Consider the following 72,089-nt stretch of genomic DNA (forward strand, 5'->3'; position numbering starts at 1 on the left):
TGAGGAGAAAAACTATAAAAACATAGTGTTCAGCCTGCTTTTGATGTCTTCGTAGTATCTTTAAATAGTTATTGTATTTGGTCCAGAGTTTACAACTGGGACAGTTTGTACACTGCAAAACCAGAAGTCCTTCATTTAATAGTTCTTAAACATTGGGACTGCAAACTAATACAACCTTTTTAGAAGGAAGTATGGAGAACCCTCGAAGAAATCAAATTAGACCTCCCATTTGATCCTGCAATCCCATTATTGGGCATCTATCCAGAAGAAAAAAAATCCTTTTATCATAAAGACATTTACATTAGAATGTTTATTGCAGCTCAATTTCAATCACCAAGATGTGGAAACAGCCTAAATGCCCACCCACCCGGGAATGGATTAACAAACTGGTGTATGTATACCATGGAGTATCATTCAGCCATTAAAAAAGCTAGAGACTTTACATCTTTTGTATTAACTTGGACAGAGGTGGAACACATTCTTCTCAGTAAAGTGTAAGAATGGAGAAGCAAGAATCCAATGTACTCAATTTTAATATGAAGCCAGTAGACAATCTAATACATACCTACAGAAGAGAAAAATGCAAATCAATTCAAGGAAGGGGGTGGGAAAACAAGGGAACAGGGCAGGGGATGGGATGGGAGGTTAAGTATATGGCACACCTCTTGGGGGCAGGACACAATTGTAAGAGGGACTTTACCTAACAAATGCAAAACCATGTAACCTAATTCTTTGTACCCTCAATGAACTTGAAGCAATAAAAAAAATTAAAAAAATAAAAATAATAATAATTCTTAAATTGTTTAACACCTCAGAAGAAAATAATATAGAACCGGTTCTCCATCTCTCCCCTTTTCTGTCTAACAGATTGAAAATGCAATGTTTCACGTACATTATAAAATATATTTTATCCCAAATGAAAATCTGTCAAAATAATCTTAGCTAACTGATGATCCTAAGAAGCAGGAAAATCTTTGTTCAACTTTCAACAAGTGTACTAAGCAAAGAGCTCAAAAGAAATGATTAGGCCATGGAAATAATCAGAATTGGACCAAGTAAACTGTCACATAGCAAAGCTATTTTTATTCTGAACTGACAAAAGGTATAAAACTCTATGGCCATGAAATATAATAAATGGAGTGTTATTTAAAACCAGTATGATGAGTATGACTACTAGGATATATACATTAGAACCTCTGGAAGTTAACCACTCAAGGGACTGGAACAAACTAATCAACATAAGAAACTAGGCTGACTGTACTGATACGTACAGGTGGTGTGTCCAGTCCACGAAAATTACGTCAACTTGAAGTGGTCAATGAAGGGAGGTGGTCAGCTATGGAGGTTCTACTGTGTGTATGTGGGGGGGACATATTAAAGTGATAAGACAAATCTTGACTAATCCATTATTACCTTCAAACTTAAATTTAGAAAAATTTTATTTTGGAGTCAGCAAGTTTTCCATTTATCTGCTTGGATATGAAAGATACTATATAAAGATGCTATTTAAAAACAAATGGCAACTGTACATGGCTGGCTAAACATTTACAATTAAACAATTACATAACCTCCAATATATAGCAGATGATGAGCCATATAACAGGGATGTCAGCAAGACAGCCAATCCAGAAGGGGATCATTTTGTGGCGTGTCTCAGCCGAGCTTTAAGTAAGACTACTGGGTGGAAATTTATTCTTCCCGTATTTTTATATATACTAACACCAGCTGCTGTCAGGAAACACATCTTTGCAGTCAGGGCAGCTGACTTTTTAAGAAAGAAGAAAATTATAAAAATATTATGCGAACTGTTACCAATCTTTCGTTTGTTTTTCTTGCCATTCTTCACATCTTTTGCCCTTTAAAACTGGATTCCAGGGATTCACTTTGCAGTTAATCTGTGAGTTATACTCAGTAACAACCGTCTTGCATAAACTGATTTCATAAGTAAAAAACTGCTTTTCAATGATTTTGTCAATGCATGTCTATTCCCAAGTTTTCCAGCTTGGTCTCCTCCTTGGGTGTGCATCCTGAAGAACTGCCGAAATAGCAGCAACAATTAATGATCTCATAGGGAAAAACTCACTGCCACAGGAAGCCAAGCACTGTTGAGTGAACTTCTTTCTTTTTGGTCACTTGTTTTATACTTATCCGATAAACCAAAAGGCCTGTTCAATTTGTTATACAAATGTGCATATCCACCTAGGACTGAAATTAACATTATTGAAAATGTCTATATTCAGAGTCCTTCAATGCTTTGGGACTCTGAGCTACTTTCTGGTATGGAAAACAGACTGAGCATCTCCATCTCCAACGGATGCATGCTGCCTCCTGTGATAACCAAGGAATGCAACGGCTCTCCCAAGTCCACAGTACACATTTGCTGTAAAGTGCCTGCTACGATCTTCTGGTCTTCAGCTCCAATTCTGGCTAAGCCAACACAGAGCGTCTCCTCAGTAATTGCTATTCAAAAAAAAAAAAAAATATTGCCATTCAATTCAGCAAACAGATCATTCTGTCCAGCCTGTACTCAGATTTACATTAGTACCACACAAGTACCTTAAAAGAAGCCTCAAATACCTTAAATATCCTTAGCTACTCATGGACCAATTGTCCATTAATTCATCTGAGGTTTTTTATAGTCATATGTACTATCTGACATATAAGTATTTATTTTACCCTTTCAGAATTCCAAGGGCTTAAGAGAGTTTAACCTTTAGGACTTGGTAAGCTATCTCTATATCCATAGTCTTTACAACTGCATGGTGTTCATCTTTAGATGAGTAAAGAATGTCCATTACATCCTTATATTTGTAATAACTTGCTTGAGATACGTTCATATCTAAGATATATTGGGAAAACCATACAATTATGAGATAAATACACAGATTGGAGTTTTTTCTTGGCAACAGAATTAGACCAACTTAGGTCTTCTCATTTTTTAAAATGTATATCTCTCTTAGATGGTGGTTGTGAGGGCTAAGATGATGACTATGAGAGTATTTGGTCAACTATAGAGCCCTTAACAAATAATGCTCAGACGCATAACTTTTACTTTTAAGCTTAAAATAGCCACTCTTAGTCAACTTCAGTATTATTCAATCTGGTGCTACAGCTAAAGGACACATCCTTTTAATGGTTTTATTATCTAGTAAGAAAAGTCCTGATTGAACAACGATTAAAGTGGCCAAATGAGCCTTTCAAGAATAACCTTTGGAATGCAAGGAACTCTGCACAAAGTTATGGATATAGAATACCCTTGCACACTATTTGTCTCACGTTTATAATGAGGCCTACTAATGAGAATAAAATCAGCAATGACCACTCAAGAATCTCTTAACGTATCTTTTCTATCAGGGTACAGCTGCCTTTTCTGCAGGGTACAGCTGCATCTTCTGACAGAATACAAGAGGTTCATTTAAGAACTTTTTTCTTTTTCTCCCCTAGAATATGACATTTAAGAACTTCTTAATGAAGATTTACTAACATGGGTGGCACCTGTGACTCAGCAAGTAGGGCGCCAGCCCCATATATCGAGGGTGGTGGGTTCAAACCTGGCCCTGGCCAAACTGCAACAAAAAAATAGCTGGACATTGTGTTAGGGTTAGGGTCCCAGCTACTTGGGAGGCTGAGGCAAAAGAATCGCCGACAGCCCAAGAGCTGGAGGTTGCTGTGAGCTGTGACGTCACAGCACTCTACCGAGGGAGAAATAGTTAGACTGTCTCAAAAAGAAAAAAAGATTTACTACCAATAAACATTTTATTATAGTCCACACCAGGTGTCTAAAAATTAATAATATAAAAATAAATTCTCTTATGCTTAAGCTGAAGAAAGCTATTCCTGATCTCAGTGTTGAGAATGATAAAAGAATATATTTTGCAGGAGAGAACTGATGAGGCTAAAATGAGTATTACCAGATTTACATTAAATTTGATTGATATTTAATCTGTGAAAAAAATCCTCATTTTCTGGAATGGTGTTAATTTCACTATAAAGAACTCCATTATTTTTCTTTTAGTACAACTTGAAACCTGTGGAATTTAAAATTAAAAAAAAAAAAAGAAAGAAAAGAAATAGTGCAATGCAGAAGCACTGACTCATGCTTCGGTGGTGGCGTGTTAATTTGGGGTGTCATTCACTAAATCATGTACACATCCAAAGGCAGCAACACAGGAATAACACGAGAGCCCTCTAGGGTCCGGAGTACCTGGTTCTTCTCCTCGTGCTCTCTGATTTTGAACAATCTCCAGAAGCTGCTGGGCTGCTTGGTTTACACTCATGTACCGAGGCGGCTCGTAGATCTTCCTTCCTCTGTAAGTATAAAACTAGATGCCACTGTTCTTAGCCATGAAATTACATACACATTATTAGTGCAATTACTACCCTCTCCCCCAGATATACTCAAGTACCACAGCCTACATTCTGTTTGAAGATTTTACATGACAACCATTTTAAGTACACCCTGTAAAGCCTGGATACGGTGACTATTTAAGTTTCTTAAGTTTTTTCTTTGTTTTATTCCATCTGTACTCTAATTTCACTGAAAGGATGGCAAGAATAAAAATCCAACAATTTAAAGACATATCTAAATCAAAGTTATCTTTATTTGCAGTGATGCTTTGTGCAAAAATAATTCAAGTAAGTATCAACTTGGTCTATACTTTAACTCAATCAGGTTTTATAGTGTTCCTTTTATGACTATGTTTAAACCACATATTCCTTTTTTTACTTCTTCCTTTAAGAAAAGTAAACTAAAACATCCTAGATGGTGACATATGTTTACTTCCATATGCCTTAAAAGCCTACCGGGTTTTCCCAATGATCATCATAAGAAAAATATAACTTTAATAGCTTAAAAACACACATATAAATTATTTTAGTGGCTCTTAAAGCAACTCTCTAAATCAGGGGTACACAATAGAAATGTAATGCAAACTACAAGCATAATCTTAAGTTTATAGCAGTCACATTAGCCAAAAAGTTTAAGAAAGGCAAAATTAATGTTAATAATACATCTTATTTAATCTAATACAATTTTAGACACCTTGCAATTGAACTCTGGGAATAATTTAGCATTTATTCAAATAAAAATTATTAAAGAGATTGTTTTGCATGAAGTCTCTGATATCTGGTTTGTACTTAACAGTACATCTTAATTTGAGTATTAAATTTTCACTGGAAATATTTGATCTGTATTTAAATGTCATAAATACAGCTGTGAAAGTATTCTTATATATTGAGGTTGTTCCAAACATACTTAAAAGTTTTCTAATAATTAAATTGAGCATTAGTTTTAAAATAATTGAAATTAAATGAAAAAATCAGTTCCTCAGTCACATTAGTCCCGTTATGAGTGTTCATTGGTCCTATGTGGGTAGTGCTTACACTGGGCACTGCCTCTCTAAGCAAAAAAGGATTAGTACTGCGCGGCGCCTGTGGCTCAGTGAGTAGGGCACCGGCCCCATATGCCGAGGGTGGCGGGTTCGGACCCAGCCCCGGCCAAACTGCAACAGAAAAATAGCCGGGCATTGTGGCGGGCGCCTGTAGTCCCAGCTGCTCGGGAGGCTGAGGCAAGAGAATCGCTTAAGCCCAAGTTAGAGGTTGCTGTGAGCCGTGTGATGCCACGGCACTCTACCCAAGGGCAGTACAGTGAGACTCTGTCTCTACAAAAAAAAAAAAAAAAAAGGATTAGTACTATATTATACATATGAAAAAGAAGGCACAGAGATGGAAGTGACGTGCCCAAGAGCATGCAAGTGGAGGCCGACTTGGGACTCAAAGTCACGTCTTCTGAATCCCCCTGCATTACTTCACTCCACAAATACTGAGCATCTATTGGGTGCCAGCCACTGTTCTCAGCGTTCATATGAAGCCTACTTCCACTCTCTTATGCTGCTTATTATTTCATAAAAATAAAAGTGTTAAAGTTTAAATTATCAGTGAAACCTACTTTACAACAATCTGTTGAACTCCTGTAGAATGTATTGAATTATTCCAGGAACTGCAACAGATGTAAGCATTCTTAGAGTAAGACTTACTTCATCAGATTTTCCAGAGACTGCTCCTTTACTTTGATGTCTGTAAGAATAAAAACAGTTTTTTTCAGTACTTTATCCAAAATCCTATGTGTGAATGTCAGTTAAGTCACTTAAGTTTTGGGGAAACATTCTTCCCAAGTCTCCAAAATGCTCATCTCAGAGTTTGTTGACAGTCTTCCCTCATACTTACATCTAGCCACTTTCTTATAGAAATACAGAGAACAGAAACTTGTGCTTGTGCATAAAGGCCACTAGTTAAAAAACAAACATGAACTTGGCCCTGAGACCACCCTGCTGTGATCTAATTTCCTGCTGGAAAAGAAGACAAAGGGAAGAACTAGATAAATATTGGCATATACACCACCTAACAGCTAATCAAAATCCTTTTCATTTCTACTAGCTGGAATCTGCATAGACCTAACTGAAAAACCTTGTTATATTCCTATTATTACTTATTTTTCAGGCACTGGAATGTAAGTTTCAGTGGATATAACATAAATAGAAAAAAAGCTTCTCATCAATACATTTTGAAGAGTTTTTTTCCTATAATGAATAAATAATACCAAGTATTCCTACTCTTAACAGACACTGCACCAGGCACTGGAATCCGATGGGGACCGAAGCAGACTTGCCATCTGCTCATGAAGCTGGATGGTCCCAGCTTCACAAATACTGGATCCTTTACACTCTTTTTATCACAACTCTTCAGCTTAACTATTTGGTAAAAGGTAAAAAAGCAGAATCACTCTACATCCTCACAGGAACTCAGTACACAACAGCAAGACCAACAGCTGCTTCCTGTTTTACATGCTGGACACAAATGGTTCAGCCAAAGTTTGTTTTTGCAAAAATAAATACAGTGTACCTGATGAGTCTTTGGTAGACTTCTGCAGCTTTCCTCAGTGATTATAAAAGTTTTTTTTCTGATAAAAAGGATACTGAAGAGTTTACTTGGAAATTATAGCAGAGATTAATCTTATCCATGTATTTTTAAATGTTCTTGGAACCAGCACTGACAGTATTTTTCAGGTTAGAAATACCATTACCTATTTAATATTTCTACTTGTCTGGCACACACGGGTGAAAAAATGAACCTATGTTATTGAAAATGTGGCCTCTAATACAGCTAATGGTGTAACTTTTAGATTTTCTTTAAAAGGCATTTCCAATATTTTTAACAATTTATTTATTCACCTTAAGTTCCTGAAATATTACTTGTGATAGTAAGATTTTCTTCATATTGTCAGTTTCTTTTACTTTTTTGATGACATGCTTTTCAGAATTTGATTTAATTTAACAGTGTAGAAGGCTTAGAATTTTTTACAGGCAAATGCTTTTCATCAAGCATTAAGACTGCATTAGCAAATCAATCGCAAGCCAGACCAATATTACTGTAATACTACAATCCCTTATCTTCAGCCCAGAATTTTTTCTAGAATGTAAACTCCCCTGTGCATCTCAGTTCCAGGACCTACCACAATGTGAAGAACCCAGGAGACGCTCCACAAATGTCTACTGAACAAGTTTACTCACAGGGCTCTCCTACTGCCTATCTCGCAAGGCGTCTTAAACTACCCACCCTTTAAGCAACGTGGGTCCCTCTTCCTTCAGAAAGTCTTTGTTGACATCCCCTCAAATCCTTTTTGTTCCTCGAACAACTTATACAATTAATTGTATTAACCTCTAATTATTATCTAACCTCTGGACGTAAATTTTAAATTCTCTAGCATGATTTATTCTAATTCCTACAGCACGTGGCCCATAGCAGGCATTCAAAAAATACATACTAACTTAAATAATGAGAATGCCAGATGATTAAATGATGAGAACTATGGTTTGAGGATCTGGAAGCATGACATCCTATACTTCACACCCTGTTCCTGCTTTTGTTAACGGAGCGAGGAAGATATATTGTTTAACCTTGTTTGTGTTTTCCCAGGAAAGCCAAGAAAAGATGTGGCTCTTAGAGAACTCAAGAGCCAAAGTTCTGGTCTGTCCTTCCTGATTCTCCATACAATAGAACTTAATTGTTCTTTAAACTTTCATGCGCATAAAACATTATTTCCAAACTAGATTTCAAAACTCTGAGGGCAGGGGCGGTGCCTGTGGCTCAGTGGGTAGGGCGCCAGCCCCATATACTGAGGGTGGCTGGTTTGAACCAGGCCCTGGCCAAACTGCAACAAAAATAGCCAGGCGTTGTGGAGAGCGCCTGTAGTTCCAGCTACTCGGGAGGTTGAGGCAAGAGAATCACCTAAGCCCAAGAGCTGGAGGTTGCTGTGAGCTGTGATGCCGAAGGGGGACAAAGTGAGACTTTGTCTCTAAAAAAAAAGAAAAGACTTTGAGGGCAGAACCTGAGTCTAACACTCCTTAGTATTCCAAAACAGCCATATTGGGCAGAGAGTAATTCCTCAATAAATACCTGTAAACTGGTTTTCTACCTGCTTTTCTAACACTTTCCAGAGGACAAATGCTGCTTACTCTCCGTCTCCCCATTTTTAATGGATATACAGGGAGGTTATGAAGTAGCCTGCCTCTCAGACTCTTCACTCCCTGTTCTGTTTTTAAAAACTCTTGGTTTTGTTCTAAAACACACACATGCACTTTTTTTTTTTTTTTTTGGAGATAGTCTTACTAGCACCTTGACTGGAATGCAGTGGCATCCTCATAGCTCACTGCAACCTCAAACTCCTGGGCTCAAGTGATCCTCCTGCCTCAGCCTTCTGAATAGCTGGCACTATAGGCATGTGCCACCAAACCTGACTTATCTTTCCTATCTGTAGTTAGAAACAGGGTCTCACTCTTGCTTAGACTGGTCTCAAATTCCTGACCTCAAGTAATCCTCGAGCCTCAGCCTCCCTTCAACCCAGTGAACTGAGCCATTGCACCTGGCCTGAGCCACCACACCTGCACTCTTGTGTCCAAGCTCCAAGCTCCAATCTCCACCTTTCATCTGTCCCAGCAGAAGTGACATCTACTTCTACTACTTCCTCTAACAACTGTCCTTTCAGCAGCTGTCCTTCACTTATTCTGCTTTGACCTACTAGCTGCTGGCCTTAACTGGATTCAAGGTTGGGATAACAACACAAATATATCTGATGGCACAGCCCATACTGATTCACAAGTGCCTCATGATGGTCTTCTTGTTAGTAATGTGTACGAAAAAGTGAGATCAGCCTCTTTTCACGTGAAAAATCCAAGGGCAAAATTACAAAGCTAATTATAAAGCACTAAATCACACTGGCAATGTACTAAAATAAGAAAACCCATCATATCAGCTAATTGTGAAATTAGGCATAAACCAAAAATAAAAGTGTCTGAGAAGCATTTATGGCCTGATCTAGATCTAGAATTAATTAGGTGTCAATGTGAACAGAATAAAAGGAATGTATTCTGGCTGAAACTCAGTGAACTAGGAAGAGTTAAAAGTTTTCTGTGCCAGTGGGTAATCAGACCAAGTCTGAGAACATAAACTTCAACCAACTAACTTCCACAAATATTTACTGAATGGCTACACTGTGCCAGACTTCTGGACATAAGGAAAAAACCAGCGAGCAAGACAAAGGCCCTGCTCTTATGAAGCAGAGAAGAAGTCAACAAAGTTAATAAAATAATTCAGATGGGTGGTAAGACTATGAAAAAAATAACATATGGTAGGGCGGTGCCTGTGGCTCAAAGGAGTAGGGCACTGGCCCCATATGCCAGAGGTGGTGGGTTCAAACCCAGCCCCAGCCAAAAACTGGGGTGGAAAAAAAAAAATATGTACTGCAAGAGTCTCATTGAGGGGATTCCGCGTGTAGCACATTAGATAAAATTTCCTTCTAGACCAGGAGTCAGCAAACTCTGTTAAAGGCCAGACAGTAAATAGTTCAGGTTCTGAGGACCATAACGTTTCTGTTATAGCTCCTCATCACTGCTGTTACAGCACAAAGGTAGCCAGAGACGATACGCATAAATGAATGTGTGTTGCCATGTTCCAGTAAACCTGATTCACAAAACACGCAGCAAGGTAGATGTGACCCATGGACACTAGCTTGCTAGCTCCTGCTCTAGATACTAATCTCCAATGTCTACCCCGTAAGAAATGCAACCATTAGTAAAACTGAATGACCTTTTCAGTTAATACTGACTGGCTTCATATTTAATATTATACATTATAATGGAGAAAAGGTCATTATTTTGCAAATAATTTAAAAGTTTTTGGCAAACAGAAATCTTCCCTACTCTTTTGAGTATCAGACACACAAGGCTAAAATCCTGGGTTCTTTCTCTGCCCTCCTCCTGGGCTGTGTGTTGGATGTTTTGCTGGGTGATTTCACACACAGTCATCACTAAGACAACACAACTCAAAGTTGGATGCAAGGAATGATGCTAATACGTAAGCTTTTTGTTAACAGTAAATGATGAAGTAAGGACACGAATGAAAATTAACGTTTACAGTAATTTGATACTGACACAAAAGATTAAAGATTATAAAACAAACATTAAAAAAAAAAACAACACCCAACCCTAGTCTTTTACCACAAACAGATTGAGAAGTACTGCTCTAAACAACTCCACGAGGCAAGAAAGATTACTCCTATTTGAAAAATACCAAGGCCAAGGTTGAGGGATGTTCACAATATTCTCTAGCTAGTTAAGTATGGCACTGGGATTCTGTCTCCTGATTCCACCTGTGAGCACCACTTCAAAGTCATCAAACATGTCAGTAAGCTGTGTTCTGTTCAACAATCACAGATTGAAGTTTTGCTACCAGTATTTTGTTTTCCTACAATATATGCTATGAGAATATAGCTGATCAATCAATATAAATCAGTACAACTTCAGTGCCCCTACTGGAAAGCAAAGCCCAATCTCTTCTGAAGCTCAGTACCATTCTCAATGTTTGCAAAGCCAGTGCTCTCAGGTCTTTCCACACTACCTAGAAAACAGGATTTGGGCAGGATGGTACAGGGAAAGGAGGTGTGAACAACAGGCTATCTGATTCTACCAGTTCTGTCACCAATTAGCTGGATAACATTGGGAAAAATGATTCAATATGTTGGGCCTCAACTTTGTTGTAAAAGACTTCAATTAAGATGATCTCCAGAATCTCTTTCAGATCTACGATTCCATGTTCTTATAGCATAAATAACACAGTATTCAAAAAATGTCCCTAGGAAAAAGTGGGATGATGCTTGGTAAGAATAAATGTTCACTCTGAGTTGAATCGCCGTAGAGTGATAAGAAGAAGGTCTTGTTGGACAAATGGGTAAGATATGGATGCTGGAAAGGCTCTTCTTAGGGCACAGGAGGAAACACGTAAATTACGGCATGAACGCAGGACAGCCATGTTGTACCTGCCGTTTCTGCATTCATGCTGATATAGAATGCAAATCTGTGCAATAGAAGAGGTATGTCTTCCTGAGAACATGGCAAAGACTGTGGCAAGGACAGAGTGGCGAGTCACTGTTCTTTTTTCCTCTAGCTAATTACCATAGAACAGTTTTCACCTTAAAACAAAATCAAAATGAGAACAATATGATTATTCCACTCTGTAAGGAAACTCCAGGCCCTTACCGCGCGTAAGCACGACGTGTGCGTGCCACCGTGTCCGTTCCTTACCGCGCAAGCACGACGTGTGTCCATTCCTTACTGAGTAAGCACAATGTGTGCGTGCCACTGTGTCCGTTCCTTACCGTGTAAGCACAACGTGTGTCCGTTCCTTACCGAGTAAGCACAACGTGTGCGTGCCACTGTGTCTGTTTTTCTTCACTTTGTCCATGAAGCTTTCTGGTCTCCAAGTGTCTGTCCAAAAAACGATAGAAACCGTCTCTCCAAACCTATATAACTAGGAAAATAAAATTAATTAACAATGGAGCAATTCACTATTATCTCATAGACAAGCAGAGAATTTAATTCTTTGCAAATAAAATAAAAAGAACCAGACTTGAGATGAATATCACAGATAAAATATGTGATAAAATAAAAAGTAACAAAAGTACTCTTTGGTTTACAGAAGGTGGTATCTTCTGATGTCCCTTTTAGTAGTAAGCCTCTAGGATTTCTGCATTCTGCCTATGTAACAAATTCACAATTTATCTATGTCCTTGTTAAAAATACTGAAATACAAAGAACCCAGAAAGCACAGAAGCAAAAGGAAAAGAAGGGTGGCGCATGTGGCTCAGTGAGTAGGGCGCCAGCCCCATAAACTGAGGGTGGCAGGTTCGAACCCGGCCCAGGCCAAACTACAACAACAAAATAATAGCCGGGTGCTGTGGCGGGTGCCTGTAGTCCCAGCTACTTGGGAGGCTGAGGCAAGAGAATCGCCTAAGCCCAGGAGTTAGAGGTTGCTGTGAGCTGTGACACCACAGCACTCTACTGAGGGCGATAAAATGAGACTCTGTCTCTAAAAAAAGAAAAGAAAAGAACTAGGCTGCTGACCAGAGTAGGTTTTCATTTTACAGATGAGACCCCCAAGGCTTAAAAAGTGACTTAGCTAAAGTTACACAGCTAATTAACAAAAAAGAAATACTCAAACCCAGGTGTGAGAGAATGTTCCTTTCCATCATACCATCTCAATAAAACGCAACTAACTCCATGCATTGCTCCATACCTATCCTCTCTTATTTAGCAATATTCTACTTGTTCCCTCCTGTTCCCAAACCTTCTCCTTTTCCCTTGCCCACATCACTTCACCATCACTACAATCAGGAAGCTTGCTTCTTTGATTCAGGCTGGCTGAACCAGTTCACTTAAGTAATTCTAACACCAAATCTTATGCTGCGCAAGTCTGGTTTTTAATTCTGGTTTTCCAACTTGTCAGTTATCTGGCATTACTCTAACTCTTTATCTCTTTACTTTATGTTTTTATCTCTAAAATAGGAACAGTGAAAAAACGCTGTGCTTCCTATCCTTAAGGTTGTGAGGATCAAATCACATGTAAAAAGCTATCCTAATTGTTACATGATATGCTAATATTAGCTCTTATGTAGGCACTGTGCAAAGGACATTTATTTTCAAAGATTAAATATAAAACATTATAAAGTTGTTATGTAAAGGTTTAACTATTAATCAACTTAAACAGTGCTTGAAAACATTTATAATAGAGCTGGAAAGCACTAGTTTCTGAAAACCACATCTCGTCCTCTGCCACAAACTAACAGTGTGCCTTTTAAAATAGCTGTATGACTTCAGGAAGTCACCGAAGTTTTCTAAACCTTGAGTTCTTCATTTGAAAATGAAGAAACTGGTCAGGAGCCAGAACTGGTCATCCTCTGCTTCCAGTAGACTGTGGCTCCTCAAACCAGTTTCGGAGGCTGCTGCAAGAGGTACGGGGAAGGCAGGACAGGAAAGAAAGAGCAGATGGGGCATCTGGGGCCCTTCACGCCTACTTCCCCAGAGTAGCTCAATGTTTCTTAGTCGGTATGTACTAAAAGTCCTAAAAACTATAACCAATACTCACAACAGCGACTCTGAGTTCTGAAGGGAAGGCTCATTACGTTCTTCATAAGCCACAGCCTCTAACTTACCTCCCAACAGGCTTTATTCCCAGAGTTCATGTGTAAGCTATGTAAAAATGTATTCTCTCACAGAAGCTGTGCCATTTAGTAGCAACAAATTCACAAGTCAGCATACAAAGACCCATGTGATTCCAAGTATTCAGTATGACATTTAACAAGACCTCTCTGTGAAAATGTATTTCAAACTCCAATGTGGCATTCCTAGCATACATTCATCCTCTGCCAAGTTACTAGCAATAGCCGCAGCCCTACAGAAGGGCTCTGTTACTGTTCTCTGAGTGGCAAATTCCCAACAAATGTTGTAGGTCATCTACTATGGTAGGCACACGTTTAAAGTGACAAGCAAAACACAGCGCTGGTCCTCACAGATTGTACAGCCTCATCCATACTTCATACAGCAAGCTGAGTCTCTGAAGTCCTGGCACTGGTTCTTACTAGTTGGGTGACCACGAACAAGCCAAGTAACCTTCTTGACCCTGGGGAAGAACCCTCCTGCAAAATGGGCCTAATAACTAAAAACATAAAAATGTGGTTTTGAAGGATTAAATGCCATGGAGTTTGCAGAGTGCCTAGTGGTGCCTTACACATAGTGAAGACTCAGTAAATGTCAGGAACCTGATGATGTGATGATGATAATGTTTATAATAATAATAATAATATGGAAATGTTCTAAAATGCCATGTCTTGCTATAATTCAACTACTTTTCTTAATGGAATGAGCTCAAAAATATTACTGAATTTTTAAAACTACACTTCTTATTCAATTCTGTTAACTATTTACATTCGGAAAAGGATTACTCATATCTCTGATGAAACTCTGAAATATTAGTGTAATTCCATGAAAAAATTTCCAGGGAAAATAAAGTTAAAGAAAATTATATATGTAATCATATATAAATACTTTAAATAGGTCTTAAATATTTGTAAGAGTCATAGAAATAAATAAGTCATGGAAGTAAATAACTAAGTTCTTCATTAGAAAGGAAAGTGATAGACCATTTAAAAAAGAATTGAGATGCTCATCACAAATAAACACTAACTGCAGCAGTCAGTGTAAAAAGTGTCTTTGACTTGTCTGATTTGGGGAGTTACAGAAAACCTCCTGCATGAGCTAACTTTCTAGGACCTTGACTTAACCACTTCTGTGGTGTGGTACAAACTTCTTCGATGAATCCTGGAACATTATGCAAACAGTTTCGCCACTTAAATGTTAGTACCTCAAAGAACAGAAGAATCAGCTCTTTGTGTTTCTCAATCCAAGGACTTACCAGTAAACTATAAAAAGAAACTGGAGCAAAATCATACAGTGATGAGAACTGAGGTTGCATAAGCCTACATATTCAATTGTCTTATATTGTAGGCCTTTTTGTGCTGGTATCATTTTTTCCTAAAACATTACTTTTGCAAATCTAAATTTAAAGACTACAAAAATAGAAGTTTTCTAAGAAAGAAGGTAAATACAGGCCTTTTTAATTTTAACCTGGAGTAATACATAGAGCAAGCAGTTAACTTGATACCGGACTGTGTTTAATCTATTTAAGACAAATTAAAAAAAAGAAAACCACAAATCAAAATCATCCATTCATTAGCTATAAGGCACTATCTAGTTTGACTGAAAGATGAACAAGAAAGGCAAACAGTATTAGGTAGCAACAATCTCCTATTAAATTAGATACAGACTCTAGTATCTTGAGTTCTACGTGTCTCCCACTCAGCAAGCACCTAACAGCAACTTCTGAAGACGCAGGTGCCTAGTGCTGTCTTGCACAAAATAAAGACTCCAGTAAAATGTCAGGAACCTGATGATGTGATGATGATAATGTTTACGATCATAATGTGAAAATGTTCTAAAATGCTGTCTTGCTATAATTCAACTGCTTTTCTTATTAGAATGAGCTCAAAAATATTACAGAATTTTTTTTTTTTGGTAGCTTTTTGGCCAGGGCTGGGTTTGAACCCACCACCTCCGGCATATGAAACCAGCGCCAGCGCCCTACCCCTTTAAGCCACAGGCACCGCCCATATTACAGAATTTTTTAAGGATAGGTAAGATATAGACTGGAGAAGTTGAGCATGGTGGAAAATGAGATAGTATGAAGAAAGTAAGAGGTGGGAAATCTTGGGCAATGTTTAGAATGGTATTAAATGATTACCTAGAAACAGCTAAATAGATCTGATTTGCCTCTAAGATGTGTCTCTATTTCCTGACACCTTGCCAAATGCCAATGCCTGTCAATTCTAGCCATATAATTTCCGTAGAAGCTGACTACTCGTTTCTTTCCCTGCCACCTTGGTTGGAGGCTCACTATCCCCTGCCTGGATGACCCTAACAGCCTCCTAACTCATGGTACTGCCACCAATATTTCCTTCCTTTCAGAAACATACATGCTTTATAAAACTCCACTTTAGGCTTTAAAGTCTTTGTGATTTCATATTACAAATAATATTTTCTGTGGTTTTTAAGTTAAAATATATTAAGAAATGATATATATATGTAAAAATTGGAAAATTAAACTTAAGAACTCTATTAAGCCCTATAAATACCATATATACATATATTCTAAATCAAATCAGTTAAATTTGTGAGGTGAACAAATGCTGAGCTAGCAGAATTGTCCAAAAATGTACCACAAAACCACATAATCAAAAGTGACTAGTTGCCCCTCCTATATAGAATACTGGTCTTGAGGTTGGGATTTTGGGTTGTTGTTATTTTTATTCCCGTATGAGTTCTGCTTCACATCAATGTTAACACTGATTTTTGCTGACTCTAAGAAGATTATGCACGTAGCCACACACTAGGTATGCAGGTAAAGCTGAGAATCCATTTGTGAATCAACTTAAACAATTACAATTTAAAGCATACAATTCCAAAGACAAGGTACAACTCTGGAGTGAGAGTTGGGGGAGGAAATAAATAAATAAGAAATTCAACTCAGCAAATATTTGCTGCATATTGATTATCTGCACAGCACTGTATAATAGGGCAATGGAAGAGGTGAAAATGAATCAATCAGAGCTCACACATATAGTGAAAACATAAGCACGTACTAGTAACTGAACATTCTGTATAGGATGAGGATTTACCAGATGTTTGTATAGAAGAATGACACAATTATATCAAAAATTTAAACAGAAAATTATGATGTAGAAGGAAATGATGGTAAGGCAGCTATCAAAACAGTAAAAAGTGGAAATGGAAAGCAAACGAAAAAGTGTTTTAATATGTCCATGATTTATCAGGTGGTCGAAAGTAGCTCTTAAGTGACTAAAAGAACAAAAAGAGTTATATGAGTTTTTCTCAGCGTACAGAACGATGTAGAGCTCTGACAGCCTCACTACCTAGTTCAGTGGATGGTACTGGACTAGGTGTTATCATTTCTACATTAGTCCCTGGACAACAGTGAAACTAACCGATGCTTCTGAAAACTGACAGTAAGCTCTACTACAAGGTCAACAATACTGATTGTCATGATGAGTGTTGTGGTATGAAAAAAAGGAAGGAAATGAGTTGCTACTTTTTGAAAGTAATATTTTTCCAAAGTAGAAATGCATTATATAAACAGAAGAACATATTGTAAGACTCAAGGTCACTCATGCAATAGCCAGAGAAAGTGGAAGCATTTCATAATGATGAGAAAATTAAACAACCTTTTCCCTGAAGTCAGCCACAACTGATAACACAGCTTTTATTCAGAAATCATTGCTACCTAGTTTCATGGAACTGTCTCATTTATCTGTCCTTTATATGTCTCAAATCGGTGTTAACATTTCAGTCACAAAATTTTCACAGAAGAATATATCACACAAATAATTCATAAAACTGATAAATACTACCCAAAGATGCATTTCAGAATTTCTAATTTCTAGGTTTTATTTGGCCTGTAGAGTCAAGTAAGTGTACACATACTAAGTGTTGAATAAGACTGAAAGAAAATATATAAAAATCACAACTGTGGATATCCCGAGGAGGAAGAACTATGAATGCTTTAAATTTTTTTCCTTATCCTCATATTTTTCTAATTTTCTATGAATATAATAAGTCATTTATTATCAAAGAAAAATATGTTTTAAAACAGTTCTTCTAAAGAAGCAACAATGCAAAACAAATGCAATTCTGACCCTACATGACTAAGCTCCTAAGTGCATCTGCAGAGAAAGACTTCACTCTTCCTGTCTTCTGTGTATTAAGACGAATCCCTGATTTGTTAAAACTGATCAGCAATTTATTCAGCAAATTTTTTAAAATCAGGAAACATATATACAACCAACTTTCTTAGCTCTAGACAAATATTTTTCTTCATTAAAAACAGTTGTAAAATATAGAATACAAGTATTAAAAATATTTGCTACTCAAGAATTTAAAATGATAATAAAGTACAACACGTTTATAACAAATATTTTAATTGTGAAAAATCCTAAAATGTACTCAATAAAAATTTGAGTATCTAATGTTTCCTGGTCAAGGTAATCTTTGCCAAATAATGGAAAACAGGCCAGCTTTTTAGCTTCCTAATCTATAGGATATTAGAGCTTATCTAGTTGAGTAATTTTCATAAATTTTAGTGCCAAATCTTACTTCCAAATGAACTCTTAAGTAAAACATCAGTTGATCAGAGATAACACTTGGGCTCCTGTGTGATTTATATCTTCATTGTTTGGTGTTATGTCCTTATTTCACCATCTGCAGAAATCCTCAAGTATGTTCATAAATCATGGCAAAGTTTAAAAACCAATCATCTTGTTCAACTTCCCTCCCCATCTTTACCACATACACTTTTACAGTTGGGGAACTTAAGATTCAGAGAAGTTAGATGATTCCTTAGTTATTGCATGGGCAAAAAGTAAAACCAAGACCTTTTACTTTGTAATTAAATTCTAAATCTTTTCCATTACATTTTTCCTCTACCTGATAGTCAGTCCATTTTTATCCAACATGTATAGCACAAAGAGCTGGTAAAAGGATAGCTTAAAAGTCTGTGACCATTTCTAGATTAGGAATTTCATACTACTAAGGCAGAGATGTTAGGAAGCATGGACTGCTCAGGTTTGTCACAGTACCTAACGTAGTTCTTCTGTCAGTAATTCAAAGGCTATTTTTGAACTCATGGGAAAGCTCTTTCAGAGATGACAGAATGCCTTTCAAAAGTGGTGCCCACTTCCCTTTTCAAAAACTGTGCAAGAGGGCATGGCAAGGTAACCTGCTAACACTCTACACCAAGCTACATTTAGCAAGTGTATTTTGAAAATTTAAATCTAGTCTTCCAATCCTGCCATGTTAAAAGAAAGATCATACAGTTTTTTTCACTTTCTAAGTATTTTGTATCTAGGTTTGTGGTTCTCAAAGTGTGGTACCTGAACTAGCAATTTCAGCATCACCTGAGAATTGGTTAGAAATACACATCCTCAGGCTCATCCCAGCTCTGCTCTATCAGAAACTCAGAAGGTAAGGCCCAGCAATCTGCCTTCTAAGCCCTCCAGGTGATTTTGATGAATACTAAAATCTGAGAAGCTAGTGCTTCTTCCATAAATACTAAACCAAATAGTAAAGGGAGAAAAGCAAGCTATTATAAAGGGACTTAGCAAAAGTGTGTTTGCATTATGCAGGATATCTATACATTTATTTTAAAATTTAAGTGTGTTATGAATTTAACTATTTTAAAAGCTTTTTACATTAGAAAACTATACAAAATGAATCAATAGTTACCTATTTCTCTTGGTTTATGAATAAGGTGTGGTATAGAAATATACCTTCATAGGAATTTCATCAAGATGTAGGACAGAACCTAGAAAGGTACTTCCTGTTTTTCACACTAGTAAGTCAGTTCACATCCAGATTAGATAATAAAACTAAGATGGAGAAACTGTTGGTGGCTCCTTAGAGAAATCCCACATACAATGATGAGAAAGTTAAATCTTTTGAAAAATAATATATTAAATGTGGATATAACCTTAGGGGCTTATATGGAGACTGCTGATTGTCACGGTAGATTCTCTTTCAAATACCTACATACATTTTAGATATGAGAAAAATTACACTTTATCTACCAGGGTGAAGGATCAGAAGGATAGGGTCACCCAGGTTTAGTTCTTTCTAGCCAGTCTATCTAACAGATTTACATGGGATATGTTTTATTTTTATGCTTAAAAGAAAAGCAAAACAAATTCTAAATATAAACGACAATTTAAAGCAAAATAGGATGGAGATAGAGCTAATTTTCCTCACAAGACATAAAACTACATGAAATATGAAAAAGATGTGTGTTCCCTTAGCTTAAGGTTTATATATATTTATTTGTCACAAAGTAATTTGTTCCCCTCTTTTTTCCTTCTAGCAATAATCAATTCTTACAGGGTAACACTGTCTAATGGGAAAGAATACTGGCCGAGTTTTAACTCTATTTTTGATACTGCGTGTCCAGATGATCATGGGAACGATTTTTGGCATCATTTTCTCCATCCTTAGCATTCTTTTAACACTAACATCTTATAGTTCTATGAAGAGCACTCAACTTATTCCAACACAGAAGTGTTCAAGAGGGTTTTATGCTATATAAAAAAAAAGACTTGAATTGGCAACTTCTTTTGATTATGTATATTAGACCAAATTAAAAAAAAAAAAAAATCACAGGCAGGGCACAGTGCCTCACACCTATAATCCTGGCCCTCTAGCTGGCCAAGGTGGGAGGATCCCTTGAGCTCAGGAGCTCCAGACCAGGAGGATTGGTTGAACTCAGGAGTATGAGGTTGCTGTGAGGTAGGTTGACACCACAAAACTCTAGCCTGAGCAATCGAATGAGACTCCATCTCAAAAAAAGAAAAACATTGCAAAATTCTATACACATTAAACATAATAACTAAAAGCAAATGGTGAATACTGAAAGGTAAATCATTTATACTTTTTCTCTAATCTTCACAACCAGAGGCAATATTATGAGACAAATGGCCAGTAAGTCAATTAAACTGAGCTATTCCTCCCAGGTCGGGCAGAAAGTATAGACCCCTCTAAATCTACACAGATAAAACTGGTACCTGATGCTCATGTGTCTTCTAATAAATATCTACTTTGAAATTATGCATTTCAGGAAGACATACTGGGGAATACTTCATTTCACAGATTCTAAGATGCACATTATTTTCCTATTTTAATGTATCTGAAATAGAAATGAATCTTAACAATCACTGAAATCTTAAAACCATGGCTGGTGATGCAGCAGTCACAACTGTCACGGATTACGCACATGTGAACATCAGAAAACAAACAGCAAGCTTGGAATACAGAAGTAAGTGGGCTGGAAGAGAACCTGGACACAGACATGGAATGCTCTTTCAAAAACTCCTCAGAACCAAGACTGTTGGAGATAAAAATAACTAACTTTACACACTGATAACTGCAAAGCTGGCGTGAGGGTCTACTATCACTGGCTTTTCCTCACTGATTCTTTCAAGAAACGTAGCATCACAGTGCTCTTTATGGCACAGAAAACAATACTGTGTGGAAAAACATGACCTCAACAACGCTAAAGAATCATTTGGAAGAATGTAAAAAGATTTGGGGACAATTTAATTTAATTAGCTTACATTTTTCTTTTTATGTATGCAAGAGTTGGTATAAGATTAAGATCATTCTCTAGCTAAACTGAAGTGGCCTATTTCAATGAGGGGAGAAAAGCTGTAAGAAAATCTAATACAAAAAATTTAATTAGTACATGCTAAGTAGTCCAGTATCAAATACTAGTATATTTTCTAATTCATGAAATACAATAAAATCTACTGTCAATTTGTGAAAAAGAAAATATTTTTGCTTCATTCCATTAAAAAGTTTACCTGTAAACCACAGCAGCCTACGGCATTCATTATGGAGGCATTGTGAATGACACGGTAAGGGATTCCCAGCTTTGTTGCCCTCAGAACAAGATCACTGTGTGTTGTGGCCCTGTAACGAGAAAAGAACAGGCCGGATGAAAGGAAACAACACTGATGTTAAAACAGTAAAGCTGCAGTGTTTCCTGGGTTCAAATCAACAAATGAGTATAGTATTTCTCCAAATTCTTCTAGACACTTGCAAAAGGCTTTCATCTGAGCTTCTTACCAAAATACGTTAAAACTACACATGCCCTTCACAATGTCAAACTGCAACTACAACACTCATAATGCAGCCTTGGCAGGAATGAAAAAAGGACATTTCGCTTAAGCCCAGGAGTTGGAGGTTGCTGTGAGCTGTGTGACGCCACGGCACTCTACCGAGGGCCATAAAGTGAGACTCTGTCTCTACAAAAAAAAAAAAAAAGAAAGAAAAAAGGACATTTACATGCTCTTTGTTAACACCTATGAAATGTAAGCTCAGCAACATAACTCAAGCAACAATTCTTAAATTCCTGGGTCTTGGGGCCCTCTTAGTTCTTAAAATTACTGTTCCAGAGTTCTAAATTATGGAACTAAACCCACTTTTTTATTTCTGCTATATTCTGAAGCTTTGTTTTTGTATTTTGAAATATAAGGCAAAATACAGACACACCTCAGAGATCTTGCAGGTTCAGTTTCAGACCACTGCAATGAAGTGACTATCAAAATAAAATGAGCCACACTAATTGTTTGGCTTTCAGTTACATTTACACTATACTGTAGAGTTAAGAGGGTAATAGTATTAAGTCTAAAAAAGGTGATGTAAATTCCTTAATGCAAAAATACTTTATTGCTAAAAATGTTAACAATTACCTGAGTCCTGAGTTAGTCACAATCTTTCTGCTGCTAGAGAGCCTTGCCTCCATGGTTGCTAACAGGTCAGGCTGCTGCTGGCAATTTCTTTTTTTTTTTTTTCCTTTTTAGAAGAAGTATTGCTGCTATTTCAAACCAGGCTAGCTAGATTCAAACTCCTGGGGTCATGCCATCATCATACCTAAACCTCCCAAGTACGTTCCTTAAACTAAAATGATAATCAAGTTTGCAGCCATCAACTGACTCCTCCTTTGATGAAAGACATTTCTGCAGTATGCAATGGTATAAAATGATAGCATTTTACTCATACAACTTCCTTAAGATTGAAGTGAAGCCTCTCAACCCTGCCACTGTTTTATCAACCTGATTTATGGAACGTTCTCAATACTTTGTTATCATTTCAAAAACGTTCATGCCATCTTTCTCAGGAGTAGATTCCATCTCAAGAAACCACTTTCTTTGTTCATCCATAAGAAGCAACTCCTTGACCATCAAGTTTCATGAGATTGCAGCAATTCAGCCACATCTTCAGGTTCCATTTCTAATTCTAGTCTTCTTGCTATATCCACCACATCTGCAGTTACTACCTTCACTGAAGTCTTAAACCACTCAAAGTCATCCATGTTAGAATCAACATCTTCCAAACTTGTTACTGTTAATACTCTGACCTCCTCCCATGAATCAAAAATGTTCTTAATGGCATTTAGAAGGGTGAATCCTTTCCAGAATGTTTTCAACTTACTTTGTCCAGATCCACCAGAAGAATCACTATCTACAGCAGGCAGCTATAACCTCACAAAATGTACTTCTTAAATATAAATAATATGACTTAACAGTCAAAATTACTCCTTGATCCTCGGGCCACAAAATGGATGATATGTCAACATGCATAGAAACAAAAAATGTTCTTGCGCATCTCCATCAAAACTCTTGGGTCACTAGGTGTATTGTTAATGGGCAGTAATACTTTAAAAGGAATCTTTTTTCTTGAGCAATAGGTCTCAACAGTGGGCTTAAAATATTTAGTAAACTCTGCTACAAATAGTTGTCCTATTATCCAGGCTTTGTTGTTCTATTTATGAAATACAGGCAGAGAAGATTTAGCATAATTTGTAAGGGTCCTGGGATTTTTGGAATGCTAAATGAGCACCAGCTTCAACTTAAGTTACCAGGTGCATTAGCCTCTAGCAAGAGTCAGCCTGTCCTTTGAAGCTTTGAAGCCAGGCATTAACTTCTTTCTACAGAAGTCCTAGACTCCATTTTCTTCCAATATAAGGCTGTTTCACCTACGCTGAAAATCTGTTGTTGTATAGCCACCTTCATCAATGGTCTTAGCTAGAACTTCTGGACAACTTGCTACGACTTCTACGTGACTTGCTACAACTTCTACGTGAGGATTCGTGGTTACAGCCTGCACTTTCATGTTATGAATGAAGACATTCTTCCGTAAACCTCACAAACCAACCTGCTAGCTTCAAACTTTTCTTTTTTTTTTTCTTTTATTAAATCATAGCTGTGTACATTGATATGATCATGGGGCATCATTCACTAGCTTTACAGACCATTTACCAAGTTTCACATATACCCTTGTAAGATGCACCGCTGGTGTAATCCCACCAATCCCCTTCCCTCTTACCCACCTCCCCCCACCCTCCCCTCCCTTTCCCCCTTCCCCCTATTAGGTTGTAACTGGGTTATAGCTTTCATGTGAAAACCCTAAATTAGTTTCATAGTAGGGCTGAGTACATTGGGTACTTTTTCTTCCATTCTTGAGATACTTTACTAAGAAGAAGATGTTCCAGCTCCATCCATGTAAACATGAAAGAGGTAAAGTCTCCATCTTTCTTTAAGGCTGCATAATATTCCATGGTGTACATGTACCACAATTTATTAATCCATTCGTGGATCGATGGGCACTTGGGCTTCTTCCATGACTTAGCAATTATGAATTGAGCTGCAATAAACATTCTGGTACAAATATCTTTGTTATGATGTGCTTTTTGGTCTTCTGGGTATATGCCCAGTACAGGGATTACAGGATTGAATGGCAGATCTATTTTTAGGTGTTCTCCATATCTCTTTCCAAAAGGAATGTATTAATTTGCATTCCCACCAGCAGTGCAAAAGTGTTCCCTTTTCTCCACTTCCGCGCCAACATCTCTGGTTTTGGGATTTTGTGATATAGGCTAGTCTCACTGGAGTTAGATGGTATCTCAAAGTAGTTTTGATTTGCATTTCTCTGATGATTAAAGATGATGAGCATTTTTTCGTATGTCTGAAGGCCGCGCGCCTGTCTTCTTCAGAGAAGTTTCTCTTCAAATCCCTTGCCCAGCCTGCGATGGGATCCCTTGTTCTATTCTTGCTAATGCGTTTGAGTTCTCTGTGGATTCTGGTTATTAAACCTTTGTCAGAGACATAACCTGCAAATATCTTCTCCCATTCTGAGGGCAGCTTCAAACTTTTCTTTTGCAGGTTCCTTAACGTCCCTCACCCTTCACAGAATTAAAGAGAGTTAAGTCCTTGCTCTAGATTAGGCTTCAGCTTAAGGGAATGATGTAGCTGGTTTGATCTTCTACCCATACCCTAAAACTTTCTCTGTATTAGCTTAAGGCCATTCTGCTTTCTTATCATTTGTGTGTTCACTGGTGTAGCACTTTTAATTCTCTTCAAGAACTTCTCCTTTGCATTCACAACTTCACTAATCATTTGGCAAAAGAGGCTGAGCTTTTAGCCTATGTAGGCAAAAGCATTTGTTTCTCCTTATGCTTAATCATTTTTAGATTTTGATTTGAAGTGAGATGTGTAATTCTTCCATTACAATACCTCAAGATCACTGTAAGCTTATTAATTGGCCTAATTTCAATACAATGGCCAGTTGCAACAGTCAGAACACAAACATTTATCAATTAAGTTCACCATCTTACATCCCCTCAGTTCTTGGCACCCCAAAATAATTATTAATACAATAGTAACATCAAAGATTACTAATCACAGATCACTGGAGCAGATATGATAAGGAAAATGTCTAAAATGTTTGAAATGTTGCAAGAATTACCAAAACATGACAGAGACACAAAAGAAAACATGCTGCTGGAAAAATGGCCCGGACAGCTTGCTGTGTAACGTGTGCCAGTTGTGTAGTAACACAAGGTTGCCACAGACCTCTGATATAAAAAATGCAGAATCTGTGAGGCATAATAAAGTAGAGAGCAAGAAAACAAAGTATGACTGTACAGAACTTTTCACAGCCTATTGCTCTTTCAGCATATAATCCTACTTGGATTTTATATCTATTAAACAGACATTTTTCAGCTGGTTACTGTGTATGATTAGTATGTGTCTATTAATGTGTGTGTGTGTTTGTGTACATATGGCCTATTGCCTCTCCTGTTTTGAAATAAATCTTGTGACTGTAATTCTATGATTAGACTAGAGAGAAAATGTATATAAACATGGATACTAGGAAATGTAACTTCACAAGGCCTTTTTCTCTCTCTTGATAAAAATTTCAGGCCCTACTGGGTAAAACAACATTTGCATGTTTGAGAAACTACATACAAACAAGCAGAGCTTGTCAACGGCCAAGGCATACCAAGTAGGAAGATCAAGGGCTTTCACCCCATGAGGCAGTCAAGACTCAGATTAACAAGTACACACCAGGGAAGTCTGTTCCTAATCACACACATAAAATAAAAACTAGCATGAATAATCATTAATTCGATTTAGAGTAAGCTTTAAAAAAATAACATGAATGCCAATTATAAAGAATGTTTTTCGTATCACTTTCAACAGATTCTCACTGTTTTAAGAATAACGACAACTGAATTGGTTACTTGGTAAGGTATTTAAATAGTTAAGGAAAAAGAAAAACTGGTTTAAAATTACATCTCTATCACAAGTTCATTTAAAATGACCACATATGTACATGCCTATCCAGAAATTTACTGTTTCTAGGCATGTAGCCTAAACTAAAATCATATGTTTACATGTATACATACATATGTCCAGAAATAGTAGTAATTTGCCTTAATAATGTGTTTATTACTTAGAATTGTTCTAAAGGCAATTGCAAAAAAGGTGATCCAAAAATGTTTTGATTAATGGAACTAATAAAGTACATAAAGGTGTCCATTTAAATGTATAAGATTAGGTAGCTTTATTTTGAATTTTTTTATAATAACATTAGTTTGCAAATGTAATATCGCATTTGGCTTAGATATTAATGGTTCTGGAAATTCACTAATGATTGCAATGAAACAGTGAAAGTGATATTCTCATGAACTACTGGGAGTAGTATAAATTAGTACTATCCTTTCAAAGAATAATCTGACAAAATGCTTTATGCTAGAATATGTCCATGGATGTCCACACCTTTTGTTTTTTTGATCTCAAAAACCTATTTTGTAGGATCTCCCTAGAGGAAACAATCTACAATGTGGGAATGAAGAAGTGGAAAAGGGGAAAGAGATTACATACATTAATTTACACATAGTGGCTTTACTTATATTGGAGATAAAAGTGGACTAATGATAATAATGCTGACACTCACTGGACAATTTCTAGGTACCAAGCATTGTTTAAACACATTACATGATATAGAAGGAATCAAATGGCATACATCAGGGCATAGGTTTTTAAAAAAAGGCATTTTTTTGTATGTGTATGTTATTGAGGAAAAGGAACACAACATAGGAATAAAAATTATGTGTTCATTTCTAACAATATATATAGTTTAAAAAGCATATTAAAATACAGAATGGAATAACAAAGTGGAATTATCATCAGAAAGAATTTGATACACCTTGGGGGAAAGTTAGGGATAGAATGTTTGAGACTATCAACCCTCACAATGCTGAGTCAGATCTATTGATGTAGTATTTTTAAGAGTCATTCATGTTCTTTATGCAATTAATTTCCACATTCTTTTCTTTAACATGGATAAAATGGCAAAGATGGGAACTACATCAACTTACTGTACCATGACCTTTAATTATCTTCTTCATGAACTTCTGATTGTTGGAGATGGACAGTGGCAATGGCTGTACAACAACATGAATGTCCTTACTGCCATTCAGTTATCCATTGAAAATTGGTTAAAATGTAAAATTCTGTGTTATGTGAATTTTACCACTTTTTTAAAAATTAAAGAAAAAAAAAGAAATTTAAGCATCCTGAACAATCTTCCCTTTTATTTAATGTCTCATTTAAGTAAGTAGAAAGGGGCTTAAAATTAAACAAGGGACATTTTCGTCACATACGAAAGAACTTCAGTGCCTTGTTTCATTTGGTATTTCTTTCCTTGTTTCTCTATTTAATTCACTCAAATTCTCTAAATCTTCAAGGCCAAATTAAAATTACACATTATTCATCACCCCAATTCTAACTAATACATACCAATAGCAGTCCAGAGGTAAAGAAAAAATAACTAAAGTGCAGTAAATGTTACTTAAACCTGAATATAAATACAAGGTTATACATGAGTCACCAAGAGAGGGCAAATTAACTACCAAAGGAGTTTAAAAAGAAAAAAAAAAAGCACTTACTTCTGAATAAAGTTAACAGTAAAATCTAAGCTGGGTCCTAATTTTATAATTAGTAAAATTATATGCTACTAATTAGAAACCAGGAAAAACAGTCTGTTTTAAAGAAAAAGTATGAGTAAGGATATGGTGGAAGTATACCACAAAATACTTATGAAATGGAAAGTTATATAATTTGGTTCTAGCATAGCAGGCACAAAGAACAGCTGGAGGAAAAGGTAGAAAGACTCTAAGATTTAAGGCCATGAAAGGTCACTGAAGGTTTCTGAGCAGAGCAGTAACTGATCAAGACTCTCTGATCCTCAGTTTTTTTATTTACATGGAATTCTCTCTTCTATCTTCCCCCTGGCCCACCCCATAATACCCACCTGTTAAACCCTACCCAGACCCAGCTCACATACCAACTCCTCCATAAAGCCACCACCGAGGAACACCAAACATGGTGCCTTTAAATTCAAGTACACTTTCTATCCTCACCTTATCCTCACACTCACAGTACTTCACTTGGGCACTCTTTCCCTTTTGAAAAGGCCTCTTTGCTTGGCTTCTGGGACAACATACTCTTGGCTTTTCCTCCTCCTCTAGCTCTAGACAGACCGTGAGAGGTCAGAGCTTCGTAGGTCCTCTTCTCTTCCTGTTCTCCTCTCCTAAGGTGACTTTATCCATCTCTTGCTTTTAAATACCATCCCCATACTGATGACTTAGAAGCCACATCTTCAGGACACCCCTTCCTGAGCTCCAGGAGCAATCTAATCACGTTCCTGCCATCTCAAACTCAACACATTTCTAGAACCAATTCTGGTTTCCTCAAATTCTATTCTCTGCTGGTTTTCAAGTGGCACCAACTACTCAGTTATAAAACTAGAAACTGGCAAGTTAGATTTACTTCTTTACTTTTCCTCATCTCATCTACCACATCCATCCCAGCACTGTTCCTTCTAAATGTTCCAGACTCTCCTTTTCTCTCTTCCACTAGGGACACTCTTACCTCCATAAAATCCATTCACCCAAGCAGTGAGAGTGAGTTTTTAATAATGTTAATCTGACTGTGAGTTTTCCTAACTTCAACTCCTCCAAAGGTTTACCACTGTATTTCAAACAAAATGTCCAGTCCATCTAAGGCCTTACATGGTCTGGCTCCTCCCTACCTCTGTAATACCTTCTCTCCTTTTCTCTCTCACTTACTTAGCTCTGACCACTTGGCCTTTCAGTTCCTTGAACACACTCCTGATCTTCCTTCTGCTTAGAATGTTCTTCCCCTCTCCTATATCTCTTCATTGTCCAAATGCCTGCTTACACACCAGCCCCACAGAAAAGCTTTCCCATATGATGGTGCAAAAAGAAGTCTCTACCTGTTATTTCCTTTTTCTAATTCCTTTACAGCCTTATCAAAATAAAGATTTTTTTTATTACTGTTGGCCTTCCCACTAAAGTATAAAACCATGTCTTTTATCATCCAGCATATAGAAATTCCCACAAGACAGTGTTCAAAAGCTATTACCAAACAGATAAATGTCAGTTCAAGATACGCCTGGTCTGTCTGTCTTTGTTGACTTTAGACAAGAAATCCAGACACTCCTTCAATGAATATTAAACTAGTGTGTACAGTATATCAAGTATTATGAAGAAAGCTATGGAGAGAAAATGTGAAGAATAGCCTAAAAATCTAAAGGAAAAGTAAGATGTACGCAGTTATAAAAAATATGTTGTAAGGTACTATATGAAAACAGCACAGATGACACATTTCAGCGGTAAGTAGAGATGTAACTTCACATTGGGATAATTAGGGAACACATCATGGACAATGTGAAATCTGATCTTAGTTTCGAAAAGTTGGAAGGCTTCTGATAGAGATAGGTCAAAGGGCATCAGAGATGAAGGAAGCCGTTTGAACAAAGGAAGGTGAGAATCCTGAAGATTCGGGAAGGGAGGCTGGGTGCAGTGGCTCACACCTGTAATCCTGGTGCTCTGGGAGACTGAGGCTGATAGACTGCCTGAGCTTAGGAGTGTGAGACCAGCCTGAGCAAGAATGAGACCCCATCTCTAAAAAATAGCTGAGAGTTGTGGCAGGTACCTGTAGTCCCAGCTACTTGGGAGGCTGAGGCAAGAGGATTGCTTGAGCCCAAGAGTTTGAGGTTGCTGTGAGCTATGACACCACAGCACTCTACCCAGGGCAACAAAGTGAGACTCTGTCTCAAAAAACAAAAAAAAAATTTAGGGAAGGGCAAACTGATTGGCCTGATGTGGGCTTTAGTACAACAATGGCAGAACATTGTAGTAAAAAGGTAAGTTGAGTGGTATTTTTAATATCTGGCTAATCATGGAACTAATAAACTTCTCATGTATGAGACCAGGTGAAGCGTCCAAATTGTGGTCATATCGTGAGCTTGGATTAGGCAGAATGGTGGAAACCAGACTGAAAGGAATAAAAGGGCACGATAAAGTTGCTAAAACAAAAGTCAATGGCAGTACTTTGCAAACTAACTACAGTGAAAGAACATTATTTTTTTAGGGTGTAAAGTGTCACAGGATAATAGCTTTGTAAATGCAATAAAAATGAACTACAGTCATGTGCTATATAATGACATTTTGGTCAAGGAGAGACCATGCGTATAGGGCAGTTCTGTAAGCTTATAATATCATTATTATTACTGTTCCTTTTCTATGCTGAGATACACACCTTCCATTGTGTTACAGATGCCAAGTTTTTGGACTACGAGTTATAGGCTATACCACATACCCTAGGTGTGTTGTAGGCTGTAATACCATCTCAGTTTGTGTAAGTACATTTTGTAATGTTCACACAATGACAAGACTGCCCACCAATGCATTTCTCAGAGTATCCCCTTTGTTAAGTGATGTGTGACTATAGTAGAAAATAAAATATAAAATAATACAAAGTACAAGGCCCCGATTTTTATATTTAGATTCACTAGACATAAAATTTATTTTTGTAGAGACACAAAAGTTTTTAAATGCTAACTCAATCTACTCAATCTCTGTATTTACCTCACCCTGGTAACAGTTTGTGGGTTAGCACCAGTCCATAGACCTTACTTTGAACAGCACTTTCATGATTTATTAGACATAGTCTGTGGCTCTGAGATTGCTCATCTAACTGACTGTAAGAATAGCAGTATCATCAAGTTGAGAAATTTGATTAGGGGAAGTTTCACTGTAGAAATCGTGAGCTTTGTGCAGTAGGAGTCATAGTTTTCATGAGAAAATCCTACAAGACTTACAAGACATTTTCCATATAGGACTTCTCACTATCCTTATTTCATTTTACTATTCTATGGCTATTATAAAGAAGAAGATAGGTGCAGCTAATTTCAAGGAAGCCTTAAGTTTACAGGAAACAATGTCAAAGGCTAAAACAAACTATTAATATATTTTTAAATGTATAATTACTCTCTGTCATTTGCAATCCAATATAATAAAGATACACAATCTGTGGCACCTCATATTGATACAAATTGACATAAATTACTTTCTTTTTGACAGACACATGCACATGTAACTCCATTCTCTTTTGAAAAACATTCTTGGTGGTAGGCTCATAGTGATTTAATTGTCCTTATGTTCCTTAAATCTGTGACATAAATCTTGGGTCACCAGCTGTAGACAAAGAACTATTCTGTTTGGCCTGACATTAGAGATTGATGATGCTTGACTAGGCAAGGAGATGCCCATCTTCTTTGTAATGAGAAAGAACAGACCTCCTGATGGATATGAGAAATTGAAATCAAAGGCTTGGTAAACGATAAATCCAGGGCAAGTAAAGTGACAGCAGTACTGTCAAACATTAAATGATTAAAAAATAGGGAGGAAAAAGCCTAGGAGAAAGGAAGCCAAAGAAGCTTGTAATTATCTGCAGCAAATGGCAGGCATGACTTGTGATGACATGAGATATTTAATAATGATATACTAGTTCAGGCATTTGCAACCCTACATGACCTTCTCAGAAAACAGCAGAAGCAATGACGCAAATGTTATAGTTGACATTTCATGATGCTGTGATACCTATGATGATACATTTACCAAACAAATTTTCTTCATGAATCTCGAAAGTAATGAAAGTTTAAACTGTGAAATTTTAGACAGTCTCTCATCAGGACCTCGCAGGTAAAAGTTTTAAATGTAATAGAATAATTCTTACTTAAAAAAGTAAATGAATTAAAAACTCAAAATATCTGCTTTGACTTACCCAAATGGATCACCAACTACAAGGAAGGCAACATCACTGGTATCAGCATCCTTTAAAATATCGTCTGCTTCTTGTTCCACTTCTTCTCTATCAGCAAGGATCAACTTTCTTCCGTAAAACTCTTCCTACAGATTTAAACCCAGTATCAAAATGAGAGAAAGCAGGTGACCGTATCAACCCACATAGGTAACAAGCTTTGTCTGGAACAAATCCTGGCAACGATCCAAACACAGATCATTCAATACTAGCACTCCACATCATGTTGCAATTAAACTCTGGCTTTGGGGCTATTTTAATATCCCAAAGGAGGCCGACCTCTTATCATCTGAGGCTTTTTGCATTTTAAATATATATCTAAATTTGGTTCTAACGGACCAGACAGAACACAGGAGGATGAACAGAGAAAATGTCTGCATGAACCTCACTTCAGAAACATATGTGTAATATAAAATAAATATATTGAATAATAATTATTTTACAAAATGGTAGTTTAGGTTTTATTAAATTGTGGGAAAATGTATGGTATCTCAGCTAAAATAAAAGGTAACACCAAGGAGAAATAATAGAAAATTAAGATTTAGCTATTTACAGAAGTGAACGTTCCTACAAAAATGAGGAAAAGACTAATTAAAAACTGTATTCCCTAGTCACTGCTAAAAAGGCAGAGTTGCTAGGGAAAGAATTGACTCCTAAATCTATAGGAAGTTTCCATATAAACAGCTTTGTGAATCAATCCCCTGCAGTTCCACTTTACACAACAACTCCAGCACAGAGTGAGCCAGTGAGCTGGTGGTCACGTGGCAGTAGTTACAGGCCATTATGCAAGATCACGAATCTTCTAACTGATTTCCTGTGGGGTAAAATGTAATTCAAGTGGAGTAACAGTGGATGGATAGATAAACACTGTTTTTTACATACTGAGAAGTTTGTGGGAGGAATTAAGTTATAAGAACTGCTGTACAGGGTGGCGCCTGTGGCTCAAGGAGTAGGGCGCCGGTCCCATATGCCAGAGGTGGCGGGTTCAAATCCAGCCCTGGCCAAAAACCAAAAAAAAAAACAAAAACTGCTGTGCTGTAAGAGTATCTGGTACTCAATACCATTTGTCAAACAACTGAGTATGAACAAATGATTAAGCATCCAAAGATAAATGCTACAGTTCTAACTCCAATAAATATCTCCGAATACTTAACATGTTGACTGCCACGCTAGAGGAAAAAAAGTCCTTGTTGCCATGGTGCTTAGTATGAAAATAGAATAAAAACGTCAAAAACAATGATCCTTTCTAACTAAATGAAAAATTTGTTATTTTTTGTTTTCTGTGAGTTATATACAACTCATGCAGCACTAGAATCAGTTTTTACTCTGAACACCACATGAATTGTTATGTGACTCATAATATACTTACTGAGTTTGTTTCTAAGCAGAGAGATTTGTCATTCCATAAATACTTGTGTCTGGAGCGGACCTTGGGTGGTCTTAGATGATAACCTCTGAATCATTCTACCTAAGTCTGTGCAACAATATGACATCACCTGCATACTATCACATCGATTTCATTCAAACAGCCACCAGGCAAACATTCAGGGGGAAACGTACCATTGGGCACCATGGTAATTGCAAAACACAGTCCAGCACATGTCGTGCACTTGGGCAGGCTAGCTGGAACGCTGGTACCACTGGACAAACGGTATCGAGTAACAGATACTCGTACAGTACAGCAATTCTTATAACTTAATTCCTCACACAGGTGGTGGGGGAGATGCGCTGACTGGCAGTGGAAATAGTGAGCAGAGGTTTCCCAGTGCACAGGCAAGCTATGGACCTTCTCGTCTATCCACCAAGTCTACATGCTTCGTGGGCTCAAAACTAGTGTGAGTTAAGTACAACTCACATAGCAGCTAATGTGTTAAATAAAATCTGTTCCTAAAATGTGAAAAAAGATCCCTTCCTTTGGTCTGCATATCTTAAGAAAAATGTTCCAGCAGTCCCCAAGGACAATATTTTTATAGATGAAAAATGCTCTCTTAATTTTCACTTTTACCATGTACTTTTTTCTTAATCACTAATTTCTATGCTTTACTTTGATTTTATGAATCCAGGAAAACTTACTTGTGGCAGAACATTTATATTTACATATCTAAGAGAACACATAAATGATTACTGGAAACTGAAGGAAATGATGGCCTTTTCTGAACTTCTATCATTCCTTAAAAAAGACCAAGAAGTTACATGCTACTAGTTTAATGCTAGCAGTAATCCTAACCTATACTTTATTAACAATTTAACAACAACAAAAGAACCCATTCTCTCGTCAAGACTTTCATCATGCATCACTCTGTACTCACCACGTACCCTAAGATATCTTTCATTTTCTAGAAAACACAATGTTTACGCACACATCCCCCAACATATTCAAACAGTTGATCCTCTAGAAAATAACAGTATTGGGCGGTGCCTGTGGCCCCATATACCGAGGGTGGCGGTGGGTTCAAACTTGGCCCCGGCCAAACTGCAACCAAAAAAATAGCTGGGCGTTGTGGCGGGCGCCTGTAGTCCCAGCTACTCAGAAGGCTGAGCCAAGAGACTCGCTTAAGCCCAGGAGTTGGAGGTTGCTGTGAGCTGTGTGAGGCCACGGCACTCTACCGAGGGCCATAAAGTAAGACTCTTGTCTCTACAAAAAAAAAAAAAAAAAAAAGAAAGAAAGTAACAGTATTTTAAAAAGGAAAGAAACAGGAAAAGCAATACAAGACTGGTACAAGAGTCCCTGAGATACAAACATCCAACTTATATCCAACTTGCGCTGAGGAATGGCAGCTATTACAGTAAGTCCCCAAGCTACAGACATACGACCGCCATCCTACTTACACTTACCAATGGATGCTATTACACGTAACAGGTCAATGCACTTGTTCCAACTTACATACACACAACTGAAGAACCCACAGAACCTATCTCGTTCATAACCTGGGACTGCCTGTATTACATTCTTTTTAAGTTTACCCACTGATTTCTTCACTCACTCACCATAAAAATATTTCTTACACACATCCTCCCCCTCGATACTGGGAGACAAAGATGACTAAGACACCCACAGACCCTGCTTTTGTAGAGCCTAGTATGTAGTGGGAAATTAACTACCACATCATAAGCACTATAGGAACATCCAGCCTAGTCACAAATCAGGGAAAGAAAATAAAAAACAAGCAGCACCATTTAATACATGATTTTAAATTTACATTATATACATGTATATTCAATGACCGATTAGCTGGTTTTGTACAATCTCAGCCCTCATCATCTCCATTCATTAAAAACGAAGGCAAAATTCTTAGGTGGGCACAGTGGTTCACACCTGTAATCCCAGCACTTGGGAGGACAAGGTAGAAGGACTGCTTGCAGTCAGGAGTTCGAGACCAGCCTGAGCAACACAATGAGACCTCCATCTCTATAACAAATAAGAAAAATCGGCTGGATGTGGTGGCACACACCTGCAGTCCCAGTGACTAAGGAACTTGAAGCAAGAGGATGAGAGGCAGGAGGAACACTTGAGCCCAGGAGTTTGAGGAGGCAGTAAGCTGTGATACCACTATACTCCAGCAAGACCCTGTCTCAAAAAAAAAGAAAAATCATTCTTGCTTTAAGTTGGCAGTTTTTCTATATAGAAGACAAGGTAAAATTAAAATTATTTTCAGGTATTTCTGAAAAGATATACATGAAATTAGTTTGGCAGTTTTTGTCCGGGGCTGGGTTTGAACCCGCCACTTCCGGCATATGGGGCCGGTGCCCTACCCCCTTGAGCCACAGGCGCCGCCCTATATATACATGAAATTAGTAAGGACTGTGTCCAGGAAGAAAATTGGAATAGATATCTTTTGATGTGTATCTTTTAGTACCTTCTAAATTTCAAACTATTTAATGGATTACCTAGTCAAAAAGCAAAAGAGTGGAAGCTCAAAGAAGTATATGGAAACAAATGAGAGGACAAATCTTAGTAAAACAAAGGGAGTCATGGCTTGAAAGTCAGTTTCAAGGAATGATTAAAATCACATCAAAAGAGGCAAAACAGGTAAGAATTTGAAACTATTATCCAAAGTTCTGGGCTAGAAAAAAAATGTTCAAAAAATAGAGAAATATTCTCAAGGACTAGAAGTTAGTCTACAGGGGTCTGAGATCTGAGTGGAAGTGGAAAAACAATAAAGGCATCCATCCTCAAAAAGGTCCGGATAAAGAAAAATAATGGAAAGAAATTAGAAGATAATTTTCAGCATGGACAATGTTTAAATACGGCTCAGGACGAGAGGAGGACACTAATACAAGTTAAACACAAAGAAGAGAAAATAATTGATGGGAGTAAAGTTTCTAAGTAAGGTAGTAGGAAGGGTTTTACAAAACATGTCTAGGTGGAGATACCAAAATGTCTGGAGTGGGAAGAGAACCTCATTATTACAAGTCATTTTCTAAGACTGGAGGGAAGACACATTCAGATTTACGGTAAGGGCAGATGAGAAGTTAATAAAGGTCACAGCTGATGGCCTCATTTTTCTCCATGTGAAGTCTTTCCCTGTTCTCTCATCTGTTTCCTCATCTCAATCCACAGCAGATGAACAGAAGACAAGGTAATAGAGGGAGCTGGAATCCAGGTGACATAAGTTAGGAAGAAACGAGGGAACAGATACACCGGGAGAAATGAAAAAGTTATTTCAGTGAAGCCCAGTAACAAGTACAGCAAATGTCTGTGCTTTCCCCTCCAGGCTTTTGATGCAATTAGCTCTCCTTCAAGATGGCAGGGTCTTTCTCTTCCCCTTACCAAACTTAACCTGTAACAACATTTGTACTACCACACCTACACTGGGCTTACTCTGTGGTCAAGCTCTATTTTAAGATCTTTATGTATGTGAATTCATTTACTCTTCTCCTCAGTCTCCCGTGTTCTCCCATGTTACAGATGACAAACAGAGCACAGAAAAGTTAAACGACTGCTCGAGGTCACAGAACATTGGTAGGTTGGATGGTTTCACATGTGGTACAAATGGGCTGTAGATATGCAGTTTAATGATCTCCTCTGCTTTCTGCAGATAGCTGGAGCCCGGCAGTTAGTCTCCTCTGGCTATGAACAGTTTCTTCTACTTACCCTAAAGGACTACACAAATATTACCATTTTCCATTTGAATCATGAAAAAAAAGAAAATTAAACAAAAAAACCTGAGATTCACTCTTCCCCTACTTACCCTAAAGGACTACACAAATATCACCATTTTCTATTTGAATCATGAAATTTAAAAAAAAGAAAATTAAACAAAAAAAACTGGGATTCACTATTTTAAAACATAACTCAAATTCCATCAAGTCCACAGTGGTCACTGACCACCACCGCTGGAAATAACCTTCTCTCACATGTATTCTCATAATAACAATTAGTAATTATTTAATATTTGAGACAGCTTCTATGGCTTATTTAGCAAAAGCTAGGGTGTTGGTTTACATAAGATCCTCTAGGTTCTCTTTAGACGTATAATTTTATAGTTTTTGCCTTCCACTGCTGTTATGAATTCTTAACCTAAATCTTCCATTATTATTTAAGTTCTTCTGGATATAACGCAGATGAATCATGAATCACTTACAAAGTCTATTGCTTATGCTTCTCTGTACAATGAACACAGCTGCATTTTACCTAATAGGCATGAAAGGCCACAATGTGCCCACAGAAAGTGGCTTAAGAAATTCAAAGTACATACACCAAAACTAAAATGGCTTCTTAGATTCACTGTTTTCAAATTAACTTTTGAATAGAGAATATATAAATAATACTATCAACTTGGCAATTTGGAAACAACAGCTTTCAGTGTAACAGCAGATAAATTTCAGATTTAACAACACTCATGTGTGCCTTTTATGAAGTTTTTTTTTTTTTGAGACAGAGTCTCACTATGTCGCCCTTGGTAGAGGACCGTGGCGTCACAGCTCACAGCAACCTCAAATTCTTGGGCTTAAGCGATTCTCTTGCCTCAGCTCCCAAATAGCTGGGACTACAGGTGCCCGCCACAATGCCCAGCTATTTTTTTGTTGGAGTTGTCATTGTTCTTTGGCACCTTGGGCCGGGTTCAGACCTGCCAGCCTTGGTGTATGTAGCTGGCGCCCTAACTGCTGAGCTATGGGCGCCGAGCCATTATTTGTTTGATTATTGAAAAAGAACATGTTCAGAGTAGGCAAAAGAATTTTCTTATTTTTTTCACTGTATAATAGTTACCTGTAGTTACTGAGATCAGACTGTGTGTATCCTTAAGAACACAGACACAGTACAGTACAAAGGTGAAGAATGGCAAATCTCAATTCAGGGCTGCTTTGGTTCACCTCCTGGGGCTCTATCACTAGCTACCTGTATGACCATGAAAAAGTTTCTTAACTTTTCTGTGCCTGTAAAATGTAAACAGCAATTATTGATTAATAAGCTAATCAATGTATGGAGCATTTAAAACAATACATAATAAATGTTCTATAAAACTTATCACAGAGGAATAGGTATTCTAGCACCTTAAAAAAGTACACATAATTTACCTATAGGCGGATGTGGGCTCAGCCCCAAATATTTACTATATAAGTAATAACCCTGTAAGTATGTTTTGGGAAAAAATACTTTAAAAAAACATAGCAACCAAAATTAATATTCAGCTAGCACTTAAAATTTATAAAGCACTTTCACACACATCACCTTAACAAAATCCTACACACCCCTCCAATTGGTTATCTTCATTGACAAATGAAGAAACTGAAATTCAGAGTTTGAAAATGTGCTTGTTGACAACTATTGTTTCTGAACACTTTTGTGCCAAGTACTATGCTAAAACTCTACAAAATAGGTGCCCATTTTGCAGAGTAAGGAATCAAACCAAGGTGACATTAACAAGTAACAAGACCAGAATAAAAGTAGGTCTTAGTTTCCTCGGTGCCAGGCTCTGAGACTTTATTCTATAAAACTGCTGGTTTTTTAAGTGCCTCTATTCTCTTAGATAATTCAAAGTCCATTCCATTTTCCATAATCACTCAGTAGAGAGGCATATTTCCATCATTTTGAGGTTAGATATTATTGGTCCATCCTGAGAGCGACGAAAATGTAAGCCAAATCAAAGCATGTCATTAGACACAACTTTTATTTCAATGAATGGCCAATTCAAGTAGCACTCCTTAACTTCTTCCTCAAGATTCACTGAGAACTGCAGAATTTTCTGGACTATGAATCTTAAGAGAACAGAAGACCTAAAAATCTTAAAGTCACATTTTTGTTTTAAACACATGACAAAGATGATTCTAAAAATCTACTCCTTCCTCCCATAGTCCATCCATTAATCTTTCAAGCTTAATCTATATTCTACTTGGAGTTTGATGATGAACCTGAATTTAACCCTTCCAAAATTTACTGAACACTTATGAGGGCCAGCTAAATGTATAACATACTAACAACCCCCGTGGTTACTTAGTGCCAGGCTCATTCAATATATACAAGTGTGTGATTATAAGCCTGATTTTGGATGTCTATCTAAAGGCAAGAGCTCTCTGGATATGATACAGACAGAAAGGCAATGACCATTCCCTAGGGAAATACTTCAAAGGGGGAAGATTTCAGCTTAGCTTGTGAATATATAACTAACTCATTAAAGCTGGGTCAGTTCATTAGCACTCAACAAGGAAAGGGTTTCTTGGCTAGCTCATGAAATAAGGGATTTTGATAACTATCCCCAAGAGTGTAAAATAACGTCCCTACATGCTGGAGAAAGCTGCAAAATTAGACTTGTAAAGTAGGGCAAAGCACCATTTCATTTTCCAAGTCACTTGATTGATGTAGGGTTTCCATTCTCCTACTCCTCAGATCCTTAACGAACAGGTGATGTGGTTTAAAGGGTTTAACAAGCAGACCACAAAATTCTGTACAGCTTAGTGTATGAAAACCAAAATTAGGTAGCTTTCTTCCCAGGAGGCTAGGGAACCTCAGGCACCTACCAAGGCTTCCTTGCCTACAGTCAGGACTGAGGTGTAGGCTTCCAGATACACTCGATTGCAGCGTCTTACAACTTCCAGGCCTTTGACTGTGATGTCCTTGGCATCTCCCAGGCCCAAGCCGATGAGGTAAAGCATTTCAAATTCCACGGGGGAAAGGAGACTGCAGGACGAAGTGAATGAGAGAAACAATGTCAGCTACGCCTCGGATACCTAGAATCTAGTGATTAATACGAAGATGAAAACCAAAGTAGCACACCAGGAAAGGCAAAGAGTCTGGGAACTTTACGTGATGCTTAAGAATTGCAATCAGTGTTTTAAACAACCCTTCGCTTTTGTCCCACGTTACGCAAACCTAGTAGCAACAATTACCCGCCGAGAGAATTGTAGCTGGCCCCAGTCCTTCCCAAATGCCTATCTGCCGCCTTCCCGCCCGCAAAAGCAGGTCCCAAAGAGCCGGATCCACGCTGAGCAGTAACGCACGCCGCCAGCCTCATCTACGGTGTCGTAAAACGCGGCGCGTTTACGGCTCTTTACAACTAACTGGAGGAGTGGGCGAGCCGGCTCCGGCGTCGGGGGACGCCTGATGCCGACTCCGTCCATAACGGCCTGTGGGCCGCTTGGGCTAGGAGGTGGAAGGTCAGTCGGCCGGGACGAATCAGTCGAGCGCCCCCTCCATGGCCTCGGGGAAAGGACCAGCGCGCCCACCATCCCCCTGACCAGTGTTTAAACACCCCGTGCTGGGCCCGAGTAAGTGCAGTGGCTCTCAGCACGGGAGGTGCCGGAGCCGACGGTCCCGCCGTCGGGAAGAGTCGGTCCCGAAGGCTGGCCCTGCGCCTCTGCTCCCCACGACACCAGGAGGAGTGGCAGGTGGGAGGGACTTTCCTCATTTGCCCCGGGTTTCCCAAATGCACGGATTTTTAATCCCCACCTCTCTTCCTGCTGTAAATTTAACCTGGTCCCTCCCTGGCAGAGCGTCAGGTTAGCAGTCCGGCGGTGCGTGTAATTCTGATTTCCCAGCAGAGCGTGACTCGGGTTTGTCCCCAGGACCTCTGGCCGGAATGCCCCCAAGGGTCTGCCTCAGTTTTGGGAATCCCAGACCTTCCTGTACCCAAAGAAGTGACCTTTTCAGGGATTTCAGACCTCTCAAGTGCTTCCACAGAGGGAATTCGTACTGAAGTGGTTGGTTAAATGTAGTTTCGACAGTGGAAGGGTTTATTTAGATTGAAAGGTCAATAGTGACCTCATCCAAGTTTAAAAAAAAAAGTTCCGGGCGGCGCCTGTGGCTCAGTCGGTAAGGCGCCGGCCCCATGTGCCGAGGGTGGCGGGTTCAAACCCGGCCCCGGCCAAACTGCAACCAAAAAATAGCCGAGCATTGTGGCGGGTACCTGTAGTCCCAGCTACTCGGGAGTCTGAGGCTAGAGAATCGCTTAAGCCCAGGAGTTGGAGGTTGCTGTGAGCTGTGTGAGGCCACGGCACTCTACCGAGGGCCAGAAAGTGAGACTCTGTCTCTACAAAAAAAAAAAAGTTCCCATTGCTTAACTTAAAGGACGGTGCTGATAGTCTGAATTTTCCTGGTGTTTTGTGTGCAATACCGTGTGTCTTTTTGGCCATCTCCACTTCATTAAACATTGGTGGTCTTTTTATTCTTGGGTTCCATCCACCCCTGGCACTTCTCAAATCTGTACGTTCTTCTTTGCTAATTCTATCCCTTTCCTTACATTGATCCATTCTTCACAGCATGCACACCCGCTTAAAAAAACCTCAAAATGGATAATAGATGTAAATGGAAAAACTATACCAGGGGAAAACATAGGAGAAAATTTTTGTGACCTTACTTAGGAAGATTTATTAGATAGGACACCGAAAGCATGATATAGAAAAGAAAAAATTGTAGAACTTGGCACTGTGACTCGTGGCCTGGCATCCCAGTGACTGGAGAAGCTGAGACAGGTGGATTGCTTGAGCCCAGGAGTTGGAGACCAGCCTGGCAACATAGCCGAACACCCATCTCTTAAAAAAATAAAAATAGAAATTAGTCAGGCTGGTGCACGGCCTTGTAGTCCCAGCTGCTCAGAGGGAGAGGCAGGAGGATCACTTCAGCCCAAGAATTCCACTGTGCTCAGCCTGAGAAACAGCAAGACCCCATGTAATTTTTTTTTTTTTTAAAGATGAGAAATTGGTAAATTGGACTTTAAAAAGATAAAATCATTTGCTCTTCAAAAGACAGTAAGACACTGAAGCCATACACTGGGAGAACATATTTGCAAAGTCTATAGCTAATAAAGGACTAGTATCGAGAATATATGAAGGACACACAAAATGTAATAATAAGAAAACTGTTCAGTTTTTCTAAGTGGGCAAAAGATTTGAACAGATACCAAAAAAACAATATACAAATAGCAAATAACCATTTTAGAAGATATTAAACATCATTAGACATTGGGAAAATAAAAATCTGAAGCTCAATAAGCTATCACCACACACCTATTAGAATGGCTAAAATAAAAACCTCAAAAAATACTTGCTGGTAATTCCAGGTATCGCTAACATTTACTGACTCTGTTTCTATCTTCCATTCAGACCTCTTCCCTAGGCCTCGTATTTTAATTTCATCTGAAAATCTTCACCTAAACAACCCAGAAGCGATATTAAATTCAATACATCCAAAACTGAATCCATCATCTTCCCTTTCAACTTGTCTTTTCTTTCTATTTCCTGGTCATTTTAGTGGGGGGGATGAGAGAGAGCATTGCTAAACACTCAAGAGTCACCCTCACATCCAATTTGTCATGTCTGTCTGTGTGTCTCAATAGAAACCTACTACCACCATCTTCCTTCAGGTCCCCATTTTGTCACTCCTGTAGATGGTCATCATGTCCCCCTCACATGGGAGCCAGGGAGTTCTAGCTAATATAAAATCTGAAAATACCACTTGCCTTCTAAAATCCTTAGAGAAAGTCCAGGCTTCTTAACATAGACCACAGGATCATTTGTGGTATTACTACCGCCTGCCTCTTTAGCCTCATCTCTCTCCATACCATGAGCTTTCCCTCCAGCAATACTGAGCTGTGTTTAGTTCTGTGCCCACAGCTTGTTGCTTTATGCCCCTGTGCTGCCACTTCAGTATGCCACCTCCCATTCTCTCCTAGCTAGGTCAATGCCACTCATTCTTTAATACCAAACTCAGAAATCCTTCCCAGAAATTCCCAACCTCATAAGCTAATTCAGATGTTCCCTCCTTATTACAGTATTACTCTGTAAACATGTATTTATTGATCAATTTAAAAGTGTTTTTATAACTGTTTATTTGTATTTCTTTCTTACCAAACCATCAATGTCCTGAAGTCAGGGACTATGTCTTATTCTGTCTCATCCCTAAGGCTTAGCATTATGCCTGGCACATAGTAAGTCTCTAATAAATGTTTGTTTAATAGATCAATATTGTCCATTAGTAGCTGAGCAATTTCTTTTGAGTTATGCATTTCTCTGTCATCATGAAATACAATGGATGGTATATTTTAAATAACTACTTTTAAAGTCACTAATGGAATACCAAACACTAATATGGCCTGGCTCAAGCCATTTTAAAGAGTCATTTATGTGATGAAAATGTGTCAAATGATCTATGAACCAAGTGTATGGTGCCCCACGATTATACTAATGTACACAGCTATGGTTTAATAAAAATTAAAAAAAAAATAAAAATAAAGAGTCATTTGTGTTGAAAGGATTATGGCATATATAACATACACTTCATCTGCACACAAATTTTCCAATATGCTGGTCATTTTTATGTGTTTTTGTTTTCAGATTAAAAAAAAAAAACTTTAGGCAGATTCACAGTGAAAGGACATTGCCAAAAAGAATGATGGAGTAATCCAAAGGAAGATGTGCTTTATCTCCTGTCGGGAAATAAATCTATATTGAAAATAAAGTTATTCTGAGTAGTCAGGAAGTGAAACATTATCCAAAATAACAGAAATAATAATATGTTTTTACTCTTCAAAATTCAGCCAGAGGAACTTGCTTTCACTATGTAGAAACCTTAAAAAAGCATTTCTCAATAGGAGTCTAAATATTTTGGAGTTTTCTAGAGGTAGACAAAGTAAAGAGGTTATAGTAATTTTTTTTTCCTCCCAAGCTCAACAAATATAAACAGCAAAGTCCTGCTTAGTGTTTTGTGCAGAATTCTGTGGGATTTGGACATTCTCACTTTCTATTTAAAACAGGTTTCAAATATGATTGCATTTTCCCCAGTAATTTATGGTGAAAAATGTCAAATAAATAGAAAAGTTGAAACAATGTCACAGTAAACATGCATATAGTCCTCTCCTATTTTCTACTCTTTTTTTTATTGAGCAATAATAATAATAATAGTGCAAAAAAGTAACATTCACATTGTCAAATAAGAGTATGTCTATTATAGAATGCTTTGACTCTGAGGTTCAGTATGGAGTTATCAGTTAACTTCTTATTTTTTTTCCCAAAGTCTCAAAAAATATACAGCTAATATTTATAAATAAAAGTAAAAGATAATTTCAAAAAACATCATATAGACAAGAGAAAAAGAAGAAATACTTCAAAATCATTCTACTTCATCTGGATACACCTGATATTAAAATTGGAAAAAATATATTATTATAAAGGGAAATTACAAACATATTTCACTTATAAATAAGGATCCTAAACAACATATTAACAAGTTAAATTAAAAATTAATGTTTGAGTAATGTACTTTGGTCAAAATTAAATCCAATTTGTGTGACAATTAGTCACTTTTTTCTTTTTCTTTTCTTTTCTCTCACCCTCTCCCTCCTCTGTCTGCTCTTCCTTTCCTCCATTCCCCACTGTGTCACTAATTGTCATTAATTGTCCTCATATCAAAGTCGAATACATAGGATTTATACTTCTCCATCCCTGTCATGCTTCACTAACAATAAAGTGTTCCACCTACACAGATTAGTACAAATGCTGCAAAATCTCCATTTTTTTTAAATGGATGAATAGTATTCCATGGTATATATATACCACAGCTTGCCAATCCATTCCTGAGTTGAAGGGCATTTAGGCTGTTTCCACATTTTAGCGATTATAAATTTAGCTGCGATAAACAGTCTAGTACAAGTGTCTTTATAATAAAAGGTTTTTTTGTTTTTTTCCTTCTGGATAGATGCCCAGTAATGGGATTGCAGGATCAAATGGGAGGTCTAGGTTCTTTGAGGTTTCTCCATACTTCCTTCCAAAAATGTTGTATTAGTTTGCAGTCCCACCAGCAGTGTAAAAGCATTCCTTTCTCTCCACATCTGCCGCCAGCATCTGTAGTTTTGAGATTTTGTGGTATAGGCCATTCTCGCTGGGGTTAGATGATATCGCAGGGTGATTTTAATTTGCATTTCTGTAATAATTGGGGAGGATGAGCATTTTTTCATGTGTTTGCTAGCCATTCATCTGTCTTCTTTAGAGAAGGTTCTGTTCCTCTCTCTTCCCCATTGATGTATGGGATTGTTGGTTTTTTTCTTGTGGATTAATTTAAGTTCTGTATAGATCCTAGTTATTAAGCTTTTGTCTGATTCAACATATGCAAATATCCTTTCCCATTGGTTAAGTTGTCTATTTGCTTTGGTTGTTGTCTCCTTGGCTGTACAGAAGCTTTTCTGTTTAATTAAATCCCATTTGTTTATTATTGCAGTTGCTGCTATTGCCATGGCAGTCTTCTCCATAAAGTCTTTCCCCAGGCCAATATCTTCCTATTCTTTCTTTGAGGATTTTTATCGTTTCATGCCTTAAATTTAAGTCCTTTATCCATATTGAATCAATTTTATGAGTGGAGAAAGGTGTGGGTCCAGTTTCAGTCTTTTACATGTGGATATCCAATTCTCCGGGCACCATTTATTGAATAGGGAGTCTTTCCCCTAGTGGACGTTCTTGTTTGGTTTATTGAAGATTAAGTGGTTGTAAGTTGTTGGTTTCATTTCCTGGTTTTCTATTCAATTCCAAATGTCTGTGTCTCTATTTTTGTGCCAGGACCATGCTGTCTTGACCACCATGGCCTTATAGTACAGCCTAAAATCTGATATGGTGATACCCCTGGCTTTGTTTTTATTACTAAGAACTGCCTTAGCTATACAGGTTTTTTTTCTGGTTCCATACAAAACACAGAACCATTTTTTCCAAGTCTTGAAAATAGGATGTTGGTATTTTAATAGGGATGGTCTTGAATTGTTAGATTGCTCTGGGAAGTATAGACATTTTAACAATATTGATTCTCTTTCTACTCTTGAAGTGTAGTAGATTGCTCTGGGAAGTATAGACATTTTAACAATGTTGATTCTCTTTTCTACTCTTGTTAACATTTTGCTGTTTTTGCTTCTTCACATATTTATCCATTTGTCCAGCCATCAACCCATTCTTTTTTTGATGCATTTCTAAGCAAATTGCAGACATCAATACACATGTGATTTCATTTTGCTCAAAAGATAAACTCTTCTTGAAAGATAAACAAAACTATCTCAGCATATAGCTGATTACATGATACTGATACAGGACAGGTGCACCCTGGCGCCCCGGCCAGCTCAGCTGAGCTGAGCTGAAGGACCTGCTGCCTCCACTTTGGCCGTTTTGGTGCAGCAGGAACAGGAACCAGCAGGCTGGAGGGTAGGCAAGGGGGGGCTCCCCACCCCACCCCCACAGGAGGCTCCAACAGCCAAAGGAGCGGAACAACTGGTGGGGAGACACTGGCCCCTCCGTGTCTCCTTCCCTTTACACTTATGACTGAAAACAGAACCCCCATTTCCTATATCTAGGGCAATTTCATGTAAGTTTCCTAGGCCTAAATTCAGTGAGCCCACTGTGTCCATTCATTTTATACATTCATCATGGTGCCCCAGCGGAAGGGACTGTGTCCATTCATTTCCGGCCCAAGGAACCCGTGCACCTCTATATACCACTAAATGGAGAAAGACAGTGAGAGACAGAGCTTTTCTCTCCAACTTGGGTTTTATCTCCAGGAGCTTTAGTGTTTTCGTATTCTTTTCTGTAAATAAATTCTGTCTTACCACTGATCTGTGGTCCGTGGATTTATTCTTCAAATCACCAAGACCAAGAACCTGAAATTCCGGTATCAATACCGTTGCTTCACCTAATTTAGGCTGGGCTTTGAAAATTTTACCTTAAATACCTATTTTAAACAAACATTGTGGCATTGTTTTAAAGATGAGAGCAGGCCGTTAGGCTACAAATTTACTTATAATGTCATAGCAAATTCGAAGTCTCATTTCCACCAGAAGAAAGGGATTGTTATAGAGAATGATGATTATGAGCCAAAAAAAAAAAAAAAATGATGAAGTAAAAAGCCTTTTTTTACAATAGTTTAAAAAATAACAAGGATAGATAAAGCTTGAAGAGTTTCCTACTTTATATTCCAGCTTTCAGGTAGGACAACATCAAATCATGCCTGAGGCTGAACATTTATGCTTTTACTGAAAGATATTTAGGATGTTTTTATCGCCTTTGTCAATAACTCATTTTTAGCACTATTTTTACCGTCAAGAGTACCCTCACTGTCAGAAATTCTTCCTTGTATCTGAGACCTTCAGGCGGTAGTCATAAAATGTAAGAGAGATGGAGATAGAGGTAAGAAGTTAATGCTGATGGCTTTTCCATTCCATTGCCATAAATATACACTACTTCTATTTTGAAGTAATAACTGTGGTTGAGACACTGCATAACATTATGGACAAATTGAAATTACCCCCCTTACATTTGAAAGAAGTCATCCTTAAATTTTTCTATTTGAGTTTACATTTGAAAGAAGTCATCCTTAAATTTTTCTATTTGATCTCCTTGGTTCTCTAGTAAAAAGAAGACTTCGGGGTGACCGACTAAGCTCTATCTGACCTTACTGTGAATAGAGAATCTTATTTTACTCTGAAGCTGGCCTTTTAGCCCAGGTTTTCCAGAGCTTGCCTTTGCTAGAGGTAATCTTGATTAATATTTGCAGAGCTCAAAGACCCTGTACTGAATGAATTATAGTCATTGTTTTCTGACAATTCATAAACAAGTGATAAGTAAAGGAGGAAAAGAAGTTATATTAACTAAGATTAAGAAATCATTTTTACTGTGCATTTGTTTTCTTGGGATAAAAATTTTAATTCAGTGATCTTATTTACGCATCTACACATTTTAAATTAAGCATATAAGGATATAAAATGGATAAATAAAAAAATTTCTGTGAAAAATGTTTAAATTTTGTCATTAATACTAGCTCAATAGTTTGAAAGCGTAAGTGTGGATTGATTGTAAAAAAGTCCATGTTTTTGTCTAAAGTAGCTCCCAGATATTCCTGTATATGCCTGTGTGTATGTGTTGAGGCAGAGTCTCACTCAGTCATCCTGAGTAGAGTGTTAATGCATCATAGCTCACAGCAGCCTCAAACTCTTGGGCTCAAGTGATCCTTCTTGTTTAGTCTCCTGAGTACTTGGGACTATAGGCATCTGCCATAACACCCAGCTATTTTGTCTGCTTTTTTTTTTCTGCAGTTTTTGGCAGGGGCTGGGTTTGAACCCACCATCTGCGGGATATAGGGCCAGCACCCTACTCCTTTGAGCCACAGGCGCCACTCTATTTTGTCTATTTTTAGTAGAGATGGGGTCTCACTCTTCCTAGGCTGGTATCAAACTCCTGAGCTCAAGCTATCCACCTGCCTTGGCTTCCCAGAGTGCTAGGATTACAGGCATGAGCCACCAAGCCTGGCCAACACCAAGAGTTTGAGACCACCCTGAGCAAGACTGAGACCCCCATATCGACAAAAAGTAGAAAAATTAGCTAGATGTAGTGGTGCATACCTGTAGTCCCAGCTACTCAGGAGGCTGAGGCAGGAGGATCTCTTGAGCCCAGGAGTTTGAGGTTACAGTGAGCCATAATGACACCACTGCAACTCCAGCCTTGGTGACAGAGTGAGACCCTGTCCCCAAAATAAAGTTAGCATTAATTAAAACCTCTTCTAAGGACATGTACCTGTTTTTGAAGGCGGAAATACTTCCCTCACCATAAAGTGCAGAATCTGTACTTGCAGATGAGTAAATTCATTTACAGATAAGATACTCTCTTTAAAGAGTTCTTAACAGGTGCACCAAAGAATATGTGGGCCTAAAGAACATGGTGTGCCTGGAGGGAATTCTCATTCTCGCTCTGCTGCCAGTAACTATGTGAGTTTGGACCATTTTTTTGCTATTAGTAAAATGAATGCTTCTCACTAGATGATGTCAAAATCACATTGTAGGATTCAATAACTTCTTTCTGTGGAAGAAGTGGGTAAGCACAGAAAGAACACTAGACTAGGACTCAACTATGGTGACATGTTTACACTTGTGGACTTTTGCTTTGTTTCATGGTTTTAAACCCCAACGAATCTCTTTTTCTTCCTATGGCTTTCCTGCAATTGGTCCAATAGGTTTTGATATGAAACAGTGAGCCATACAATAATTCCTTAAGCATGGATATAGCATAACCAAAATAGAAATTAAAAAAAAAGTGTAAATTGTTATTACATGTTTACACTAATTAACTTGGGTAGACCTTAAGTGAGTCTTCAGATTTAGTAATGTGGTCACTTATGGTACTTATAGACAGTGATTTTTTTCATAATAAACCTAGAAACTTTTTCAACCAGAATTTCTGCAAACCTGTTTTTCCTGGAGTGAATTTGATTTGCATTTCTAAATCCTAGGCAGGCATAGGATATGATTCATCCTAAGTTGATTTCCTAGCATTTTACTTAATTTTATTTGGGTTTTTAAATTTGTTTTACAGTGATATTTTCTGTTAGAAATTTTGAGTAGCATTGTGTTTTTTCAGCAGTTTTTAATGTCTCACCGTCAGAGCTCATTAAATTTCCTGAAAATAATGGTTTATTGGGATTCAGATTCAGCATCTATTTTAATATCTTTTCTTCCAGCTATTGCTTCTTTTCTGGTATTTATTAAATAATACTTAATGAAATTTTATCAGTAATGTCAAAAATATTGTTGACTACATGCATATCAATTGCAGGAGCAGTAAATTGCAGTGGTTAAAGAGCTTGGGCTTTAATGTCATGGGCTTTGTAGTCAGACTACAGGACTTGAATTCTGGTTTCTCTTACTAGCAGTGTGACCTTAGAAAAGTTCCTGAACCCTTAGTTATATCACCTATAAGATATGGATAGTAAAAGTACTTATCTCATAGAAGCGTCATGAAAATTAAATACAGTAATGATACATATAAACAGCATCTTGCACTTAGTAAATGCTCAGTAAATGTTAGCTATCATTATAAATATCAATACCTTTATTAAATGTTACAAGTGCATTTCAAAAGGCCTGCAAGGTAGTACACATAACATTAACTAGAATTGTGACCAAAGATGTTCTCTAACCTATTGGTTTTAGGTGTCCTAGGTAAAATTATAAACAATTTCTATATGTTCTAGGTAAAATTATGCTTTAGGACCATCCCCCTTCTAGACACCATAAAAGGATAAATTTGTAATTGAGAGTATCTGGTACTTAGAAACCATGGATTTCAGGCTAAAGCTCAGAACTTTTACAATTATATTGTATCAGAAATGTTATTCCCAAAGAAAGGAAGCAGAAAATTGTATCAAAAACTTAACTATTTAATATCACACTAATGTCGAGATTTGCATCACTCAGACATTATTCACTTTCACGTTATCTGTGCTCCTATGTTCTCAGCAATAGAGTTCTTTGCCTCTTTACTTAGTTATGAGAACCTGCATCTCTGCCTTGTTATTTCAAGAGATAGAACCTTATGACTGATTTCAGTCCTCTGAATGAGAGAGGACTCCCTTTTACAAAGCTAGACCCCTCACTTTCTGAAACTGTCGGATGAGTACTGTTAAACAGGTTGTGGGCACAACTTCAAGAGATGCAGTTCCCATCGACTGACTACATACAGCGTGCTCAGCTGTACATAGTGGCCAGTTGCCTATTTCTGAAACCATTGTTCACCACCTGCTAGGTGGTCGTCACTGGACAGTGTGTGTTGAGATTCCCGTCCCAGTGTTACAGTCTTCAGAGTCTTTAATTATGAGATCCCATCTGCCTTTACCTTGCTTCTGGTTAATTTGTCTCAACTCTCATGGCCACCCTTTGCTCCATGTTATTGCCTCTACCTAGACTATTTTTTCCCTATTTTACCTCATCCTTAAAGTCTTATCCTAAAATTCTATGCAGAAGCCTCTCATCCACAGTGTTTTTCCACATTTCTTTCCTTCCTTCTTTTGATTTCCTTCAAAATTGTATTGCTATTATATATTTTGTTTGGATTTTTTAGTAAGAATACAGATTTTAAGGGCAAGGACAATGTTTTATCTTTATATTCTCTGTAACACCTATGTCAGTGCCCTGCTCAGAGAGATGTTAAACGAACGTATGTCGAATGTCTTGTGAAAGTGCTGCTTAACAAGAGTAGGTGAGTACAGATATGCTAATAAACTGAGAGGGGAGAGCCAGAAACAGGAAAGTGATTTGAATCACTATTGCAATAACCTCTGTACGGAGGGGACAGTCACACTCAAGTAAGCTCAATAGCAAAATAAGTTGATACATGTTGATTATGTAAATCAGTGTGGATGACCAAGAACCTAATTAAATGGGGGAGAGCGGGGCAGGGATTTTTTTTTTTCCCCCACCCCTGGGGCAGGGATTAATTAAAGCCTGAGGATAATCCAAACTGGACCCTACTTCTTTCTTTTAGAAGTTTATTATCAAATGGCCAGAAAATAAAAATAAGTTAGATCTAAATTAACAGTACTCAACATTCAGTTTAATCATGTTTTAAACCACAAAGAAATGGATCCTAGAAAAGCTACCATTTCATCTTTATAGGGCTGTCATCATATATGATGGACTATAGACAGAAACTCCACTTAATGGAGAAATTTCAACAAAAGTGGAATGAGCCGTGGGATTTTTTTTTCCTTTTTTAAAATAACTAGCTAGAGACAAAATTAGGCAGAGAGGACTGAGATTATTACTCATTCCTACAAATCATTTGAAATACATTTTTACTCCCCTCCCAAAAAACCTTCTCAGAGCTATAGTTACTTGTTTTTAGAGGATCACATTTTGACAGAATCTTGCCTATTCATAAGTGATCATCACATGCAGAAATTTAGCTTAATTCCTTCCACAACTAATTTGAAATCTTGTGATACCTACTTGGCTTCTGTTGTGCCTTGTTCAATCCAGCAAATAATTTATTGATTGTAATGCATAAAGCTATGTGCTGTGTATTCTCAGGGATAAATAAATGTATAAGTCACTATCTGCCATGTAGGGATTATATTCAGTAGAGAAGACACCTACAGTACAGGTGCAAGCAGTCAAGCAAGAGGACGGGGGAAAGATTACTTAAACTGGATATTTCTCTAATAGCTTGGTCTGATCCTACTCTTTTTATAATATCTAGGTAACACATGGAGGCTGTTTCTGGATGCTTGATGGTTTAGAAGCTTGGTCCCCAGATAACCAGTTTATTTACATGTATGTCATGGTTTGAAGAGACTGTATTGGTGGGATGTTTTCCAGGGAGCCAAGCTCATTGCCAATAGCCTTCGTCCTTATAAACATGCATGATAAGTGGATTTTTTTAGGATACCCAGAATACCGGTTTCTCAGCAATGGTCTTTTGCTATCTATGTTCATCTGTTTCTGGTATATAAAAATATGACAGCCACTTTGTCCACTTCTGTTGGAGTCTGGTGAGAAACAAGTAATGTGTATGCCGCATTAGGACATCCCTTCTTTCAGATACCAGTTTGAAGGTTACTTGATAAGCATAAAATCCTAACAGGAAGTGGTATCAGTACCTTGATGCTGGGAAGACAGAGGAAATATCTGTCTTCTGCACAGCATGCTAACTAATGCACCTCATATCCATAAGTTCCTCTTCTGAATGCTGTTTTACGGAGCTTTAGCATGGTATGCAGCAGTATCCTTTTTGTATTTTTCCTTCAGCCCTTCGGCCCTCTTTTCATAGGGCTGCTTGTCATCTGCAGCAGTGTTATTCCACATCTCTCCCAGTTTCTTTGCAACATCACCAATGGATAGGCCAGGATTTTCTCCCTTGATTTGGGGGTGATACTCAGAACAGAACAAGAAAAAGGTTGAAGAAGACCTCTTGGGTGCATTGGGATTCTTGAACACCATGTTTGTTTCCCTTCTAGGAGCGGATAGGTTTTCATGTTTCTTTTGTAACAGGCCTTGAACACCATGTTTGTTTCCCTTCTAGGAGCGGATAGGTTTTCATGTTTCTTTTGTAACAGGCCTTGAACACCTTTGCTGTGTCTTCAGATTGTCCTTTCTCTTGAGCACATGTGGTCTTCCTCCTGCTGAGCTCTGAGCACTCCTTAGAGCCCTTTGTGAAGGGGACTGTAGCCTCTGCTGCTTCTGCCCCCACCCCACAAGTTTTCACAAAGAATGCAGATAATAACATTTTGTTTCCTGGCTTCTCAGGATCTTTTTGCCCACATTTAATTATTTTTCTTTAGCAAGGCACAGAGTCACTCAGCGCCTGTCCCACTCTCACCTGCCCAGGCTCCCTCTCTGTGGCGCTCAGTGTACTGCAAGGGCTGTGAGTGGGAGCCAGACGCCATGAGCCCCCACAACTCGCCTCTCCTGGGCGCTAGTCAACTTCCTATCCGGTCTCAGGAAGCACCCCACCATCTACCTTCCATGCCACCCTCTTTTCTTCTTCTTACCCCTTCCTCCTGGCTATTCCTTGCTCAGTTCTCAAACTTTAATGCCAACGTCCCTTCCGAGCCTCTGCTTCTCTTCCCCAGCCTCTTCTCAGGATTGTCATTCTTCTTCATGTTTCTTTTACAGCACTGTTACTTCTGTACTAGTTTGTCTGAGACTTTACTAGGCTGCAAGCTTTCTGGCAGCAGGAAATTGCATGTTTTATCTCGTTGTAACCTGACAGCTACAATGTAGCTATAGAATATACCTAATAAAAGTATGTTGGCTTGAAAATATGACTCATTTGATTTGCTGCAGACATAGTTTACAATGTGCGTTTTCATTCTATTATACAAAATAGATTTGGCCTTTAAAAATGGTTACAATTCTGATATGAACTTAGAGATATGAGAAAGTAGCTCGGGGCGGAAGTAACAATAATGACAGACCCTTTGCAATGCAATTCTGGTACTACACAGAATTAAGCTGAAGTTCATAAAGAGCACAGTTCTCCCCAAAACTACCTTCCCTTCAGACACCAGCCACAAGCATGGGGGTTCCCAGGGCTACTCTCACTCCTGGCCAGCTAGTTACATATTTGAGGGGCCTCACAACCCCCTATGTTTCAATAATTAACCACAATGACTCACAGAACTCAGGAAAGCACTGTAATTATGATACAGTTTTATTGTAGCAAAAAGACTACAAATCAGAATTAGCCAAAAGAAGAGACATACTGGGTGAAGTCTGGGAGGGCCCCAAATGTGAAGACCCCATGTCCTCTCTTTAGTCACAGCATGTCACTCCAGTACATTGACATGTGACAATCACTGAGCAGGGAGCATACCTGAACCTTGATGTCGACAGTTTTTAGGGATCTCATTACATATGCATGATTGACTAAATTATTGGCCATGCAGTTGAACTCAGTTTCCTCACAACCCCCCTCCCTGCGGGTTAGGCCGATATTACATAGCTCAAACTCCCAACCCTCTAATCATGTGGTTGGTCTTTCTAGCAAGTTTAGCCACTGTCAATACTAAGTCATCACATTGCTCACCGTAAACAACAGCTACACTCCTATCATGAGGAAATTTCACAGATTTGGAGGTTACCTCCCAGAAATCTGGGACAAAGACTAGCTATGTTTTTTTAGTATGTAACAGCCTTAGTCTATCTAAAATTAAAAAATTAAGTCTGACCGCCAAAAACTAAAACATGTGCAAAACCTAAATTATTTTGATAGTCCAGAATTTTTGTTCATTTGTCTGTCTTAATCACATAATCAAGAAAAGACCAAATTATTTGGAATTCATTTACAGATCAGAAGTTTGACACTTAAAAATTGAGTTGATAGCATACATTTCAGCCAGGCATGGTGGCTCATGCCTACAATCCTAGCACTCTGAGAGCCAAAGCAAGAGGATCACTTAAGCCAAGGAGTTTGAGACCAGGGCCTGAGTAAGAGCAAGACCCCATCTCTACCCCAAAACAGAAAAATTAGCCGTGTGGTGGTATACAACCATAGAACTAGCTGCTTGGAAGGCTGAGGCAAGAGGATTGCTTGAGCCCAGGAGTTTGAGGTTACAGTGACCTACGATATGCTGCTACCCTCTACCCAGGACAATAGAGTGAGACTGTATCTCAAAAAAAACAAAAACAAAAAACAAAAAACATAAATTCCATTTAAAAAAATCCCTTAGGGGTTATTATCTACACAAAAAAAATCATAAAAATTAGGAAACATTCCTAAACTAGATTACACCAGCTTCATTTAAAGAAGGTTTTAAAAATTGTGCTTATATGGACAATTAAAAATCATAAAAAAACTTGAATGGTCTTTCAGGTAAAGCTAATGGTCTGTAAAATCCTACCTATATCAAACAAATTAGACTGAAAAAAGAAGGTATTCTTTACTTATTAAATGTTATTTCCTTTTGATATTTCTTATTGCTTTAATAAATTTAAAATCTATCATATATAAGAAATAGATAAATAGATCTAGGCTGTATTTATGATTAAATAGTAATTAAATCTTGATTAAGATTTTTGCCTACATTTACAAGTAGCCAGATTAAATCCGTTTTACCAATGTTGACACTTCCTTATTTTTTCTTATTTCAGATTAATGTGAGGGTACAAGCAACCAGATCACAATATTTGAATTTGTTAGGTAGGGTCCCTCTTGTAGTTGTGTCCTGCACCCCAAAGGTGTGCCATACACCCCTACATTGTGCCCATTAAGTGGGAGCACCCCAACCCTGCTCCTTGCCCTCTGTCTTGTTCCCCCCCCCCCGCCACATTGAATTGAAATGAGTTTTTCTCCTATGTGAGCGCGAATTAGATCATCTACTGGCTTCATATTGAGTATTGAGTACATTGGATCTTTGTTTTTCCATTCTTATGATATTTTACTAAGAAGAATGTGTACCAACTCCATCCAGGAAAATACAAAAGATGTAAAGTCTCCAGATTTTTTATGGCAGAATAGTATCCCATGGTATACATATACCACAGTTTATTAATCCATTCCTGATTTGATGGGCATTTATGTTGTTTCCACATCTTGGCAATTGTAAATTTAGCTGTGATAAACAATCTAGTGCAAATGTCTGTATTATAAAAGGTTTTTTTTTTCTTCTGGGTAGATGCCTAGTAGTGGGATTGCAGGGTCAAATGGTAGATCTAATTTGAGTTCTTTGAGGATTCTCTGTTCTTCTTTCCATAGAGGTTGTATTACTTTGCGGTTCCACCAGCAGTGTAAAAGTGTTCCCCAATCTCTGCTTAACAGATAAAATGTATAACTGAGCAGACGAGAAATTTTAGAAATTCAAAGGCCAAAAGGAAAGTGAATACAGAAACCCAGACAGATAAGGTGACACTCAAATTGCAATTTGACCCAGGGTTTATGCAAAAGCTACTTTACCAAGAGCTCAGTTTGCACAGGTCAGGCTGCCTTGGGCAGGAGACAGTCTAGAGAGTCTCCCAGAGAGTCTAAAAAGAGACCTATGATGTAAAGAGATCTATCTATACCTAAATGGCTTTACCAGAGTTGTGAGGGTGAACTAGAAATAAATCTGTCCCACAAAAGGGGACAGCAAGTAATGTTAACAAAACCTGAACTTTTCCTAGGCCATGGGTCAGCAAACTATAGCCCCTGGGCCAAATCTGCTTGCTGCCTGTTTTTGTACAACCAATGAACTAAGAATGGTTTTTACCTTTTTATTTATGCATTTATTTATTTTTTATTTCAGATTAATATGAGGGTACAAATGATTGGGTTACATTGTGTTTGTTAAAGAAATTCAAGTGAGGGGGAGGTTTTTTTAACATTTTTAAAGGAAAAAATCAAAATAAGGATATTTTGCAATGTGAAAATTATATGAACATGATCATGCTCATTCATTTATGTATTATCTATAGTGACTTCATATTACAACAGCTAAGCTGAGTAGTTACAAAAGAGATCACAATGTTTGCAAAGCATTGTATTTACTATCTGGCCCATTATAAAAAAAAGTTCGCTAAAATGATCAAGATTAGTAAGATTCATAATGGTTGGCCAGGCATGGTGGCTCATGCCTGTAGTCCTAGCACTCTGGGAGGCCAAGGCGGGTAGATTGCTTGAGCTCAGGAGTTGGCAACCAGCTTGAGCAAGAGCAAGACCCTGTCTCTGCTAAAAATAGAAAAACTAGTCAGGCGTTATGGTGGGAGCCTATAGTCCCAGCTCCTTGGGAGGCTGAGGCAGGAGGATCACTTGAGCCTAAGCATTTGAGGTTGCAGTGAGCTATGATGCCATGGCACTCTGTCACCAAAAATAAAAATTAAAAAAAGATTAATTATTTGGAGAATGCTTAGAGATCTAAAAATAGATCTGCCATTCAATCCTATAATTCCTCTACTAGGTATATACCCAGAAGACCAAAAATCACATTATAACAAAGATATTTGTACCAGAATGTTTATTGCAGCCCAATTCATAATTGCTAAGTCATGGAAAAAGCCCAAGTGCCCATCGATACGTGAATGGATTAATAAATTGTGGTATATGTACACCATGGAATATTATGCAGCCTTAAAGAAAGATGGAGACTTTACCTCTTTCATGTTCACATGGATGGAGCTGGAACATATTCTTCTTAGTAAAGTATGTCAAGAATGGAAGAAAAAGTATCCAATGTACTCAGCCCTACTATGAAACTAATTTATGGCTTTCATATGAAAGCTATAACCTAGTTATAACCTAAGAATATGGGGAAGGGGCAGAGAGAGGGGAGGGAGGGGGGAGGATGGGTGGAAGGAGGGTGATTGGTGGGATTACCCCTGCGGTGCATCTTACAAGGGTACATGTGAAACTTAGTAAATGTAGAATATAAATGTCTTAACACAATAACTAAGAAAATGCCAGGAAGGCTATGTTAACCAGTGTGATGAAAATATGTCAAATGGTCTATAAAACCAGTGTATGGTGCCCCATTATTGCATTAATGTACACAGGTATGATTTAATAAAAAAAAAGAAAGAAAAAAGATTAATAATGATCAAAAATTGTTTGAATGTTCTTCAAATGCATTTTATATCTCTAGCCCATGTGATATTACATATTCCTTTTTCTAAATAATAGATTTAAAATAAACTATAGTACAGTAACTGTAAAGTCTAAGGAACACTATATAAATGATTTCAGTTCCCTATTATTTGTGACCACTTTGAGTTTATATTTGTGTTTAAAACTTAAATAGTGCAAACTACAAAGTATATTTCTTTCAGTGTAAAATTTATGCATGAAATATTTTGCTGGGTTTTAATATCTTTCTAATTGAAATACATTCTTATTCATTAACTGTTAATTTTTTAAAGGCAAAAACCAAATCAAAAAATGATTTCTTACGGACAGCACATGAAAAGTACTAACTGTAAGAGAAAAATTGATACTTTGGGCACCATCAAAACTAAAAACTGTTTATTAAAACATACTGTTAAGAAAATGAAAAGTCAGGCCACACTTTGACAGAAAATGTTCAAAACACCTCTATCTGACAAAGGACTTGTATTGGAATAAATAAATCCTACTATTCAAAAATAAGAAGGCAATCCAATTTCAAAAACAACTTGAATCATAGTCTACCAGAGATTTATTCATGGCTCATAAGCACCGGGAAAAAAGGTACACAATATCATTAGTCACTAGAAAAATGCAAATTAAAATAACAAGCTACCACTTTGCACTGTATTAGAATGGTTAAAATTAAAAAATATTAAAACCACCACTTGTTGAAAAGGATGTAAGGTGTGCGGAATTTCCATACCTCGCCTGTGTCATGTAAAATGTTAAAGGACTTTGGAGACCTGTTTGGCCTATTGATTCCTAACATTTATCCAAAGAAATGATACATCGGCTTATAGACTTGCACAGGTATGTTTGTAGTAGTTCTAATTACAACAGCCCCAACTGGAAACAACCTAAATGTCAATCAAAAGGAGGATGGATTTAAAAAAAGAATTAGGACATAGTCATAGGATGGCGTACTATACGATAATAAAAATGAACTACAGATACACACTAAAAGATGGGTAAATGTCAGAAACATTATATTGATCAAAGAAGTCAGACAAAGGAATAAACACCGTTTGATCCCATTTATGTGAAATTTAAAAACAGATGGAGCACGCAAATTCGTGAAGCGTTCCATATTTTTCTGATACGAAAAAAAAAAAAACAGATGGAGCTAATCTATAGTGCTATGGTTTCCTATGAGAGGCAAGGCTTGCCTAGAAAGTTTCTCAAGGGAACTTTCCAGGGAAATAATCTTGATTGGTTTTTGGTTACATGGGAGTATAGACTCATCAAAACCTATCCAATTTTACTAAGATCTGTGCATTTTCACTGTGGAAATTTACTAAACAAAACAAAAACAAAAGTTACATCAGTGTAACTTAGAATCAATAAATTCCTAAAACTAACCCAAAGCAAATCTGCTTAACAATTTAGTCACGAGTACCTCTGGATATCATTAATAATATTTCATTATTTTCAAAATGACATGTTGTGTGATAGGGTCTAAAATCATTTCCAAATGGAAAGCCACTTGTCTAAAAATAACTTATCAATAACTTGATTACATTGTTTCCAATTTACCTTCATCATAAATTAAATGCCTATCAATTAAATGAGTAGTAGAAAATAAAGAATACAGGAAATCAAAGCCTCAGACTATTCAAAAATTGGGATTATAGGAGGAGTCTTGCTAAACGCCTGCCTGGTTTATGTTCATTACTCCAATTAATCCTTATCTTTTTCATAATTCAGGTAAATAGGTTTAAGCTCCATTTTACAGATGCTTATATTGAGGTTTAGAAAGGTTAAGCAACTTAATCACAGATGCAGAGCTAGTAAGCATCTAGCCCAGTTTTTGAACCTAGTTCAATTGACTCCAAAATGTTAAGTTCTTTCCACAGTATCCTCTGTTTCGGAAATTAACCAGAAATGGATGGGAAAGCAGTTTAAGATTTGCAGACTGGATTACAACAGAGTCTGAAAGACTGATCGCTGCAGTGAGGCCTTGGGCCCAACATGTCTCCCACTCCCAGACTCAGGCCTCCAAGTGATCTCTGACGCTTGTCACTTTGCTTTGGTTACTATGAAAATCACAATGTCTGTCAATACTGAAAAGAGAGATGAGTTGGGGGAAAAGTGAAGGTAAATTAGTGCAGTACATTATTCAAAAGCTGGGAAAAGAAACTATGTCTCTATAAGTGTGATATAAAAAAGTAGAAGAGGAAAGCAAAGAAACGACAAAAGGGAAGTGGGCTACAAGGCAAGTATACTGAAACAGGTGTCTTTTCCTATGAAGTTTACCTTTTTCTTTTTTTAACCTATGCTCTAGTGAAAAGCAAAGAATTAAGATAGTTGCTGACACTGAGATAGGATATCAATATTTGTACAGTTCTTGAAAAGGAAGTAGAGAACATGTGGCTTATTGTTATTTTAGTAAAAGTAGTATCAACTGATTAAATTTTTTGGATGCTTAGACTATTGTGAAATATATGAAAAAATACATTAGCACACTTTCTGGAAATGCCTAGTTCTCAGAGCGAAGCCTGGTTCCCTCAGTTAAAGAACCCTGGGTTTTATTCTTAATGTGTCTCCTTATCAGCCTTAAACATTCCTTTGGAGTTTCAGTTATTATTGTCTATTAAATGAGAGGTTTAGACTAGATGATCTAAAAATGATAATCACTACCTTTTATTGATTGTCTTTCATACACCAGGCACCATAATAGATGCTTACAAAATAAGTTTTCTCATTTAATTGGCACATTTATGAGATATATATATATATAACATGTAAAATATTCACTTTCTGATTAATGAAGAAACTAAAATTAAAAGCTCCATTTGATTTCAAAGCTTTTAAGGACTTCCTTACCATGCTGTACATGGGTCCTTCAACTTTACTGTGCCAAGATTCCATACCCTGGCGTTAGATGAACAAACAGACCTGGAGTGAGATGTGAATCCTTGAAAGTCAGAGGACCTGATTAGTGTCTTACTTTTCTCTTTATCACCACTGCCAAGCACATTTTAGGCTTAGGTGAATAATAGGGAAACGAACAAATAATAATCCTTCTCGAGGAGGAGGAGGATTGTATTTTATCATTGCACTCTGGAGGCCACCACTCACTCTTTCCATGTTGATATTTTGAACATGATACATGCTCAGTAATTTTTTTGGATGGCAGGTGGAAAAAGTCTCAAAAATGATCCATTATTCTTGGTAAAAAATTATACTTAAAACTGTCATCTAAACACAACAGTTGTTTAATGTGGGTTAACTGATAATTAATAGCCAAGGCCTTGAGGGTCAAGGGTGACTTTAAAGAGCCTGGGGAGGCTGGGCTGCTGATGGTGATGAGAGGGGGGAGAGCAGCTGATGCTGCTGCCGTGCAGGGGCCTACGGTGCAAATTGCATATGGCTTCTGTGTGGTGGTGAGATTTTTAGACACAATCGGCTATGATTAACAAGTCCTTCCTGCATTATTAAGAAGCTGTTCTGTTGCTGTTTATTTCAGTGGCATTTGCTTTGCCCTTTTGGATAGTATTTGTTTTTACTGTGGCTTTCAAAAAGTATTTCTCTTCCTTTTTTCAAGTAATTTTATGTTAGTTTTTTTCTTTTAAGTGAGAAATAGAAATAAAAGGCAGCCCATTTACCAAAGTATTTGCACATGTTGGGTCTGCAGAAATATTTATTAAATTAAATAGACTCTGGCGCCTGTGGCTCAGTGAGTAGGGCGCTGGCCCCATATCCCGAGGGTGGCGGGTTCAAACCCAGCCCCGGCCAAACTGCAACAACAACAAAAAAAATAGCCGGGCATTGTGGTGGGCGCCTGTAGTCCCAGCTGCTCAGGAGGCTGAGACAAGAGAATCGCTTAAGCCCAAGAGTTAGAGGTTGTTGTGAGCCGTGTGACGCCATGGCACTCTACCCGAGGGCAGTACAGTGAGACTCTGTCTCTACAAAAAAAAAAAAAAATTAATTAATTAATTAAATAGACTCTTCATGGCTATACTCTACAATGGAGATAAGGAAGAGGAATGAAATATGCAAAACAAAAAATAAAAATTTACCAAAAAAACTTCAATAATAGAACCCTATATATCATGACCCTATTTAGCTTATACTTAGGTGTAAGTCTTCTACTCCAATATTAGTGTCAAAAAGAAAGATTTTTAAAATTTTTTAATTTTAGATCCATTGGGCTTCCTCCTGAATGCTGGGACGAGTCCCTGAGAGAGTTAGTTCTAGCCTCAGGAAGGACCAAATAACTTTTTATATATTTCTATATATTTTTAGTAATTATATATTTTATATGTATATTTATATATTTTTAGTAAGAAATACACATAAGATTACTATATTACTAAGTAAATATTAACATTATATGCCAAACAAATTTCTACCAATTGTGAAATTCAAGCAATTTAGGTGGCATTTTTGTTCCAATTAATAGTTCTCCTTGACTTCATTAGAAACAAACTAATAATTTTCTTGATAAACAAGCAATTTAAGTTTAATTTAATTATCATAATGAAATAATCCTATGCACCCATTTGTCCTAAATATATCCTATTAATCATACTGGTCTTATTCAGCCAAACATTAAGTATGGGAACTTAACAAAACTCGGCATGCAAAAGATAGTTTGACTCTTTATTGATACCAGAAAAGCATACAGATTACGCTGATCTTTTAAAAGTGATATTATTTAATGTTGGATATATTTGCATCTTTTTACAAAAAATTAAAAATATTCCTGGTTATACATATTGAAGTATTACTAGTATTTCTATTGTAATAATTTGTCATCTGTGACATGAAACTAATTTTCATAATGCTCGGCATCTAAACGGCCGTGACTGCACCTGTTGCTGGGCTAGCCCCTCAGGAGTGGTGTTAGCCTTGGGGAAGACCCAAATAATTTGGTAGTGGGGAAGCCCCAGCTGAAGGAGGGAAAATGACTTTTAGAACATTTCAATTATTGTTCCTATGAATATAATGCAATCATGTCTTTACTTCCTCAACTCCCTTGCACTTTTCAACCCATTGCAATGTGCCGCCTTCTCTAAATTCCACTGAAAAAAAGATCTTGCTAGGTCAAATTAGCTGTCAAAGTCCCCAGTTTCAGGCTCGTATCTTATGTGACCCTTAACAGTGCTTGACACTGTTAATCATCTTGATGATCCCCACTATTAGGGCTTCTGTGATCCCTTTCTTCAAGTTCTCTACCTCTCTGACTTCTTGTCAGTATTATAGATGGTCCCTGACTTAAGGTTTTTCTGTTTTACAATGTGTTAAAGTGATATGAATTCACTAGAAACTGTACTCAGAATACTCATTGTTTGCAATATTCAATAAGTTACATCAGCTATTCAACACTTCATTATAAAATAGGCTTTGTGTTAGATGATTGTGCCCAACTGTAGGCTAATTTAAGTGTTCTGAGCACATTTTGCTTGTTTTTTTGTTGAGATGGAGTTTGTCTCTGTTGCCCAGGTTGGAGTGCCATAACAGGAAGATTGTAGCTTCAAACTCCTAGTCTCAAGCAATCCTCGTGCCTTAGCCTCCAGAGTAGCTAGGACTACAGTGCATGCCTGGCTGATTAAAAAACTTTTTTTGGATACAAGAGTCTCACTGTATTTCCCTGGCTGGTCTTGAACCCTAGGCCTCATGAGGCCCTCCCGCCTTGGCTTCCTAGAGTGCTGGGATTACAGGTGTGAGGCACTGTGCCTAGCCCTGAACACATTTAAGGTATGATGTTTGGTAGGTTAGGTATATTAAGTACATTTTTGATTCATGATATTTTCAATTTCTCAAGAGTTTATCAACACACAACCACATCATAAGTGAAGGAGCATTTGTACACATATTTGCTTACTTTGCTTTTCCTATTGAATGTTTGGTTATTTCTTCACTCCTGTGATAGTTACCAATAGTTTTATGCATCAGGTTGGCTAGGTTATAGGAGCCAGTCATTTAACCCAACACTCGTCTGGGTGCAGCTGTGAAAGTATTTTTACAGATATTGTTAACATCTACATTCAGTTAACTTGACATGAGATAATGTGGAGGAGCTCATCAAATCAGCTGGAAGGTCTTAAGAGCAAAACCTGAGGTTTCTTAGAAAAGAAGAAATTTTGTCTCGACTGCAACATCAATTCCTGGCTGAGTTTCTGGGTTATCAGCCTGGTGACTGGCCTACCCTAAAAATTTCAGACTTGCCTGCCCTATGAGTTTCAGCATGCCAGCCCCCCCAAACAGAGTGAGCCAATCCCTTGAAATAAATCTCTTTTAAAACACACACTCCCATATATATATAAAGATATATATATATATAAATATATACACACACATGTATACAGTACATATATATATATATACAATTGTCCCTCACTGTCTGTGGGGCATTCGTTCTAGGACCTCAGATAACAAAATGCACAGATGTTCAAGTCACTGACATAAAATGGTGTAGCATTTACATATAACCTATACACATCCTCCAATATACTTGAAATCATCTCTAGATTACTTATACTACCTACTACAATGTAAATGTTATGTAATGTTACACTATATTGTTTAGGGAGTAATAACAGGAGAAAAAAGACTACATGTTCAGTACAGATCTTTTGTTCCCCTAATATTTACTAGTTAATATTAGTTGGTTAAATCCATGGACGTAGTACCCACAGATATGGAGAGCTGGCTGTACATCCTATCGCTTCTATTTCTCTCGAGAACTAGGATTATAAACCATTTTATCACATTCTTCACAGTCTCTTTCTATATTATTAATTCACTTTATTTCTTCAGCCATGTCCATAACATATTAATTAATATCTTTGACTTCAGAATATTTACCCTAGTCTCTTATCTGAACTCTTAATCACATTTTCATCTACTAGACAATCCTGTCTGAAATCCAGCATGTCCTAATGGAATATTATTTTCTCCCCTCCTCAACTCCCTCTCTCCTTATTTCTTATCTCAATTAATGACATCTCTACACATAATCATATTTCTGAGCTGTTCTTGATTCCTTCCTCTCTTTCGTTTTGATTTAGTCAGCCACCCAGCTTGGATAGTTTTTTTCTCCTTGGTAACCCTTAAACCTATTTCTTTCTTACCACCTCTGCTACTTTAGGCTGGAATCTCCTTAATCTATGTTTTGAATGGATTTTTTTTTAAACTTCATCTCCTTGTTCACCACCACCCTTTTCTCTCATTATCCACAAGTCCACAAAGGTCATGTTCTTGTCATAACTATTGCATTGCATCATAATTATTTTCTATATGTTTTGTTTTCTTGATTTGTAGTTGTTTGTTTCATCTTCATTGAACCATTTTTTATAATAAAGATCGACTAATTTGCTAAAAGCAAAAATTATACTTTCCTAGAGAATCAAATTGATGAGTAACATTAGAGCATTGAATCCAGCTACTTTCTTCATATTACTAGCATATTTTTAGTGATTCATTTCTTTCCAATACAGACGTTCTTAACCTATGATCCATAAATGGAAGTCTAAGACATGAATGACTCCCTAAAAGTTTATGGGAAATGTTCTGTATATTTTTCCTGTGAAGAAATATCATAGTTTTCCATGGAATACTATTCAGCCATTAATTAAAAAAAAAAAAAAATGGAGACTTTACATCCTTCGTATTAACCTGGATGGAGTGGAAGACATTATTCTTAGTAAAGCATCACAAGAATGGAGAAGCACGAATCCTATGTACTCAATCTTGATATGAGGACAATTAATGACAATTAAGGTTATGGGGGGGAAGCAGAAAGAGGGACGGAGGGAGGGGTTGGGGCCTTAGTGTGTGTCACACTTTATGGGGGCAAGACATGATTGCAAGAGGGACTTTACCTGACAATTGCAATCAGTGTAACTGGATTATTGTACCCTCAATGAATCCCCAACAATAAAAAAAAAAGAAAAGAAATATCACAGTTTTCACCACATTCTCAAAAGATCTGGGGTGCTTAATTGCTTAAGACCCACTATGATGGGTTTGTATATCAGCTCCATCACTTACCAAGTGTGGGACCTTGAGTAAGTTATTTTACCACTCAGGGCCTCACATAGTTTTCTCATATTTAATTTTGGGGATAATAATAGTAAAGGCTTCATGAGGCTATTAATATATGTGGTTTTGGTCAGAATAATGCTTAGAAAGATAAAAAGTATAGCTGGGTGAGGTGGCTCATGCCTGTAATCCTAGCACTTTGGGAGGCCAGATGGATTGCTTGAGCTCAGGAGTTTCAGAACAGGCTGAAAAATAGAAAAACTGGCCCTGTCTTGTGACAGGGTGCCTGTAGTCTCAGCTGATCAGGAGGCTGAGGCAAGAGGGTCACTTGAGCCCAAGAATTTGAGGTTCCTGTGAGCTATGAAGCCACAGCACTCTACCCGGAGTGGCAGAGTGAGACTCTAACTAAATAAATAACAAAATTAAAATTACTGTTATAAGGTACCCGTGCCTTATTGCTGCATCACCCCCTCTGTGTGTGTGTCTGAGTATGTCCAAGTTTCCCTCTTTTTAGGACACCAAGCATTGAAGTTAGGGCCCACTGTGATCCTCATCTTAACTTGATTACATCTACAAAGACCCTATTCCCAAATAAGGCTTTAACCCTATACCCAGGTTTCCAGTGGGTATAGGGTTTAAAGTTCAACATTTTACATTTGAAGAGTTGGAGGTTTTGGGTTAGAAGTTACCTACACAGGGGCAAGGGTTGATATCACAAGCATAGCAGTGGTTTCAGTGGGAGAAAAGAATGCAGAGAAGGGCAAATGGTTATGGATTAAGCCCACAGTGAGGCAAAAGAGGGGAGGAAAGAGCTCATGAAGATGTTAGTGGAGTCTTAAAATGTAATAAAGGAATTTTATTATAAAAAGTATGATTAAGCCTTCCTTAAGCCATGGTAAATGAAGAATATGAAGGGACTATGGATTTTGTAATCAGAATATACTAACTTTCTAGTAACAAATTATTACAAACTGAGTGGTTTAAAACATCAAAAATTTATTCTTTCACAGTTCTGGAAACAGAAGCCTGAAATCAAGGTGTCAGCATGGCTGTGCTCCCTGACAAAGGCTCTAGGGAAGAATTCTTTCTGGCCTCTTCTAATTTTTGGTAGCGGGGGGCAGTCCTTGGCCCCCATGCCTTAGAGCTGCATCACCCCTTCTGTGTGTGTGTCTGAGTATGTCCAAGTTTCCCTCTTTTTAGGACACCAAGCATTGAAGTTAGGGCCCACTGTGACCCTCATCTTAACTTGATTACTTCTACAAAGACCCTATTCCCAAATAAGGCAGTATTCTCAGGTTCCCAGTGGGTATCAATTTAGGGGAACAATATTCAATCCAGTATGAAGGACTTTAGTGGCTTTAATGTTTTGATGAGGTAAGGAAGTCACACTGCAAGGGACGAAGGAATAGGTTAATGAATGCTTAAAGAAAAAAAATCACTTTTTCCCTCCTAGAAGTTTATTAGTAAAAGAAAAATATACGATAGAAGTTCAAGGTAAAAACCACCTTGAGAAAGAAAGACAACAGTGATAATTATAGATTTTAAAAAAATAGAACTATAGACAGATACTGATACAGTTATAAATCGGTACATATTTTTAGGCAAAAGTAGGATGACAAAGAGAAGGTCGTCAAGTACAACGGTGAAGTGTTAGGTGGAAGGGGACAGGCCAACTGTTCCACTGAGATAAGAAGCCAGACTACATTTTGTAGTTTGAGTAGCACTTCAAGAAACAAAAGTGTTTTGTCTGATTTTAAATTGTAGATGTCAGTTATATATTTATCAAAGAGACTGTTTTTTTCCAAAGTAAATTTTAAAAGAATTGCTTAGAGTTAAAACTGACTGTAACCAACATGTTGGAATCCGAATTGTGTTTTATAATATTCTTACAGAAACTATCATTTTAGACATCCCAAGGAATTTAGTCTAGAGTAGTTGGAACTTCTAATTTAATGCTCTTTAAGTATAAGCATATAAAAAAAGGTAGTTCTTTTGGTACAAGTACTTAGGGGTTGGATTCTAGCCATTAACAGAATGTATATGTCTGTGATAGCGTGTGTATTTCAAAGCTTTGACAATGTTAAAATGCATTTTCATGCTCTTCCTCAGCATGGTTAAGTTCAGCATGACATCACTTTTGTGAGACTCTTCACGAGAGGCTGGGAGTTTAAAGAAGTGAGACTTCCTGTTTTTGAAATGGCTTTGTTTCTGTGGGTCCTGATTTAGTTTTATTTCTTTATGCAAATCAATGAATAAATACACATCCATGGAGACTAAGTATATTCTGATTATACATTAATATGTAAAACATTCCTTTATGGCTTTTTATTTTACAGATTTGCTCAACTTTGAAAGGTTAGAATGAGGCCAAGAGTGGTGGCTCACACCTGTCATCCCAGCGCTTTGTGAGGCTTGGGTAGGTGAATTGCCCTAGCTCAGGAGTTAGAGACCAGATTTAGAAAGATAGAGACCTGTCTCTAAAAATGGCTGGATGTTGTGGTGGGCATCTGTAGTCAGCTTCTTGGGAGGCTGAGGTAAGAGAATTACTTGAGCACAAGAGTTCGAGGTTGCTGTGAACTATAATGCCACAGCACTCTACCTAGGGTGACAAAGTCAGACACTGTCTCAAAAAAAAAAAGAAAGAAAGAAAGAAAGAAAGATTAGAATGTAATAAAACACTACTTTCACAGTAGAGAAAATAGACTGTTTTTACAGTTAGGGTTTGTTAAATAATAGTAGATTTAAAGAAAAAATTAATAGAATGTTTCCTGAGATACTATATGGATTATATTTCATAATATCAAGGTTCATAAACATTGACATTAAAGTTGTATGGGACCACAGAGGTCATTAATTTGTGTCCTTTTTCAGATTAACTACTGATGGTTCAGAGAAGTTCAGTAGTTTCCCAGAACCAAGAAGAGGAAGAAATACATAGTAGTATTCATTTGCCAGGCTCTGTTATAAACAGTTCACATACAATTTTATATATTATAAATGTTTAATTCTCAAAATTAACATTTTGGCTGAGCACAGTGGCTCATACCTATAGTTCTACCACAATGGGAGGCTGAGGCGGTCTACTGTTTGAGCTCAGGAGTTCGAGACAGCTTAAGCAACAGCAAGATCTCATCTCTATTAAAGCAAATAAACAAAAATAGCTGAGCATTGCGGTGGGCACAGTAGTCCTAGCTACATCAGAGGCTGCGCAAGAGGATTGCTTTTAGCGCATGTGTTTGAGGTTCCTGTGAGCTATGACTCTACAACACTCTACACAGGGTGACAGAGTGAGAGTCTACCTCAAAAAAGAAAAAAAAGTAAAAATTAACATTTTAAAGATAGGAAAATAAACCCCTCAGAGGTTAAGTCACCTAAGAACACCCCTTTAGTAAGTATTGGTTCTGGGATTTTAACACAGGTGGACTTCCCTTTGAGTCAACACCTCACTACACTCCCTGGTTCTGTAAAGGGCAGCGCTGAGACCAGAAACCATTTTATCCTTCTTAAAATGATCCAGTGAAAACAAAATTCCTGTAAAAATGACTAGAGAGGAGAGAAAAGAAGTTCTGTGATCCATACTATAAGCTGGAACCATTTTAGGCATTTGCTCTAAACATGAGCTAAAGGGAAGTCATATTTTTTATTTTTTTATTTTTTTATTAAGTCATATACACATAGATCATGAATACATTTATGCATATGTTGGGTACAATGTATTGTTGTTTTTTAATACAATCTGACGTGGTTACATCAAACCAATCAACATAGCTTTCGCCTCATTTACTTGATTATTGTGTTAAGACATTTATATTCTGACACGTGACAGATTTGACTTGTACCCTTGTGATATACTCCATAGGTGTGGTCCTGCTTTTTACCCTCCCTCTATGAAACCTCCCCGCTCCCCTCCCTTCCCACTCCATTTCTCTCCTTCATCCTGGGCTATGTTCTATCTGTCCTAAGAAAGTGTGAGTAAAAATAAGTTGGTTTCATGGAAGTACTGAGCTGCTTAGGCTGGCAACTGGTTTCAAGGGGCCCTAGGAATTCTTCATACTGTTATTTCTTTGACTAGGTATATGCTGATATAAATGAAATCTGTTTTATACACAGCCCTCCAAAAGGCTCACACAATACTATCTAACACCACCTAAAAGGCCCATCTAATGCCATCAAATTGTAGATTAGGTTTAAACATATTAATTTTGGGGGAGAACACAGTCATTCAGACCATGGCAATAGGTAATATTTTATATGTGGTATCTGAAGTTCTATTTTGTTATTGATAGAAGGAAAGCATTTTTTAGTTTTACAACTTATTATTTATTGTAATGTATTCAAAAATTTAAGGATTGTTGTCAAAATTTAGAAAAACCTCTCTCAACCTTGTTCCCGATTTGGCCGCATATTTCCAGTGCCAGGGACCCTCGGACACATTCACACTCTTGGACCTGCATCTTGGGTGTCATGATTCTGAACGAGTCAGGACACAGGGTGATAGCAGTACTGCTAGAAGCCAATCTTGATCTTGCTTGGCTGTTTTTAATTACCACACACATGACTCCGCAGATCATACGAGCCTGTCCCACTAAATCTGAGCTAAATATATTCCTCACTCAGCTTCCTCTCAGCAGGATCTTAAGATGGATGTGGCCACACCAACACACCTGTCATGAGGAGAGGAAATGGAGAAGTCCTAATGAAAAGAGACACCAGTCTTAACTGACTGAAGTTAATGTATCTTATTCTTACAAATTGTACTAACGTGTATGATCACTAAGGACATTGTTAGGGTTCCTCTTTGGGCCTTGGGAGGGGTTTGTGCAAAAGAGCCCTGTCACCTGTGCTTCACTCATTTCTCACTAATTCTGCATCTGAATTTGCCATCAGTTGTTTTAAAAGCATTTTTGAATTATTCATTCACAAGAATAATCTTGGACTGGGGTAGAAATTTTTTTCAGCCCTGAAAACAGTAATTAGGCAATGCGTTGTGGTGTGACTCTTATTTTAGATATTTGTTGCTGACAAAAACCAAGTCAGTTCTCATGACATACTGAATGTCCTCAGCCTTGTGGGGAAAATTGTGTTTAATAGTGATTTGGACTGATAAAAAAAAGTCCCTTTGGTAGTTTAGAGGTTCTAATGTTTACAAAACAAAAGCAAGTTAAACAAACATTTAGTTCAAAAGTAGAAAGTGTTTATTTGCTTTTACTTATAAAAGTAATACTTATAAGTATTTATAAGTTTTATAAGTAAAACTTATAAAACTATACCACTTAGTAAGTGGTATAGTTCTTATTTATTTATTTTTTTTTGCTGTCTCAGCTGTCTCTCTAGGCTTTCATGTAGAAATAATCACGTAAACTTGATTTTTATAACTTAGGTTGCTGTAATAACCCCCTAACCAAACACACAAAGTAACTGGATCTTGTTAGGTTTTATTACAAGTATTCTATTTTCAACAGCTTTTGGTATCAACTGTATACTGTCAAAATTTTTATTTTATAAAAATTCTTAGAATTTCTTTTCAGAAGATCTTTGTTCCTTTTAAGATAAGCTTATCAACATGACTATATTTCAGATGCAGTACAATTTAGTTCTCATAAAGAACAAAACGAATTCTTTTGTACACTAAATAGCAAGACCCAGACTATAATAGTAATGTCTGGCTGCTATGAGGAAGTGTGGAATCCTTTTCCTGTGCTGAATATTCATTCCTGTTAAAAATTTCAGCGGCCATCGCAACAACAACAAAAATAAACAAATG

General features: G+C 37.5%; 1 protein-coding gene across 3 annotated transcripts; it reads right to left on the reverse strand.

The window, feature by feature from the left end:
- Positions 1-297: 297 nt before the first annotated feature.
- Positions 298-40,973, reverse strand: DPH5 (diphthamide biosynthesis 5). Of its 3 annotated transcripts, none has more exons than XM_053592336.1 (8): positions 40,923-40,973; positions 39,995-40,154; positions 32,000-32,124; positions 21,362-21,470; positions 11,742-11,862; positions 6,036-6,075; positions 4,205-4,308; positions 298-2,460 (listed from the first exon to the last, which is right to left on the reverse strand). In XM_053592336.1, exons 2-8 carry the CDS (start codon positions 40,127-40,129, stop codon positions 2,237-2,239), a joined length of 858 nt encoding a protein of 285 aa, XP_053448311.1. In that variant the 5' UTR covers positions 40,130-40,154; positions 40,923-40,973; the 3' UTR covers positions 298-2,236. The 3 variants fall into 3 exon arrangements, with proteins under 3 accessions (XP_053448311.1, XP_053448309.1, XP_053448310.1); XM_053592334.1 differs by lacking the exon at positions 40,923-40,973 and adding an exon at positions 40,364-40,684; XM_053592335.1 differs by lacking the exon at positions 40,923-40,973 and adding an exon at positions 40,251-40,354.
- Between the last annotated feature and the right edge of the window lie 31,116 nt (positions 40,974-72,089).

Source organism: Nycticebus coucang, chromosome 5 (assembly GCF_027406575.1).
Source record: "Nycticebus coucang isolate mNycCou1 chromosome 5, mNycCou1.pri, whole genome shotgun sequence".
NCBI lineage: Eukaryota > Metazoa > Chordata > Mammalia > Primates > Lorisidae > Nycticebus > Nycticebus coucang.

What these genes read in the sequence shown, in the direction of transcription:
- DPH5 (XM_053592334.1), bottom strand. Translation starts at nt 40,488, where the DNA reads ATGAGGCTGGCGGCGTGCGTTACTGCTCAGCGTGGATCCGGCTCTTTG. An exon ending in CTGTAGGCAAGGAAGCCTTG is followed by an intron (nt 32,125 to 39,994) that starts GTAGGTGCCTGA and finishes TTAAATCTGTAG; the next exon opens with GAAGAGTTTTACGGAAGAAA. An exon ending in AGCACGAGGAGAAGAACCAG is followed by an intron (nt 2,461 to 4,204) that starts GTACTCCGGACC and finishes TTTTTTGAATAG; the next exon opens with CAATTACTGAGGAGACGCTC.